Source organism: Physeter macrocephalus, chromosome 11 (genome assembly GCF_002837175.3).
Source record: "Physeter macrocephalus isolate SW-GA chromosome 11, ASM283717v5, whole genome shotgun sequence".
NCBI classification, from domain to species: Eukaryota; Metazoa; Chordata; class Mammalia; order Artiodactyla; family Physeteridae; genus Physeter; species Physeter macrocephalus.
The window spans coordinates 153,875,174-153,935,212 of NC_041224.1; the positions used below are offsets into that span (position 1 = coordinate 153,875,174).

General features: G+C 43.7%; 3 protein-coding genes across 7 annotated transcripts in view; 2 read left to right on the plus strand and 1 right to left on the minus strand.

Moving 5' to 3' along the window:
* Positions 1-6,212: 6,212 nt before the first annotated feature.
* On the minus strand, positions 6,213-41,679 carry HEATR4 (HEAT repeat containing 4). The gene is made up of 16 exons (XM_028496140.2): positions 40,731-41,679; positions 39,589-39,779; positions 38,423-38,563; positions 36,914-37,117; positions 35,416-35,559; positions 30,888-31,067; positions 29,853-30,013; positions 29,119-29,223; positions 26,879-26,997; positions 25,986-26,166; positions 25,353-25,422; positions 24,306-24,495; positions 23,224-23,302; positions 21,960-22,119; positions 20,492-20,550; positions 6,213-6,891 (listed from the first exon to the last, which is right to left on the minus strand). The coding sequence occupies exons 1-16, from the start codon at positions 41,609-41,611 to the stop codon at positions 6,733-6,735; spliced, it is 3,024 nt and encodes a 1,007-aa protein (XP_028351941.1). The 5' UTR covers positions 41,612-41,679; the 3' UTR covers positions 6,213-6,732.
* On the plus strand, positions 17,256-20,460 carry RIOX1 (ribosomal oxygenase 1). The gene has a single exon (XM_024116032.3). It carries the CDS (start codon positions 18,400-18,402, stop codon positions 20,371-20,373), a length of 1,974 nt encoding a protein of 657 aa, XP_023971800.1. The 5' UTR covers positions 17,256-18,399; the 3' UTR covers positions 20,374-20,460.
* Positions 41,680-49,839: 8,160 nt separating the features above from the next.
* LOC102981477 (acyl-coenzyme A thioesterase 1) overlaps positions 49,840-60,039 on the plus strand; it is a 25,333-nt gene continuing 15,133 nt past the window's right edge. For 3 of the 5 annotated variants that reach the window (XM_028496138.2, XM_028496137.2, XM_028496139.2), the window contains exon 1: positions 51,822-52,427. In XM_028496138.2, coding sequence (XP_028351939.1) covers positions 51,842-52,427 — 586 coding nt within the window. In that variant the 5' untranslated portion in view covers positions 51,822-51,841. Of the gene's footprint in view, positions 52,428-60,039 lie in introns of all 5 variants that reach the window. The other 2 variants (XM_024116821.3, XM_055088578.1) reach the window with 2 other exon arrangements.

Genomic DNA, 60,039 nt, shown 5'->3' on the forward strand with positions numbered 1-60,039 from the left:
ACATTTAGGTCTTTAATCCATTTTGAGTTTATTTTTGTATATGGTGTTAGGGAGTGTTCTAATTTCATTCTTTTACTTGTAGCTGTCCAGTTTTCCCAGCACCACTTATTGAAGAGGCTGTCTTTTCTCCACTGTATATTCTTGCCTCCTTTAAGGTATGGTATCACATTGCCTTGGTAGAGGCTTTTGGAAGTCTGATGTGCTCCACTTAGCTTCTGCCTGTGAAAGTCTCAAACTCAGAGGCACTGGAGAATTCCATGACCTTATGGGATGAAGTACTCCAAACAGCATTTTGGTGTTGAGAGGGTAATAAGGCCTAATGAAGGCACTGACTTCCTGAATTCTCTCTATAGAATTCCTCTTCCCAGAGCTTTAAACTCTACTGCTCTGTTGATGGACAAATGAGCAATGTAAATTTGTTTGACTCTGAACTGAATAGCTACAAGATATATTTAAAGCTTTTTTTTTCTTTTCTGAGATCTGGGATATGTTAGAGAACTAAAACAGATTAATTATCCATTACTGAGTTCCAGGAAACAGCCTCCCATACAACTAATGCACACTTATATGTTTGGCCAAAAACAGTTGAGGTGACAGGTATCAGCAGATAAAGAAGAATGAAAGGGCTAAATCCTAACATCTGAGACTGTGTCCTAAATTGGCCTCCCAAAGAGATTCTCAGAGGACAGATGATCTTGAAAGGCATGGGAAGCACAAGTACCTTCCAAACCTACCATGTAGAAAGTGCCAGCTCAGCCCAGGCATCGAAAATGAATGGTGCCTCATTGGGTCATTGAGGAAACCTGCAGCATTTTATAGAGATGGGTGAGATCCAGGCCACTGCCTAGCTCAATTACTTGCTAGGACGATTTCCCTGAATTTTTTGAGGAATTTTTCTTTGGTTGGTGCTGGGCAGCACATGGGAACAGGCTGAGGGTGCTGAGGTTCAGCCAGGTGAGCATAGCCTAGAAACTCACCATCTGAAAAGCCTACATCAGGGGTCACAAACTCTCAGCCCAAGGGCAAAATCTGGCTCACAGATGTGTTTTGCACAGTGTTAGCTTTCAGTGTTTTTAATATTTTTAAAGTAATTGCCAATGTTTTACAGTGGACAAGTTTCATGTAAAAATCTAGATTTTTTTGCATGAGTTATAATGTAGAGAGCCTTGATTATGCTGGTCACTGCTGTTTCCCAGAACCTAGAACAGTTCCTGGAATGTAATAACTCTTTAATAAATATTTTTTGAATCAATTTTTTAAAAAACAAAACAAAACCCAGTCCTATGAAGTAGGAATTATTGTCATTTAATAATTATTGTCATTTTATTCACTATTTTACAGTGAATAAAAGAAATCTCAGGGCTTCCCTGGTGGCAGAGTGGTTAATAATCCGCCTGCCAATTCAGGGGACACGGGTTCGAGCCCTGGTCCAGGAAGATCCCACATGCCGTGGAGTAACTAAGCCCGGGTGCCACAACTACTGAGCCCGCACTCTAGAGCCTGCAAGCCCCAGCTACTGAGCCCATGTGCCACAACTACTGAAGCCCGTGCACCTAGAGCCCATGCTCCACAACAAAAGAAGATACTTCAGTGAGAAGCCCACGCACCACAATGAAGAGTAGCCCTCACTTGCCGCAACTAGAGAAAGCCCGCGCGCAACAACGAAGACCCAATGCAGCCAAAGATAAATAAATAAAATAAATTTGTTTAAAAAAAAAAGAAATCTCAGAGAATTTAAGTCACTCACCTAAGGTCGCATAATTAATAAGCAGCAAAATATTTGGACTCAGGCATGTTGACTTCCAAAGCAAGTGTTCTGTTCACTACTCCACACTGCACAGCATCCTACACTTGTGGGTCTTTCACAGTCACAAAAGCCTTTCGATTTAGATTTTTTAAAAACAGCCAAATTGAGGTACAATTAACATACTATACAATTCACCCATTTAAAGTGTATGATGCAATGTTTTTTCATTATATTTACAAGGTTGAACAATCATCACCACAATCTAATTTTAGAACATATCTGTTCCCCCAAAAGAAACCCCATTAACAGTCAATTCCTATTCCCCTCTCCAACTCTCCCTCCCCCATTCCCACCTCTCCCAGCCCTAAACAATCACTAATCTACTTTCTGTTTATATAAATTTGATATTTTGTAATCTACTGCAAAGGAGGCAAGAATATACAACGGAGAAAAGAGAGTCTCTTTAGCAAGTGGTATTGGAAAAGCTGGACAGCTACATGTAAAAGAATGAAATTAGAACACTCCCTCACACCATATACAAAAATAAACTCCAAATGGTTAAAATACCTAAATATAAGACATAACACCATAAACTCCTAGAAGAGAACATAGGCAAAACATTCTCTGACCTAAATCGTAGCAATATTTTTTTGGACTTGTCTCCTCAGGCAAAGGAAACAAAAGCAAAAATAAACAAATGGGACCTAATCAAACTTATAAGCTTTTGCATAGCAAAGGAAACTATCAACAAAATTAAAAGACAACCTATGGACTGGGAGAAAATATTTGCACATGATGCAATTGACAAGAGGTTAATATCCAAAATGTACAAACAGCTTATACAGCTCAATATCAAAAAAAAACCCAACAAAAAATGGGCAGAAGACCTAAACAGACATTTCTCCAAAGAAGACATTCAGATGGCCAACAGGCACATGAAGAAATGCTCAACACCACTAATTATTAGTGGTGGGCATTACCTCATACCGATCAGAATGGCTATCATCAAAAAGTCTATATAAAGATGTTAAAAAAAGAAAAAGTCTATAAAAAAATGTTGGAGAGGGTGTGTAGAAAAGGGAACCCTCCTACACTATTGATGGGAATGTAAATTGGTGCAGCCACTATGGAGAACAGTATGCAGGTTCCTCAAAAAACTAAAAATAGAGCTACCATATATCCAGCAATTCCACTCCTGGGCATATATCTGGAAAAGTTGAAAACTCCAATTTGAAAAGACACGTGCGCTCCAATGTTCATAGCAGCACTATTTACAATAGCCGAGACATGGAAATAACCCAAGTGCACATCAACAGACGATTGGTTTAAGAAGGAATAGACAAATAAAAAAATTTGTCTATTCTGGAAATTTCATAAAAATGAAATCATACAATATGTGATCTTTGGTAACTGGCTTCCTTCACTTAGCATAGTGTTTTCAAGGTTCAGCCACGCTGTAGCATTTATCAGTACTTCAGTGTATTGATTTATAATGTGTTAGTTTCATGTATACAGCAAAGTGATTCAGTTATACATATACATTCTTTTTCAGATTCTTTTCCATTATAGGTTATTACAAGATATTGAATATAGTTCCCTTTGCTATACAGTAGGTCTTTGTTGTTTATCTATTTTGTATATAGCAGTGTGTATCTGCTAATCCCAAACTCCTAATTTATTCCTCCCCACCCCTTTTCCCCTTTGGTTACCATAAGTTTGTTTTCAACGTCTGTGAGTCTATTTCTATTTTGTAAATAAGTTCATTTGTATCATTTTTTTAGATTCCACATATAAGTGATATCATATAATATTTGTCTTTCTCTGTCTGACTTACTTCACTTAGTATGATAATCTCTAGGTCCACCCATGTTGCTGCAAATGGCATTATTTCATTCTTTTTTATGGCTGAGTAGTATTTCCATTGTATATGTGGGTATACATGTATATGTGTGTATATGTGTATATATATATATATAAAATCACATTTTATTTAACCTTTCATCTGTAGATGGACTAGTACTTCACTACTTTTTATTGACAAATAATATTTTATTGTATGGATACACCAAAGTTTATTTATCCATCCATCAGTTGATGGACATTTGGGTTGTTTCCACTTCTTGGCCATTATGAATAACATTGCTATGAATATTCATGTTAATTTAGGTTTTTGACATTGTTTCAAAAGTTAGTCATTGTAATTTTTTGTGTCAAAAGCAATAATTTAAGTGTATACATTAAAAACCTACTGTATTTTTAAAAATTTCATTTTGGCACTTCGTTTTTAAAAATATAGCTGAAGTCTCAAAAAAGTTAGGGCTTCCCTGGTGGCGCAGTGGTTGAGAGTCCGCCTGCCGATGCAGGGGACATGGGTTCGTGCCCCGGTCCGGAGGGTCCCACATGCCACGGAGCGGCTAGGCCCGTGAGCCATGGTCGCTGAGCCTGCGCGTCCGGAGCCTGTGCTCCGCAACGGGAGAGGCCACAACAGTGAGAGGCCCGTGTACCGCAAAAAAAAAAAAAAAAAGTCAGAGTATCCAGCTCACTCTTGACCTCTAAGAGGCCCTGATGCTGCTGCCTCCAACAAATGAGCCCCTTTTATCCAGTAACAATACAAACTCCTCAGAGTCAGAAAAACTGTCTTACACTTCCTGGCACAGCCATGATGCCTAAATATAATACATGCATTTGGTAACTATTTGCTGACAGTATAGCTCTTCCAGTAAGGATGCGAAGGAGTGGGAGGATAGATAACCAATGGGAGGTTGTGGGATGGGAGAGAATAAATTCTAAGGCAGGTGTTTTCCTTCTGACCCACCGCCCTCTCTTTGCTGTTAGTCTGGTCAGGAAGATTTCTGTTGATGTAGTTCACTAAGGGATGCTAACTTAGATGGAATATGTAATCTAATAAGGACATGAATCTTTGTTGAAAAATGGAAAATTTCTCTAGATCTCGACCAAGAGAAGGTCAGCATAGTGTTTCTCCCACAAGGTGGGCCAAACAGAAGCTTCCTTTTAAAGGAGGATAGGTAGCAATCCCTTGTCTAATCAACCTGTGGAGTTAGCGAATGCCTGTGGCAGAAGAAAGGAGACGAAAAATGGAAAGAGGAGCAATGGAAAGGAGACAGCCAAAACATTCTGTGCGGGAAGACTCTCCTACAACTGCCTCAGTCTGGAAGGACAGGCAAGGATCTCTGGAATATTGTTATTATAACACTTTATTAATATGAAGGGCAAGGAGAATGGATGACGTGCTTCTTTATTGTGAAGCAACAAGTGAACCGATTTGGAAACACAGGAGGAAAATGGAGCTGTCATAGAGCCCTGCCGAGTTCCGTCCTCCAGCTTTTCTCCTGTCCTTTCCCCCACCTGGAAGATCTTCCCTCCTCCCCTCACTCTATCTAAGGCTCATGCTATCCCTGAGACCCATGACTACTCCAGCGCCCTTCTCCCCTGGACTCCTACAACACATCTGCTGTGTACCCCACAATTCCTACTAGATTAAGCATACTGTCTTTCAAAGGTTCTTATGTGTGTATTTTACAGAACCCTTTGTACACTCCTCAAAGACAAGGGCCATTCTGCTGCTTCTGCTACATCTCCCAGAGTGCCGAAGGCCTGATAGACCCTCTGTTTGGCCTTGCTGACTGACTGAAGGGTTCCGTTCAGGCTTCTTGTTCCTGCCGGTGATGCAGAGAGCACAATAAAGTCCTTTCATTATGAAACGACAGAGTCAAAGTTAGAGGGACTGAGAAAGTACTCACACAGAATTATTTATTGTCTCAAATGTCTCATGGCAGCCAGATCTCAGAATCTTCAGACTTGATAGATGTGGAAATAATTTTGATGTATGTGATGGTGCTTTTTGGATTAGTATTTAACTTGGATGAAGTGTGTAAATTAATAAATAAAAACATGGGTTACGTGAGTCAGGAAAAGGGAAGATTTTCTTTTACATACTTAACTGATATCCCCCAAAGTTCTTTTTTCCCCCATGTTCAATAGCTGCTAGGTGTTCATAGTGGAAATTATTGCTTTTTATATTTCTGATCATAACAGTGCAACCAGAAGAGAGGATCTGATTAGGGGGAGAAAAATGGAGAGAGAGATTCATATTGGCTTTATTTTAATCACTGAATGTCCCAAAGCTATTTAGGGTGTAAACAGCAATCAATATTTAGGAAAGAAAGCTGGATGCACACTACTATGAGTTCTGGATCTTTCCTCTTCCATGGCAGTTTTTTGGGTATTGTGTGCTCTTACAGGATCCCAGCTTAGGATACAGATACAGTTTGTAACTCTCCCATGATGCCTTAATCTTTTAAGCATTAAGTACATTAAGGAGGCTCATGAGAATTGCTAATCTGCCTTGTGAAACTGCAGCAATGCTTCCTAGGGATCTAAAAGTGTTCACACCCACCCACGCAGTACAAGGTGGAAAATATTGTACTAGCTCTGTTTTCTTGTAACAGTCTAGTAACATGGCTTCCTTATTGCCTTCTGGGCTGCAGTTAAAGAACTTGCTCTAGAACAAGACTAGACTTGTAGACAGTAAACATCACTTAAGATTTTCTTTCCTAGACTGATGGGATTCTAGTTTGGGTTTCAAAGGGCTCTTTGTATAGCTTACAAAAGATTCTGGGTCTTTGAATATTTCTATTCTAGTAAAATTTGGAGTTCTGACCTATATTTAGTATATGACTTTTCTGGGTTATGAAAAATATGGACTGTCACCTAATGTGATGTCAATTTTCTTTAACCCTCTGTGTAAATGGTGCACATTAAAGAGCCAGGTTTACTGTTAAACAGATTTTTCTTTATAAACATAATGACAAAGAGATTACACAACATCAGTTAAAGAGAAGAATGTGACTAGGTCTACCGCTGCCTGTGTCTTGGAGCAAGAGAAGGGCTCATCCTAGAAATAATTACCTTTCCTTCTAGGGGAAGAGGACATGACCCTGGAAAAAACTTGAGTTTTTACTTAGCTAGAGATCTTGGTTGTCAGATCCAAATGGTCCCATCGCAATCCTTTTTTCCCCGGCAGTGCGTAGATCTTTGACAAGTGATGAATGACCTCTGCTTCTTGTGTTTAGGCCTGGGACTGGACTCTGTGACCAGGGATTTGGTGTGCGGGGCCTCACAGGCTGCAGAGAGATATTAACATGTGAGCACATGTGCAAAATGTGGTCTCATGTGACAAATTCCAAAGAGAAAGCCTCTTCAGCCATGGTTTTATCAGAATAGCTCTGTGAACTGCCATAATAAATAAGAGAATAGAATCTATGAGTCCAAGACCTGCCTCTTTTGATTGCAGTCAGCAGCCTAATGTGGAGAATATGCCTGAATTTCCCACCCAAGGCTTGGACCTCCACATGGTGATCTTTGGGGTTAGCCTGTGTTTTCTATGTCTTTATTAATATGTAGTAGTAGCAGCAGCTATGGGAACTGTAGTAGCAATGACTAAAGAGCTTTATTCTTTATGTGTGCTAAGGTGGATTCACTCAGGGTGAACAGCCCCTGGGGACACAGCACTGCTCTATTTTCACCTTATAAACGAAAGTAGTGATGGCCACGGTTGAGTTTGTACCTAGGTTAAACCGTTCCCAGGAATCTAGGCTGTTCTAATGTTAATCTAGGTTTCTGTATTACTCTATTATGAGTTATCTATCTCATTCCCAAATGTATTCTTAGCTTAGGGCCAAAGTACAAATGGAATCCCATTTACTAAACATCTAAATATTTAAAAGTTATAAATCAAGCTAGCGGGGATTTCCCTGGTGGTCCAGTGGCTAAGACTCCCAATGCAGGGGGCCCGGTTTGATCCCTGGTCAGGGAACTAGATCCCGCATGCCGCAACTAAAAGATCTGGCGTGCCGCAGGATCTTCTAAGACTGGGCGAAGCCAAATAAATATTCTTTAAAAATCAAGCTAATAAACTGTTTTTTAAAATATATATATATTTATTGACTTGGCCGCACCGGGTCTCAGTTGTGGCATGAGGGATCTATTTCCCTGACGAGGGATCGAACCCGGAGTTCCTGCATTGGGAGCACAGAGTCTTAATCACTGGACCACCAGGGAAGTCCCCAAATTGTTAACTAAAATACTTACTATCACCTACATTGACAAAAAGACCAGGTTTAAATTTGGAATTTTTGCAGTCTTTGGAGCTCCTTACCAGAATGTGGCGGTGCAGGAAAACTGCATTATAAATAAATGCACCATGTTTTTCTTTTGTGATAGGAATCAAGCAAAATAGAATACATCAGAATTGTGTATTTGCAGGGAGCAAACCTGTAGTGGTACTACAAATGGTGAATTTTTTTAAAATTTAATTTAATTAATTTATTTTTTGGCCATGCTGTGAAGCATGCAGGATCTTAGTTCCCCAACAAGGGATGAAAGCTGTGCCTCCTGCAGTGGAAGCATGGAGTCTTAACCACTGGACCGCCAGGGAAGTCCCTTGTGTATGTATATATCTTCCTCCTTCATTAAATAAATAGGAAAAATTTAATTATGATGTCTAATGAATTTAATGGTATTATTTCTGATTTTTTAAATTGGGTCGGCCAAAAAGTTCATTTGGGTTTTTCCCACAAGATGTACAAAAACCCGAACGAACTTTTTGGCCAATCCATACTTGACTATTCTTTAATTAATCTCAAAAGCCTAACCCCAAAGTTTGATACATGCCCACTTCAATATATGCAGAAAGAACACCATGCCTTGTATAGTATTTCTTATTTCACAAATAACTGACAATTTCAGCTACATATTATATTGTATTTTTGCTATTTAAGTAATAAGAACCAACACATTATTTATTATCTTGTTTTTCATTACTTAAAAAATTGAATAAATCAATTGTGATGGGCCATATCATTTTAACTTTTAATTTTGACTTTCAAGATGTATTTCTCTGTCAATTACTTGTATTATATTCTTTGAATATTATACTTAAAATGAAAAATGAAGTCATAATAAAGAGTAAGTCTCACCTGCACATGAATGTTTGTAGCAATTTTATTCATAATCATTAAAAACTAGAATCAACCTTCAGTAGGTGAAATGAAAAACAAACTGTGGTACATCCATACAATGAAATATTGTTCACAGACAAGAAATAATCTCTCAAGCCACAAAAGACTTGGGTGAACCTCCTTGAATATGTATTGCTAAGTGAAACAGGTTAGCCTAAAAAGGCTACCTATGTATGATTTTAATTATATGACATTCTGGAAAAGGCAGAACTACAGAGATAATAAGAAGATCATTGATTGTCAGTTGTTTGCAGGGAGGAAGAGAGGATGGAAAAGAGGAAGGACAGAAGATTTTTAGCATGGTTAAACTATTCTGCATGATGCTGAAATGGTGGATACATGGCATTATGCATTTGCGAAAACCCGTAGAACTATACAGCACAAGAATGAAACTTAATGAATACAAATTAAAAAACAATCATTTAGGAGGTCAGGGAATCCCAGGAAAAACCCAGACTATGACAAGAAAATATAACTGTGACCTCAATTTAAATACATATTTTTGTTACAGACAGTGTTATGATGATGAAAAATATTTTCAAGCATAAACATATAGTATATTAGAATAAAATTCTGTCTGGAAGTTATTTCAAAATGGAAATGTAAGCTTAAAAAAGATATTAAATTTTCAACTTCAAAGAAGAGCTTGTTTATTTTATAATTTTTTTAAATGGATGATGGTAGGTATCAAACTGTTATAGATTTAGTTGGATGCATTTTAAAGTGATGTAACCGTTTTAATTTAAAATATCAATATATATAAATGCTGTACTATGTAGATGTTAGAAATTAGACACTTTGTGTCTATTTAAACTTAAAAAAATGTTTGATGTCAATGAAAAAAGGTGAAGAGGTGACATAGCTTTTCACAATTCTTTTAAAGCGTCCATGAGCAAAAGAGTTGGAAGTTCAACATCCTAGACAGCATCGTACATGATGTACTGCAGGACTTGGCAGACTTCTGTGAAGGGCCAAATATTAATAGTATATATTTTAGGCTTTGTGGGCCTGATGGCCTGTGTCAAAACTGCTCAGCTCTGCTATTGTAGTATGAGAGTAGCCACAGACCGTTTGTAATGAATAAGTGTGGTTGTATTCCAATAAAATTTATCTGTGGGCACTGAAATTTGAGTTTTGTACAAATTTTATTTCAGAAAATATTCTTCTTCTTTTGATTTTTTTCAACCATTTAAAACTATGAAAATCATTCTTAGTCCACAGGGTGTGTAAAAACAGGAGTCAGGCCACATTTGGCCTGAGAGTTATAATTTGTTGATCCCTAATTTACAGTAATTTGATAAAATAGTTTTACAAATTAGTGAGTTAGTAGTCTCAAAGTTAGACTGTAATCTGTCTCACATTTGCCAAAACAAAGTCCTATATCCTTGAGGTCCTAAGCAAAATTATTCAGAAATGTATAAAGTTAAACATGAAAGTTCTTCTATTGCCAATAATGCCATTCCCCAGAGGCAACCTCTGACTTCAGATATTCAACTGTTTAGTCACACACACAAATACAACATATGTGGTTTTAAAGAAACTATATATAAATGTATATGGATTTTTTTAAAAAGGGACAACATATATATTGTTCTGCAATTTGATTTTTCAGTTTATAATATATTTTCAACATCTTTCCTAGTCATTATTTTTAACAAGAATTCTTGAAACTTAGTCGACATTTGAGTCATTTCCAATTTTGAAATGATAAGCAATGAGCATCTGTATATATCTCTGTCTCTATCTCTCTCTCTATCTCTATATCTATATATGTTTGTACACATGGGTGAATATTTTTGTAGGATAGATTCCTAGAAGCAGTATTACTGGATCAAAGATATTCACATTTTTATGTTGATGAAGTCATCCAAAAGTTTATCCTAGGGTTTCTCAACCTTGGTACATTTAGAGCCGGATAATTCTTTGTTGTGGGGCTGTACTATACATTGTAGGATGTTTAGCAGCATCTCTGGCCTCTACGCATTAGATGCCAGTAGCATCTCCCCTGTTGTGACAACCAAAACTGCCTCTTGATATTGCCAAATGTCCCCTGGAAGGCAGGGGGGGCAAAAGCATCTTGGGCTGAGAATCACTACCCTGGACACTTGTTTTTCTTTTTTCTTTAATTTCTTTTTCTCCCTATCCCCCTTTCAATAACTTATCATGTTATCCTTCCTTCAAAAAGGAAAAGTGCTTAAAGGAATTTGTGACTTAGTATATATCACCCCTCTGTTACGGGATAAATTGTGTCTCCCAAAATTCATGTGTTGAAGTTCTAACCCCCAGTACCTCAGAATGTGACTGTATTTGAAGATAGGGTCTTTAAAGAGGTTATTAAGTTAAAATGAGATTGTAAGAATGGACCCTAATCTAATATGACTGATGTTCTTATAAAAAGGAGAAGTTTTAACACAGAATTGTACAGAGGGAAGACCATATAAAGATTGGGAGAAGGCAGTCATCCACAAGCCAAGGAGAGAGGCCCCAGAAAACAGCCCTGTCAACACCCTGATCTCGGACTTCTAGCCTCCAGAAATTGTTGTCTGAAAATAAACTTCTGTTGTTCAAGTCAGCCAGTCTGTGGTACTTTGTTATGGCAGCCCTGGCAAATTAATACACCTTCCCAGTGTATTTGAATTTTAAATAAAGAATGAATGAGGGCTTCCCTGGTGGCGCAGTGGTTGAGAGTCCGCCTGCCAATGCAGGGGACACGGGTTCGTGCCCCGGTCCGGGAGGATCCCACATGCCGCGGAGCGGCTGGGCCCGTGAGCCATGGCCGCTGGGCCTGTGCGTCCGGAGCCTGTGCTCCGCAACGGGAGAGGCCACAGCAGTGAGAGACCCCCGTACCGCAAAAAAAAAAAAGAATGAAAGAAAAAGGCAATGACTTATCCAAAGGTATAACTATCTAACAATGGGATTTGGTGGGGGAGATAACTTTTCTGAGAGGATTCAGATCATTCTATGTAGATTTAAACATGGAATTGGCTCTATTCAACCTCTTCTCTACAGCAGCTTCTCTGATGAACAATTAGTAACTTCTATAATCTCAATGTCAAATTTCTTTCACTAAACAAGGATAATATCAATTCAAAAAAATAAGAGCAAGGCAAGCAATGATTAGAGATCAGAAGAAATGAAATGAATTAGGGAGAGTGACGTTTGTTTAAAAAAACACTATATATGTTTTTCTTTTTTTTTTGGCCATGCCCCGCAGCTTGCGGGATTTTAGTTCCCCAACCAGGGATGGAACCCATGCCCCTGCAGTGGAAGCACGGAGTCCTAACCACTGGACTGCTAGGGAATTCCAAAAAAACCACTATATTTTTAATTGCACAAATGATATGTACAATGTAGAAAACCCAGACCATGCAAATATGCAAAGAAGAAGAAAATAAAAATCACCTGGAATCCCACCATCTAAAGACGATCACTGTTAAATATTGTGGCATAAAAACTCCCAAACTTTTTTCAGTAGTACGTATATATGGATGGATGTATAGATAGATAGAAATACACATACATGTCGACACACACATATATATCTCCCAAATGGGATCTTACCGTAATACTTATTTTGTCTGCTTTTTTTCTTATTCAGTGATATATTGAGAACATTATTCCATGCCAGTAAATATATTTCTTTTTCTTTTTCTTTATTTTTCTTGGCTGCGTTGGGTCTTCGTTGCTGTGCGCAGTCTTTCTCTAGTTGCAGCGAGGAGCGGGGGCTACTCTTCGTTGCGGTGCGCAGGTTTCTTGTTGAGGTGGCTTCTCTTGTTGCAGAACATGGGCTCTAGGTGTGCAGGCTCAGTAGTTGTGGCGCTCGGGCTTAGTTGCCCTGTGGCACGTGGGATCTTCCTGGATAAGGGATCGAACCTATGTCCCCTGCATTGGCAGGCGGATTCTTAACCACTGCGCCACCAGGGAAGTCCCAGTAAATATATTTCTGAAAATGCTTATTAATAGCTGCTTTTGTTGAACTAAGTAGAGCCACAGGAAAATGATGAAATTAAAAGTAAGTCAGTCTCCAAAAGGTGTCTCCCAGTCACAAGGGAAACTAGAAGACAGATAGCAACAACATTCTTTACTTAAGGAAATCACAAAATGTTGAAAGAAGAAAAGGATGAGGTCACAGGAAAGACTAAGAGGAGGAGAGATTGTACAGGATGTGGAAAAGACAAATTTACAGCTCTCGTCTAGCTAAGCCCAGTGTTACCCAGCTTTGCCAGCAGAGCAGCATAGCTCATCCTCCCAGTTCACTACAGGATGTGTTCCACTGTCTATTGAAAACCGCTCCCTTTGAAAAAGCAATGAAACCTCCCAGTGACATCCTTGACCTGCCCTTTTCAATATTTCCCTGGGGAATCTGATATCAGGGTCTGGCCAGCACACACAGCCTGTATGTCAATTAGGAAGAGGGCTCGCCCTCTGCTGGCCCTTCCTCCAGACACTGCAGCCCTAGAGTAGGGCACAGGACTTTTGAGGATAACATCGGTTGGTTTTAGACCCTACTCTAGCCCTTGGCCAGGTAACTTTGTGCAGAGCGATACCTCACACGATGGCCTTGTCTGAAACAGTCCCACTGACCCATGTAAACTTCCACAGGGCACAGGCAAAAATAATCTTAATCTTCCCATCCCATGCTGTCATCCTGGCCAATTCAGGAGCTTCTCTGACTCCCCCACTCCTAGTTTCTCTGAACTAGGCCAGAGGCACAAAAGCCATCATACAGGTCCTTGCTCCATAATAATAAATTATAGCTACAATTTTTTAAGTGTTTAGATCTGTACCAGATCCTGTGCTAAGTGCCTTGCATGCATTATTTTATCCTCACAACAAAACATTATTTTCTCCATACATCTATGAAGAAGTATGTTCAATGACTATTCCTACATTACAGATGAGATTACCGAGATCTGAGAGAGTAACTTGACTGAGCTAATGCCACAGATAATGAGTAGCAGGGACTCAATTCTGGTTGGTCTGCTTCCCACAAACATTTCCTGTGCATCTTTTCTGTGAAGAGCAGTGTGCTAAAAGCAAGAGAAAGAGGCATAAGGAAGTCCTTTTCTTGAAGGAGTTTACAGTTTAGGAAGTTTAAGAAGGAATCTGACAAATATATAATACACCAATACATGCACAATGTGCTAAAGCAATGTGAAAGGGCCAAAGTTCTCCTGTGACTAGGGAGATGGGAGAGCCCTTGGGGAGGAGATGGAATGTGAAATGGGCTTTAATAAGGGTATTTTTTTTATTTAAGATTTTTTTGATGTGGACCATTTTTTTTTTAAATCACAAACATTTATTACTTTCCCCAAAGCAGTTTGCAAAACATTTGGGAGGCAATGTAGAAGGCCCACTAGGTAGAATTAAAAGCCTTCTTTCTTTCCTTTTTTTTTTTGAAATATAGTTGATTTATAAGGTTGTGCTAGTTTCTGGTGTACAGCAAAGTGATTCTGATATATACATATTCTTTTTCAGATTCTTTTCCATTATAGGTTATTACAGGTATTGAATATAATTCCCTAATTCCCTGTGCTAAACAGTAGGACTTTGGTGTTTATCTATTTTATATACAGTAATGTGTATATTAATCTTAATCTTAATCTCAAGATCCTAATTTATCCCTCTTCCCCCCGTTCCCCTTTGGTAACCATACGTCTGTTTTCTATGTCTGTGAGTCTATTTCTGTTTTGTAAATAAGTTCCTTTGTATCATTTTTTTTAGATTCCACATATAAGTGATATATGATATTTGTCTTTGTCTGACTTACTTCACTTAGTATGATAATCTCTAGGTCCATCCATGTTGCTCCAAATGGCATAATTTCATTCTTTTTTATGGCATATATATATATATATATATATATATATACACACACCACATATTCTTTATCCATTCATTTGTTTTTGGACACTTAGGTTGCTTCCATGTCTTGGCTCTTGTAAATAGTGCTGCTATGAACATTGGGGTGAATGTATCTTTTCGAAATAGAGTTTTTGTCTTTTCTGGATATATCCACCCAGGGGTGGGATTGCAGGATCATATGGTAGCTCTATTTTTAGTTTTTTAAGGACCCTCCATACTGTTCTCCATAGTGGCTGCACCAACTTATAGTCCCTCCTACAGTGTAGGAGGGTTCCCTTTTCTCCACACCCTCTCCAGCATTTATTATTCGTAGACTTTTTGATGATGGCCATTCTGACTGGTGTGAGGTGATACCTCATTGTAGTTTTGATTTGCATTTCTCTAATAATTAGTGATGTTGAACACCTGTTCATGTGCCTTTTGGCCATCTGTATGTCTTCTTTGGAGAAATATCTATTTAGGTGTTCTGCCCATTTTTTAAGAAAGATTTATTTATTTTTATTTATTTATTTTGGCTGTGCTGGGTCTTAGTGGCAGCACACGGGATCTTCGTTGCAGCATGTGGGATCTTCTAGTTGCGGCATGTGGACTTCTTAGTTGTGGCATGCATGCGGGATCTAGTTCCCCGACCAGGGATCGAACCCAGGCCCCCTGCACTGGGAGTGCCGAGTCTTACCCACTGGACTACCAGGGAAGTCCCTCTGCCCATTTTTTGATTGTGTTTTTTGTTTTTTTAATATTTAGCTGTATGAGCTGTTTGTATATTTTGGAAATTAAGCCCTTGTTGGTCACATCATTTGCAAATATTTTCTCCCATTACGTAGGTTGTCTTTTCATTTTGTTTATGGTCTCCTTTGCTGTGCAAAAGCTTATACGTTTGATTAGGTCAAAAAGCTTCTTTCTTGAACTGAAGTTTCTCTCCTATTCTTGATCAGGTCTCTTGTTTTGAGTTCCAGAGAGTATGGCAGTGGAAACCAGCAACATTGTTTCCCATCAAGGCCCAGTATAAGCCCACATGTTGAGCTGCCCGGAGAGTTTGCAATTTCTTTTTATTTTTCATCTTAATCATTATTGGAGTATAGTTGCTTTACAGTGTTGTGTTAGTTTTTACTGTACAGCAAAGTGAATCACCTATATGTATACATATATCCCCTCTTTTTTGGATTTCCTTCCCCTTTAGGTCACCACAGAGCATTGAGTAGAGTTCCCTGTGCTATACAGTAGGTTCTCGTTAGTAATCTATTTTATACATAGTATCAATAGTGTATACATTGTCAATCCCAATCTCCCAGTTCATCCCAACCCCCTCCCCATTTCCCCCTTGGTATCCATAGGTTTGTTCTCTATGTCTGTGTCTCTATTTCTGCTTTGTAAATAAAATCGTCTATACCAATTTTTTCAGATTCCACATATATGTGTTAATATACGATATTTGAAAGTGTTCCCTGGGGAGGCAAAATTGCCCCCACTTGAGGACCACTGTAATAGACCATGTGAGATATTAAAAGGGTAGATGTGACACCTGGGTAGGGGTAAAATCTAAATGCTTTTTCAAGGGTTTGGATAGGAATGTGAGGAAGAGGATTGAGAGATCAAATAGAACCACAGAAAAGGCCCTAGAGGCCATGTAGTCTAACCTGCTCATAATTGCTTGCAAGGTTGTAAACTCTTTGGGAGGGAGTTCAGTAAAACCTATAATAATCACAAAAATTATCTTGCCCTATAATAATCACAAAAATTAAATTGACCCAGCAATTACATTCCTGGTAATCTATCATAAATGATTCAGATGAAGACAAGTAATCTTTATGTATAAAGCAACAACAGTTACATGGGGACAGTGACCATGTTCTCGACAATTGCACCCTCATGCCTACCACAGTGCCTGTTAATGAGAGGCCCAGATTTAATAAATCGATTTAAGGTTCAGAGGAGGTGAGTTTGAAGATTCTGGAGAGAGAAGTTGTAGCTAATAAAACAAAATCCCAGAGGGGGTGGGAAGGGCAGTTACCAAGAATACAAGAATGGCCCCGATTCCCCTGAGGAGGCGCAGGTCGGCCCCCTCCCCACCCCTGCTGCCAGAGTGAACTGGCTTGATGAGGGACCAAAGTTCCCCTGGACCAAGACGCTGCGCGCAGCTCTTCCTAAACATCATGGGCAGCTCGGAGAGAACACGTGGGACTCAGAGTTGGTTTCCCGCAGCAGCTCGGGGACGCAGGAAATTTCTTGGATGGACGCTCAACTGCCACCAAAAACAGTGAGGATATCGCTCACCTCTGCATCCCCGGTGTCTACAAGAGTGCCTGGCATATGGTCACCTCTCAAGACATTGTGAAGTAGGATAACACTAGACGTGGACTCTAAAAAGAATCTTAGGCAGCCTGTCTGTATAGTGAAGCTCCTTTGAGTCACTTTGACTGGAGAAACTTGGGTCACTTGGTTAAGCACAAGCCAACCATTGTGGTCTTAGGATACGGGATTCCACTGATGCTCCAGGCCTTCCACAGTCTGGAAGCATTCACTGTGTTCTGCAGCACTTCTGGAGACCAAGTGGAGCCCCAGCACAGGATGGTTCTCCAAAGGAAATTCAGTGTCTTTCTTGGGGGGGGGGGGGTGGCGGGGGAGGGGATGGCCGGGGTGGATGCTGGGCAGGTAGAGTCAGCATATGTTCATTGAATATGGAATTATTAAGTCAGAAAATATGCCTTTCCAGTTTAATTAAGAAGTAGCCTTGGAGATGAACTTGAAGTTTGAGCTGGATTGAACTAGCAAAGATGAAGGGAAGAAAAAGGAAAGTGTGCATTTCCTTGCAGGTTGATCGTGTCCTCTGAAACGTTAAGTCCCATGAAGGCAGGTGATAGTCTGTTTCATTGTCTTGTTTATGATTGTTACCCCGATGCCATCGCAATGTCTGTCACTTAGTAGTCAGTAAACATTTGTTAAATTAAAAAAGTAAAATAAAAAAAGAATACAAGTAGAAAAGTCTGTAGCTTCATTTTCAGAGAGAGAGCAATGACTGAAAATTTGTAATGGAGAGAGGAGGAAGGGAAGTTAGGCGGAGGAATTTAGGTCTTCAATCAGTCTATAGAGAGACCCAGGTGGACCGAAGTTTGAACCTAGAACTTTGAGGGCATTCCTTGAAACCAAGAATTGTGCGCTTTCTCATGCAAAGCTGCTGGGGAACGTGTTTTTCAGAAACGGGGACCTCCCGAGGAACACTGCAATTTGCAGACACTAGAAGGAGAAAGTTCAGTAGCTTTCTTTCTCCCGGAGTCCCTGGCAACTTGATTTGTAAACTGCCCCCTAAATATGGAATCCGTGTTAATTTGGCAGGGACTCCGCCGCTCTAGGGGGAAGCCATGCATTGAATTAACATTTTCTTTTTTTTTTTGGCGGTACGCGGGCCTCTTACTGTTGTGGTCTCTCCCGTTGTGGAACACAGGCTCCGGACGCACAAGCTCAGCGGCCATGGCTCACGGGCCGAGCGGCATATGGGATCTTCCTGGACCGGGGCACGAACCTACGTCCCCTACATCGGCAGGCGGACTCTCAACCACTGTGCCACCAGGGAAGCCCTGAATTAACATTCTGTAACGGGGCCAGCCGGAGGCGCCGGCGGAAGAATGGTGGGCGGGGACAACCCAGAGGCGGCTGGAGGCCCACCCCCTTCCCAGAGTACACTGCGGAAGCCGCCTGTCTGAGCCGGCTTCTCGCCATCTCCCGCCGGGCTCGGGAGAGGGTTGGACCATGGACGGGCTCCGGGCTAGCGCTGGGCTGCTGAGGCGCGGGCGGTTGAGGCGCCGGCGCCAGCCACAGCCACATAGCGGGTCGGTCCTGGCCCTGACCCTGAGGCCCAGGAAGATCCGAAGGCAGCTGAGGAGAAGTGTCGCGTCCCGGATAGCCGCGCTGAGGGCCCAGGCGTTGCCGAGCGAGGACTCGGAGGACTCGAGGGTGGAGTCGATGGTCGACGATCCCAGGGACCCGCCGGCTGGAGGGGCGGCGGCCCTGTCGGATGTGACCCGGCGGGAGCCGTACGGCCACCTCGGGCCCGCGGAGCTGTTAGAGGCCTCGCCCGCATCCCGCTCCCTGCAGACTCCCCGCGCCCTGGTGGAGGCGCAGACCCTGCCGGCGCGCTTGGTAGAAGCGCAGACCCCGCCGGCGCGCCTGGTGGAGGCATCCGCCCTGCCGGCACGCCTGGTGCAGGCCTCGGGCCCCCCGCCGCGCTTGGTGGAGACCTCGGCCGTGCTGTGCTCTGCCCAGCACTTGGCGGCCGCCCAGCTGTCCGTGGCTCCAGCGACGCTGTCTGGGCCGCAGGGGGAAAGCGCGGGCGGGGAGCTGCCCTGGGACTCCCCGTTGCAGCGCGTCTTGGCTGAGCTGAACCGCATCCCCAGCAGCCGGCGGCGGGCGGCGCGCCTCTTCGAGTGGCTCATCGCGCCCATGCCGCCCGACCATTTCTACCGGCGCCTATGGGAGCGCGAGGCTGTGCTGGTGCGGCGGCAAGACCACACCTACTACCAGGGTCTTTTCTCTACCGCCGACCTGGACTCAATGCTGCGCAACGAGGAGGTGCAGTTTGGGCAGCACCTGGACGCCGCGCGCTACATCAGTGGGCGGCGCGAGACCCTGAACCCACCCGGCCGCGCCCTGCCGGCCGCCGCGTGGTCCCTGTACCGGGCTGGCTGCTCCCTGCGCCTCCTCTGTCCGCAGGCTTTCTCCACCACCGTGTGGCAGTTTTTGGCTGTGCTCCAGGAGCAGTTTGGAAGCATGGCAGGCTCCAACGTTTACCTCACGCCCCCCAACTCGCAGGGCTTTGCCCCCCACTACGACGATATCGAGGCTTTTGTGCTGCAGCTGGAAGGTAGGAAACTCTGGCGGGTCTACCGACCGCGGGTTCCAACCGAGGAACTAGCCCTGACATCCAGCCCCAACTTCAGTCAGGACGACCTAGGAGAGCCTGTGCTGCAGACGGTGCTGGAACCTGGAGATTTGCTCTATTTTCCCCGAGGCTTCATTCACCAAGCCGAATGCCAGGATGGAGTGCACTCTCTGCACCTGACCTTGTCCACATACCAGCGCAATACCTGGGGCGACTTCCTGGAGGCTGTACTGCCTCTGGCAGTGCAGGCTGCAATGGAGGAAAATGTGGAGTTTCGTAGGGGACTGCCCCGAGACTTTATGGATTACATGGGGGCCCAGCATTCGGAGTCTAAGGATCCGCGAAGAACTGCTTTCATGGAGAAAGTGCGGGTCTTGGTTGCCCGCTTGGGACACTTTGCCCCTGTCGATGCTGTGGCTGACCAGAGAGCCAAAGACTTCATCCACGATTCTCTGCCCCCTGTGTTGACTGAGAGGGAGAGGGCACTAAGCGTTTATGGGCTCCCAATTCGCTGGGAGGCTGGGGAACCTGTAAACGTGGGGGCCCAGTTGACAACAGAAACAGAAGTGCACATGCTTCAGGATGGTATAGCTCGGCTGGTGGGTGAGGGAGGCCATTTGTTTCTCTATTATACAGTGGAAAACTCCCGAGTTTATCATCTGGAAGAGCCCAAGTGCTTGGAGATATACCCCCAGCAAGCTGATGCCATGGAACTCCTGCTCCGCTCCTACCCAGAGTTTGTGAGGGTAGCGGACTTGCCCTGCGACAGTGTGGAGGACCAGCTTTCCTTGGCGACCATGTTATATGACAAGGGGCTGCTGCTCACCAAGATGCCTCTAACATGAACTAGGTACTCCTTGATTGCCAGAAACAAGACAGTAGTGATTCTCTCCTACCACCACCACTTTTTTGGGGGAAGAAATTCGTTCTTACCTTAATAACCATCACTGTGCTTACATTTACCTTTATGACTGATTCAGTGTCACAGAACTCAGACGGTCTTCTAGGAAACACCACCTCATCTAGGCACAAAAGTAAAAGAAAAGTTGGAGGTGGAAGAAGGAGCTTTTTCTGAAGTAAACTTGATTCCTGATCATTTGAGAGTACCAACTTCATCATCATCCTCAGGCTTCGGTGTACTGTGTGGCATTTGCTGTGTTACTCTGCTTGAGACATTAGAAGTTTTTATTTGGAATTTGCATCCTTCATTTGAGTTCTCTTTCATCAGTTTGGGGGGAGGGTTGGGGTCAGTATCCTGTTTGTTACTCTGAGTTTGTGTGAATGTTAGAAAAGTTATTAAAGTGCCAGAGAATGTTTTCCTTTTTCTGGGGCTAGGTTATTATGTGGCATGGTTTGAAGAAATGTGGGAGGAGGGAGGAGGCCGATAGGGAAAATCAACAGCTGAGGTGAAAGGTAACTTGGGGCAGTTGTAGGATTGGGGCCAATTCTGCAACTTTGGGGGTAATTTATTCATTTTAATCATGTTACTCGAACCCCAAACAGCACAATCCTATTAGAAAAGTTATGAGTATATTATGTTTTTAAAAGTGTATTATGGTTTTGCTCAGTGCTTGCTTGCATCAGTGGCTGGCACTGCTCCCAGAGAGACAGAATGTCACCTAGTTGTGCTGTCATAGGCCTCAGTCAGCCAACTTGTAGCAAGCTGGCCATGAGGGAAGGCTGGTGTTCAAGTTACTTTCACTCTCATTTTTTTCTGGCAGTTGGAAGAAAGTTCCACAAATCTGGCAAGTGAATATTCTCATGGTTGGTGGAAAAGAGCCTGGTGTACCAGAGAGAGCACTGGACTTGGAACCAGAAGACCTGGGTTTGGGGTGGTGGCTGGTGGGCAGCTGGCTGAATGACCTGAGGCTGCTGCTACGCCTGGGCACACTGATTTTGTAAGTATGTTTTGTTACAGCTTGTTGTCTACACCTCATCATTTAGGTTGTATCTGGAACTTTTAAGATCCTTTCACTGTAACTGATAGGTTGAGTTATATAAAGCTGAGAACTTCATGAAATCGTTTTTTTTAAAGTTGCAAAAGCGTAGATGTATGTATAATCTCACTTTCCAGAGGTAATATTACTATTCAAGGTTAAGCTTCAAGGATTTTTCTGAGTGCTTAACCAGACATACACAGGCAGTTTTTTGTTTTGTTTTTCTAAGGCGTCCTTTTTTTGACCTAACTTTCAAATTGGTTCAGATAGAATTACATCATTCTTTTTTTAAGGGGCAGATAGCAAATCAGAGCCTGGGGGAGGGGGACAAGGAAAAGATAACAGAAGGACTGAGAGGATGGTGGCCAAGAAGAAAAGAAAGTGTCCTTTCCTGGCTCTCCCTACAGGGCTCACAACTAAGTCCCCAAACATCCAATCCTGGAAAAGCCTTGTTAAAGGAGTCAAGGCATAGGATTCACCCCTAGAAAACTTACCCTGAAAAGTTTTTTGGAGAAAAGTATGGAATTTCAGTGGTTTTTGCCCCTGTTTGGGTTGCATGGAAACACGTTTCGCTTCCTCCTTCACTCTTCCTATGACTGTCTCAATCTTGAATATTTTCTGTATCAACAGTTCCTTTTGGCTTAGTGTTTGAATCTGAATCAGGACAAATGTTGAAAAAAACAACTATACTAGGCTGTAAATCATCAAAAAGCGTTAATAAAGTAGCATTGCATCATGCTTATTAGTATTAGGTGGTACGTAAATGCCTGAACATTGTTTTCTGGTGATATTGGTTGGACATTTTTCACATCTGTTATTGAAAAATTTACTTTAGCTTTGTGGGCATGATGAAATGAATCTGCTAAGAAATCCTTGCTTGATGTGAAATTGGTTTTGTGAATTATATGAAGAATCTTTTGCCTTTTTAAAGTTCTTTTCCCTTGATTTCTTCATCTCCTCTAACAGCTTTGAAAAATTAGAACCACCTGTTCAGCTAGAGTTCCTTTGGTGAAAGAGCCCAGATTAGGAATTAAGAAAAGTTTAGAAGGAAAAAGAAAATCTAGGGACTTCCCTGGTGGGTGGCGCAGTGGTTAAGAATCCGCCTGCCAATGCAGGGGACATGGGTTCGAGCCCTGGTCCGGGAAGATCCCACATGCCACGGAGCAACTAAGCCCGTGCGCCACAACTACTGAGCCTGTGCTCTAGAGCCGGCGAGCCACAACTACTGAAGCCCGTGCGCCTAGAGCCCATGCTCCTCAACAAGAGAAGCCACAGCAGTGAGAAGCCTGTGTGCCGCAACGAAGATTAGCCCCCACTTGCAGCAATTACAGAAAGCCTTGTGCAGCAACAAAGACCTAACGCAGCCCCCAAAAATTAATTAATTAAAAAAAAAATCTAGGGGGCCAATTCCAGTCCCTCGTTCCTTCTTTATGCCTATCTGCAAAAAAGAAAGAACTTGGGTTTAGAGGATGGTGGGGAAAAAAAGGGAAGGAAAGGAAATAATATTTCAGAAACAACTGATTTTGAGGACTACTTGATAGGACTAAGGGGATTTTTGCTTTGTTTTACTTTTTACTAGTAGGATTTTATAATCCTATCTTGTACAGATGTACTTTGTATCTTCAAGTGAGATATTGTATCTGGGGCTGTAGAAAGTATTTCTGTGTTGGGGAAGAGGGGCTTAGGGGGAAAAAGGGGCCTGAGGAACTCTTGAGAGCCCTGAATTTTTTCTTGAAAACAAAGCTTGTACTTATCTACCCTGTTCTTGACCTTCTGAAGCATTTCTTGGTTTCCTTCATTTTCTAAGTTGAGTATCTTCATTGCATGGTGAATTTCTCTGAAAGGTAAGAGGGACTTCTTAGGTTGTTTTTCCTATCCTTAAAGCATTGAGGTGGAAAATACAGGACTTGGAATCAGACAAGAATCCTAAGTTCCAATCCTAACTGTGCAGTTTTGCTGAGCTTTATTTGCAAAAATGGTATGATGCTTAGCTTGTAGGGGTGTTCTGTAGTTTTTGAGATGATATACTTGAAGGTACTAGTAGATATTATTTATTGAACACCTTTATGACAGATACTAACATGTGATCTCATTAATCATCACCACAGACCCATAAAGCAGACTGCCGTCTGCATTTGAGACATGGAAAAATGGGCTCAGAGAATTTAAGTAACTTACCCAGACTCACAGAGCTAGCACATGTCTGAGCTGGGGTTCAAATCCCGGTCTTGTCTTTTTTTTTTTTTTGCGGTACGTGGGCCTCTCTCCGTTGTGGCCTCTCCCGTCGCTTAGCACAGGCTCCGGAGGCGCAGGCTCAGCGGCCATGGCTCACGGGCCCGGCCGCTCCACGGCATGTGGGATCTTCCCGGACCGGGGCACGAACTCTGTGTCCCCTGCATCGGCAGGCGGACTCTCAACCACTGCGCCACCAGGGAAGCCCCAAATCCTGGTCTTTTTGATGCTAAAGCCTATCGTCACTAAGTAGGCACTTGATAAATGTTAGTTGAATAAAAAAACCCACCTGGGGGCTTCCGGAGCCTGTGCTCGGCGACGGGAGAGGCCACAACGGTGAGAGGCCCGCGTACCGCAAAAACAACAACAACAAAATAAAACCCACCTGGGATGATGAACAAGTACGTAAACTACATGAGCTTGACTTTTAATCTAATTCAGGCCAGTTTTTCTGTTACCCACTTGCTAAGTAGATGAATGGCCCAGGTGAGCCTGTGCTTTTTACAGCCATTAAGCAGCCTGGAAAGGCAGGCACATACTCTGTTAACAAGGTTGGGAGAGCTGGCAGTACAAGAGGTCATGGCAGGAACCAGAGGGTTAGTGCTTACTTTAGAACAGCATCATGGTTCTCTAGGAGCAGCACGTCTAGGAAGGTGTCCCTGACGCGGTCTCCTTGAAGTTTGAGGGCTAGGATGCTACGGCAAGCCTCTAGTCGTACACCTGGTGATTCTTCATAGTGGATAGCCCAGAGCAGGAGGTCTGTCAGTTGGGGACTCACGTGGCCAATTTGTCCCAAAGCTGCAGAGATTAGAGGGCAGCGTGTTCCACTGTCACTTAAGATTGAGTTTGCTATATCCTAGCATCCAGAAATGGCCTTATTAATAAATAATAATAATAAGGTATAGGCAACCACTTGCTAAATTAAATATTGCAAATACTAAACTAAGTATTTTGTCTTTACCTTCCCTTTTAGATGACAATTACCGGCAGAATTTTAGGAATGGGTTAGAATAGGACATTATCCCCAGAGAATTCCCAGAAGGGGGGTATTCCATGCCATCCTTGTCCTTTAGGATGTGAGAATATATTAATTTACCTATTTATCTAGGAATGAGATATGGGATAGATAACTCAGAAGACCAACCTAGTCAAGGCAGGGTAATGGGGAAAGAAGGCACAATTACTTCGTAGCTTAACCCAGGGCTGATTCTTATAGGGACCTGCCAGACTGTCAGAGAGAAACAATGCCAAAAATCCCTAAAAAGAAACTCTAGGAAATTTGAGGGCAGGATTTTAGGTTTGTAGCGGTCTTGAATCTGGTCTGACTTTTACAGAGTCCTATGGTTGAAACCTCCAGAGAAAGCAAGTATATCCAACAGTGGATACCTACTTGGAAATCATACCTAATTCTGTTGACAGGGATTGTCTTGTCAGCCCTTGGCCTTAACGCGTTTGACATAGACCTAGACGCCTTAACTAAAAATTAAAAAGAACAAGAAAATAATCTTTAATTTCTCAGGCAAGGAACTTCTGAGAAGCTGTGATTATCCCCTCCCTTACACTCTACTCTCTTCCTAAAGAGATTCTGGGGATCATCTATACTAAAATATGGGAAGGTATTAGAGGTTGAGGAGCTGGGGCCACTCCTGTAATACCTCGAATGGCAAAGGCCTTGATTTTCCAGCAGGGATCTCTCTGTATGACATTCAGAAGGCATTCAAGGACCTGGGATGGATAAAAGGCAGTGCTGAGTGGAGAGAATCAGAGCAAGAATGAACCAGAGACAGGGACCCCTCTTGTCTAAATGTGCTTTAACTGGAAAAGTGGCCTTCTAACAAATCTAGTAAAAAAATGAGCTGGAGCCAGAAGTACTGGCTTAAGCGCATAGTGTTCTTATCTCCTATCTGTAGATTGATTTTCTCAGCTCACAGATCTATGCATATAGGCTTCTTTTGAATACCTCCATCAGGTTTTCCACTAATAACTAGGGATTATAACCTGATTCACTGGAGTTGATCCCTAAGCCTATCAGCACCCATGTAATGAGAAGCTAGTTAACTGAGGTGAGAACAGGATTCATGGGTGTGCTCTAAAGTGAAGTCTAGGCTGGCTTGGAGCTAAGTGTGGTCCTAACTGTTGGTGTGGCCTATATATCTCCTCACCTTCCTGGTTCTGATCTCTCATTCTGTGTCCCCACAGAATGGTGAGTATACTGAGTACAAATGAAGCACAGGGTAATGCCCTCTTGGGTTAATCAGGTAAGATGGGTACATGTTTCCTTGACTCACCATATTATCATGGATCTGCAGGGCACCAGCAGCCAAACAAGCTGCCTGCCGAACTGCCGTGAAGTCATCAGAGAAGCAATTCAGAAAGCTTGGGAGAAGTTTGGCGGTCATGAGCTTGAGCCCACGAATCAGGGAGAGGGCTTCCACACGCTCCTGGAAGTTTCCTTGGCCCAGCTTGACTCTGTAAGGCACAGGTGCTTTTATTTTCCCTCCTTAAACTTTTGGTCCCTCTCCCTACGCCCACCCCCAGTGCCCTCAGGATAAAATCCAACTTCTGTAGGCTCTCCATTATCCATTCCCACCCTTTCCTACTTAGCCTTATGCACATTAATTTAAGTTTCACCAGGTAGAGAGACCTCAACTGTTTCATTTACTTGAATCCCTGTTACCTAGAGTATGCTAGGCGCTAAACTATGTTGAATGACTGACTAAAAGAAACTTTAAACATGGATCTCTTGCTACAGTCAAGTTCTCTTCCCCACTGCCCTCACATGTGCCATGTTCATTTCTGTATTTGGCTCCCAGTGTGGAAGGTCTTACCTTCTCTCTGCCTACATAGTCTTACCCATCCTTCATGAAACTTGACTTTGCTAGGCATTTGTGTATCTTGCCTGTATAATCAGAATCATGTCATACATTTGAACTCTCAAACATCTAAAACAGTGCCTAACACCTAGTGGGCATTCAATTAATGATTCTTCCCTTAGCCACATTGTTAGTGTCTGAAGGGGCTGTTAATGTTTTATTTTATTAAAAAAAAAAAATTCTGCAGTGGGATCTATACAATGCTGAGCAGACAGAGCAGCCCAACAAATGCTGGCTGCCTGGAGCCCAGGCTCCCTGAACACTTTAAGAATAAAAAACCTTCTTTCTCCATGTTGACAAGGTCTTACCTGATTGTGTCATGCACCTCTTTCCCAAGGCTCATTTGCCCCAGAGCTTGGGCAGCTGCTTGTCTCACTTTCTTATTCCAGTCACTCAACATCAGCTGGATCAACTTATGTTTCATATCCTACACATAGGTGTAATAATTAGCTACCATTTATTACCAAGTCAATTTTGTGCTTGGCACTGTGCTAATAAGTATTTTTACCCATCACGTAATCCTCCCAAACAATCCCATAAGGCAGATATTACCATTTATAGGTGATAGAATGGAGGCTTAGATTTCTTGCCCAGAGTTAACCTGGTGAGTGCTGGAGCCAGGACTCAGACCCAGGACTGTTTTTGAAGCTTATGCTTTATTTATTCATAAATTTATTTTTATTTATTTATTTATTTGTTTATTTATGGCTGCGCTGGGTCTTCGTAGCTGCATGCGGGCTTCAGTAGTTGTGGCTCGTGGGCTGTAGAGTGCAGGCTCAGTAGTTGTGGTGCACAGGCTTAGTTGCTCCGCGGCATGTGGGATATTCCCAGACCGGGACTCAAACCCGTATCCCCTGCATTGGCAGGTGGATTCTTACCCACTGCGCCACCAAGGAAGCCTGAAGCTCATGCTTTAAACTACTATATTATATCGGGGCCAGCATAATCTGTATATGAGACTCTTAAAATTTTTAAGTGATACATTAGTAGGGTGACCAACTCATTCCAATTTGCCTGGGACTTTTCCTGGGTTTAGTACTGAAAGTCCTATGTACTGGACAAGCTAGGACAGTTGGCCACCCTATGTGTTAGTACGTCTCTCAAAGGGGAAGGGACGAAGATTACTAGTTGGTGATTATGTAATGTGCCCAAAGCTATTCTCCCTGCCTGAAACATCTCCCGTTTCCACCCCTATATGATACCTGATGTTTTCCTATTCTTTTAGGATTGAACTCAAAAAGCATCTCCTCAGTGAACTCTCCTCTGCCTTCTGTAAGCAATAGGAAATCCCCATAATACTTTACAGCTACTTCTGTTATAGCTATTTACATGTAACATTTACCAAGACGTGTTATCTTTGCATCCCCAATGGTAGCATGCTGCCCAGCATGTAGGATGTGGTCAGAAACTGCTTGCTTACTGAATGAGTGAAAGGACTGATGGACATATTGCTTAACCCCAGCAATCTGATGTGAAGTTCTCATCTTTACCCCACCCCCTGCTTGCTCTGCATGGCTTTTTACTTTCAGTTGGCCATCCTGAGTAACAAGTGCTGAGGAGGTGAATGTGCAAATTAATCAGACGTTGTTAAAATGGTATTGTTAAATGCAGGTTCCGATTGAATTGACCCGAGGTGAGATTTTTCACTTACAGCAAACTCCCAGGTGATACCTATGCTGCTGGTCCAGGACTTTAGCAGCAGGGTACTACTGTGGCAGTCGAGGCAGAATTAACCCAGACTAGAATTATACTGATTACACTGAACGGCCAGGTTTTGTGCTTCCCACATCAAAATGTGAGGGTCAAGATGGAGGGTGCTCTCTTCTCATGGGAATGGCAGTGTTCTGGGCCATTTTGGAGTTACTCAGTGTTATAAGGAAAAGATAGTGGCACATAGGAAGAAGGGAAAAAAATCCCATTTGGACAGCTGAAGTTGATTTTAAAATAATGGCAAGAAGGAGGTAAGGTGAAAGCCTAAATGATGGTCAGGGTTTCCCATGCCTGGAAGTCTTTTTCAGTTCTGTCCCAAGTCTTGCTCAGCTGACCCACACTCCTTCCTTCACAGAACTTTAACTGATAGGTTCAGCCCACACTAATCTCTCTCTGAAAAGTTCTGAGTACATTACATTTATCACTTGTTCTTGAATCATTTGTGTATGTTAGTCTTGTTACTCTAACTCTAATGTCAGGTTTTTGAAAGTAGGGACAGTACTGACTGATACTTATAAAATACCTTGATGTGGAGGCAATGTCAAATTACTATAAAAGTTTCTAAACTTTTCTCTTTTTTTTTTCTTGCGTACTTCATTGTAGGTAGGTTACAAACAGTTTGTGGACTGCCACCAGGCTGTGAAGCAGTGGCTTAAGTAACAGAACGATATGCTGACATTTGAAGAGAATTCTGGGTTAGGAGTAAGAGGTAGCAATACGAGAACAGAGATCTGTTTGGCAAGAATGGGATACTAGATAGCAGCAAAAAGTGGAAGAGCTCCCTAGCTCAGTTTTGCTTAGACTTTCTGTCCTGGAAACACAGGAAGAGAAGGCTTACCACACTGACATTTCCACCAATCTGGGAGAGAGCTCGGCAGGCTACAATCCGGTCTTTCCATTGATGGCTATTCAGCTCCACGGCAAGCATGGTATGTATCAGGGTCTGAGGAAAAGGAAGACGTGTATGGATATCCATGATCACTTTTAGAGATGCTGGAACCTTGAAGAAGTTATATCCTAACCTGGCATCCAGCATAGTTAATGTCACAAACACAAGAGATGCCCGTTGCTAGCAAAGGAAAGAGTGGGTTTACAATGGGGCACTCTTCCATCCAAGCCAACTGATTTCTGGGGAACAAATCAGGGACCAAAATACAGATTTAGTAATCTGAACAGAAAATTCCTTAATTTAACTATCTTTCCCCCTAAAATGATTTGTATATGCCTCAATCTGTGAGTTTCACATTTCTACTGGAAGTAAACAGAATTGTAGGTTTGTGTGGTTTTCAATGGTAAACTTCTAGCAGAAGCAAATTCTGCATATCACAACTTTTCTTGCCTACACAGTTAGAAACCATCTGCAGCCTACTTTTCTCACCTTTCTCAGCTAGCTGTTGTCACTTTTCCTTGTATACACCCCGGTTCACCCACACTTAGTCCGGTTTTACCTGTGCTTGAGATTATCCCTACCCAACCACCTGCATTTTCAGTTCCTTACATGCACCGACCTCAAAGACCCAACTGTTCCCCCCAAACTTGGTTTCTTTCTCTGACCCTGTAATGGACACATACTGTCTTCCCACTTAGATGGCTCAGGAGCATACAAGACTGTTGCTCAGTGTCCTCATTCTTCTTGTTAAACAGCTGATGGAGGATCCTCTTAATCACGGGGTAAGTGGCAGCACCTTCCAGAGCCAGGCACTGAGCTGCAGCCCAGCTGTCCACGCTATTACCTGCCACAGTGGGGTGAAAAAGGAGTCCAGAATGGCGATCTCTTCTCCCCACAGAGAGAGCAGCCTTTGGGTTGGTACACAAGGCTGCTACCTGCCTGCTACCTCACTGCCCTCTGCCCCCTGTCTCGAAATTCAATCCCTTATTTAAATCACATTTAAATGGATTGTATCAGGGTTCTAAGTATAGACTGAAAATCTTAACCTGAAAAGTCAAATCCTAATGTTTTTGTTAGGTAACAGCAGGAAGGCACTTCTGGCCTGGGTGAGAGATACAGTTGTCCCTCTCACTAGAGATTGGGAAGTCTGGAGTGGAGGCTTTCTTAAGACAGATGAATTAAATTGTTGAGTATCTCCATTCCGAAGGCCACCCTGGTCAGCCAGTTGTCCTCCACCCCTGCCGCCACGCAAGGAGCAGGTACATCTTTCAGACAGAGCATTTGGGCACCTTGGGCCTATCATCTGACAGAACCCTTATTGCTTGTATTACTCCAACAATGCTTGTGGACAATGCCTGTAAGTTAATGTGCAAAAATGGAAACAAGATGTGTTCAAGTGATTTAACAAAATTTTAGAACGTATTCTTTAATATTATTACATTATCTTTTCAATTGAAAATCTGGTTGTATGAAAGGGGACATGGTCTGTTCAAATGCACCTATGAAACGTTTAGCCCGGTACCACTAGGTGGCAGTGTACCTATTTTGTAAAGTACCTGGGAAGAACAAATCTCTGAGTTTCTAATGGAAGCCCAGACCCAATACAGTAGACATCATAGAGCATGATGGTGGAGAGGAAAGGATTAGGAAAAGCTGATGGTGAGATGTCCTCTCTTTACCCCATATTTCCAGGTCAGAAGTAACAAGGAGTTACTCACCCTTCAAAAGGGCAGTCTGCATGATTTCCCGGGCAAGAAGATTATGTGACTGTATGGCATATTGGCATACTGCTGCTGCCATCCGCACATTGGCATTCTTATCACAAAGAGCAGCCTTTAGGGGGGGCTGTAGAACCTCTGGCAAGTCCTGGATAGATGGAGCTTTGACGGTTTCCTTGTCTGTGATCAAAAGAAAGCCAGTAAGAGGGTGCTAGCTAGACCCTTTGCTTTTCTCTGAAACACAGCTTTTTCCTGTAGTCACATGGTGGCCAACCTCAGTCTCAGTTGCAGATGCTTACTGCTTCTTAATATAGAGTTTAGCTGAGCCCCTACAATGGGCAGGATTTTTTATAAATTTATTTATTTATTTATTTTTGGCGGTGTTGGGTCTTCGTTTCTGTGCGAGGGCTTTCTCCAGTTGCGGTGAGCGGGGGCCATTCTTCATCGTGGTGCGCAGGCCTCTCACTGTCGCGGCCTCTCGTGTTGAGGAGCACAGGCTCCAGACGCGCAGGCTCAGCGGCCGTGGCTCACGGGCTTAGTTGCTCCGCGGCATGTGGGATCTTCCCACACCAGGGCTCGAATCCGTGTCCCCTGCATTGGCAGGCAGATTCCCAACCACTGCGCCACCAGGGAAGCCCCAATGGGCAGGATTTTAAGGCTGACTTTTGTGCTGGGTATTCCTTTATCATCTGGCCTCTACAGAGCTGTATTCAAGCCAAAGGAGAATGTTTCCAGCTAGGCTATGGTGACCATCACCATTAGTTGTAGTGATGAAAATCAACCTATTTATATATTTTTGTATTTTTAATAATAATAGCAAATATATTTAGGTAGTGCTTTGCTGCTTATATAGTGTTTCTTATTCATTATCTCATTCAGTCTTCTAACCCTCATTGAAGTAGGCAAGGCAGGTATGACTGCAGAGCTCTCCTGAAATATGTGTATTGCAGGAGTCCTTTTAGGTTTAACTAAATAGTCTCACAAGACTGTCATAGGCCACACATGGCACTAATCTTTGGAAGGAAATAGGATGGAAGCATAGTTTGCCAACAGGACAGCATCAGGCGTTCCTTTTGGCAAGAGTTCTTGAGGTTTGTCTAGCATTCCATGGAGCCTTCTGGGGACAGCTCAGGAGCATGGAATCGATCCCCAGGTATGTGTCTTATGTTCCACCAGAGTTATTATCTCTTTTTTTTTTTTTTTTTGCGATACGCGGGCCTCTCACTGTTGTGGTCTCTCCCGTTGCGGAGCACAGGCTCCGGACGCGCAGGCTCAGCGGCCGTGGCTCACGGGCCCAGCCGCCCTGCGGCATGTGGGGTCTTCCTGGACCGGGGCACGAACCTGTGTCCCCTGCATCAGCAGGCAGACTCTCAACCACTGTGCCACCAGGGAAGCCCTATCTGTTTTATATAACAACTCCATAGATATAATTCCAAGGTCCTCAAAAGGCATGCTTTGATAAGTTACAGCATTCATGGGAGCCCAAAGGATGGTGCCTCCTTCAGGCATGTATATTTCACTTATAGTTCTTCCCAGTCCAGATGTAATTTATCAGTTAGGGTTCATTATTATCATAAGCAATGTTGCCTACAAAGATAGTTCCTATCCTTATCAGGTTATCGGGACAACAGGTAGGCATTTAACTAAAGCTCATTTCTCAAGTAGGAGGGGAAACTTTTGTTAACCTTTTGTCCACAACTAGTTTCATTTTACAGATAAGGAATTTGAAGTTCAGAGAGGTTAACTGACTTCCCAAGATGTAGCAGAGCTAGTTCTATAGCTAAGGTTTTAGAATTTCTAATCTGTCCTTTTTGCTACTACTGTGGGCCACTGTGCCATCTGTTAAGAATGGGCTAGGTGGAAATATGTGCATTTCAGGGGAACAGACAGAAGTCAATTATTTCAAGAAATAAGGAGTAAGATAATTTCCTTTGGGAAGTTGTGGGGAGGAAACAAGACAAATCAAAATCTAGACACCCAGGAAAGGGATCACATGAAAGTGAATGACAAAGGTATTCTCTAATGTATGTGGAAGATTTGGGGATAAGATAATATCTCTTGCCACCTATTGAAGGTTTTCTCTATGTGCCAGGGACTAACACACATCATCCCATTTAATACCCAAGGAAATAAGCGTTTAAAATAAAGAATGTGTACATGTGGAAGCATATAGCAGGGACATCAAACCAAGTCTGGGTGGTGGGGCAGGGAAGACTCCTCAGAGGAAGTGATACCTTAGCTGAAAATTGAAAGGCATGTATAGAAGTTAATCAGGTAAAGAGGGAGAGGTAGAGTTTCCCAGCAGAGGGAGCAGCAAATTTGAAAACCTGGAGTTAAAATGCCCATATCTGGAACTCAGAAGACATGAAATACGTGAAATGAAACTTTAAAAACCTGACAACTTTGTAGAGATAAAATTAGTTCCCACCTCTAAGAAGTTCCTTGTTTGGTAGAGATGGCAGAAAAGTAAACAGACAATTATGACAGAATGATAAATGCTAGGGCAGAATAATATCAGGATGCTACCAGACTTCCCTGGTGGCACAGTGGTTAAGAATCCACCTGCCAGTGCAGGGCACACAGGTTCAATTCCTCATCCGGGAAGATCCCACATGCCGTGGAGCAACTAAGCCCCTGTGCCACAACTACTGAGCCCACGTGCTGCAACTACTGAAGCCTGCATGCTGCAACTACTGAAGCCCATGCGCCTAGAGCCCATGCTCCACAAGAGAAGCCACCGCAATGAGAAGCCTGCACACCGCAGCAGAGTAGCCCCCGCTTGCTGCATCTAGAGAAAGACCTCACGCAGCAACGAAGACCCAGCGCAGCCAAAAATAAAAAATAAATAAATAAAAATTCTTTTTAAAAGGATGCTACCATCAGCAGAGAAGGAAGAAGTATCAGCCCAGGCTTCTCACAAAAGGTGGTATCTGAGAGGGCACTTGGGGGTTAGTAAGAGTCAGTTGGTTTTATGTCCTTTCAGCAGCATTTTATAGTTTCTGTCATCTGGGTCCTGTGTCTTGTTAAGCCAGCTCCTTGGTAGATTACAGTTCTGTTTCTTATAGATGGGAAATTTTCCTTTTAAACTGCTTATTGCTAGCCAAGAAAAAACTATTGACATTTCTTTTTCAAAAGATTACAGACCATTGGGAAAAATGGCCAAGTCTTTAATTCATTTTACAAGGCTAGTAAAAACTAAAACTTGATAAAGATAGTATAAATAAACACAAAACTACCGATTTCACTTACAAAAGTAGTAAAACCTTCTAAAATATTAACAAATCAAACGCAGTGGAGTAGTAAAAGAAAGATCCATTAGGATTTATTCTAAGGGTTTAACAACAGAATTCATTATATCCACAAATTAAAGGAGAAGAAACTAGAAAATGGCTGGTAAAATTCAACACTCATTTTTGTAATAAATAGAAAAGCTCACATGTATGTTGGCATATGTTTGTAAAAGCATAGGGAAAGTGGTGGAATGCCAAACTAAACATTGGTTACCCTGGGGAATGGCATGGGGGTGGGACTGGAACTGGGAAGTGAGTTGGGGGAAGGTAATCACCTCTTTTTTTTTTTTTTTTTTTTTTAATTTTTTTGTCTGCGTTGGGTCTTCGTTGCTGCGTGCGGGCTTTCTCTAGTTGTGGTGAGCGGGAGCTACTCTTCGTTGCAGTGCACGGACTTCTCATTGTGGTGGCTTCTCGTTGTGGAGCAGGGGCTCTAGGCACGCGGGCTTCAGTAGTTGCGTGGGCTCAGTAATTGTGGCTTGTAGACGCTAGAGCACAGGCTCAGTATTTGTGGTATAGGGGCTTAGTTCCTCTGTGGCATGTGGGATCTTCCTGGACCAGGGATCTAACCCGTGTCCCCTGCATTGGCAGGCAGATTCTTAACCACTGAGCCACCAGGGAAGTCCCACCTCTTTTTATACTCCTCTGTATTGACTGATAATGACACTTTATATTTCTTTCGTAATAAAAAAATGTTTAGGAAGCAGAATCTGTAGAATTTATTGGTCGATTGGTTGTGGGAAGAGGAAAGATTTTATCCAGGATGACTCCCAGGGTCCTAGCTCAGAAACTGCGTGGATTGTGGGGATGCTGATTGCGATGTGGAATGTGGGGAGGGGTCTATGGAGAGGGTGATGAGTTCAGTATGGGACATGTTGAGTTTGAGATGTGCTGTCAAAAGAAGAGCTAAAATGGAGTCAGGAGAAAAGTGTGTGCATTCACATACACATACACATATACTTTTTGGCTATTATGAATGGGATCTCTCAAGGTTGAACTTACTTGTAAGCTACTGAGCATCAAAGGGTGATGAAATTCGTGCAAAAAGCACTAGACTAGAAGTCAGGAATTTTACGTTCATCTCTATTGCTTATAAGTTGTGTATATTCAGGCCAGTCTCTGGGTCTTGGTTTCCATTTTGTGAAATGATCTCAGATAAGCTTCAGGGTCCCCGCCAGTTCAAAGTTTCTATGGCTCTGTGAATTGCTTATATTCTCAAGCAGTCCAGTTCTGGCTCTCACCTGAGTCCCCCTGGCTGATGGCAATACGGGGCCGTTCTAAAGCAGCTGTGGCACAAGTGATGATGGCTTGGATCCGGATGTCATCATGGATGTCCACCAAGCTCTGCAGCAGGCCCTCTGTTGTCTTATGGTGCCACTCGATGACTATACCATGAGGAGGAAAATTAGAAGAGAACCACCTGGTTAGGGCTAGATATTGTGCTTCAGGCAGGTGACAAGGAGTCCCCTTCCCCTAGGACAATTCAAGCAAAACAGCTCAGAAGAATAAAGGGCTCCAGAGATGGAGTCCTGTCCTGAGGGAAGTTATTTCTCTGATGATCCATGTACCCTCTTAGGTAGTTCCCAAACAAAACTCCTAATCCCATCCTATATATATATATATTTTTTTTTTTTTGGCTTAAATAACTCTTTATTGTTATCACCTGGTAAACAGTTAGGTACAATAAAACATAGTCGTTAAGGGTACTTTGTCGTCAGACATACCTGGTTTGGAATCACAGTTACTAGCTATGTGACCTTGACAAGTTACTTAACCTCACTGGGCTTGAGATTTCTCATTTGTAAAATGAGAGTAATGCTGGAACCCATTGTATTGAGTTACACTGAGTGTTAAATGAGTTAACTGGACAAAGTGTTTAGCAAAATGCCTGCAAGGTAATAAGGGCTCACATGTTAATGACTGTGGTTATCATTAGTTTTCCTTGACTTCTAGGGCTCTTCCATCTGGCTTTCAAGGGCTTCTTCCTTTTATTGCTAACTGCTCTCTTTATAGCTTTGGAGCTTTTATTTCAGTGCTCCCACCACCTGTAGGTGCTCCCTACTGGTAGCTTTTACTCAGAATCTCTTTTTCAACCCTTTTTTTGATTTACCTGAACCAGTTTATGTGATGGATCACCTCTCTTTTTCCTGCACTAACTAAACTACTTTTTCATGTTCTGAAAGCCAGCAGCCCTTGAGTCCTCAAATCTTGCAGCTTTCAACACTCCTTGCTGGGCCCTTCCTCTGTCCCAGGCACTCAGCCTTCTATTCCCATATCACTGAAGGCAAAGTAAATATATGATAATCCCAAATTTACAAATGAATTTTGGAAAAGGGTTGTATATACCACAGCCAACTGAAGTTTCTTTTGAGCACTGCATTTCCATTGCTTGGGCAGCACATTTCACCCTTTCTTTCATGCATCATTTATTGAGTGTAAAGTTTCAGAGGTCAGTAAGATAGGGTCTCTGCCTGTGAAGAGTTCTCAGCATAGTGAGTTTCCACGAATTACTGATGTAAAACCTGCCCATGCAAAAAGTATCTAGATAAATGAAACTGTCATTGTGTGAAAAGCTCTTATCTAGTCTAACCTTGATGAGGCAACCAGATTTTTATATTTCACAAGAGAGGGATGGATTTTCAAAGATTGAGAAACACTAGTCCAAGGTGAGAACCTCCTCCTTCACAAATAACATGCTGATATGTCAGGATCCCCGCCCGCCCCACCTGCTTCACTCACTTAGATCCCAGGCCATCTTCCATTCCTGCAGCATCCTCCGCAGGACCACTAGTTCCCAAGTCACATTCTCCTTCAGTGACTCTGCCTGCTTCTTCAGTCTCCTGGTCTTCATGGGCATGTCCTCCTCACCCACCTGCAGCAGCAGATCCTTGGCCGGTATGGGCAAAGCTGTCCAGCGCATGGCTCCTTTCAAAGGCCTGCAAGCTGTGCGGGGCAGCAGTATGAGGTATTCTGCCCACTGCCCTAAGCGTGTGTTCCCAGCCAGCATCACATTCCTATTCCTAGCTAGCACTAAGGCAAAACAAAACTGTCAAGAGCCAACTTTCCTGTGATTATGTAGGAAACTGAGTACAAGTCCCATAGGGAGTTATGACAAGTCCTGACTACAAACATGATAAAGCCATGATGATGGGGCAGAGAAATTTGGGAAAGAAAAGTTGAGATATATATAAGCCTTTTTATAAGTTTAATAAATCTTTAGGAATATAAATATGTTTATATGTAACAACATTTGCTCATAAAATTCAATGTTTGATATATTGCCATTTAAAGTAAAATGTAATTGGCCATTAATTCCTAATTTATTAAGTTTTCTTTTCAATGTTTTTAATTTGGGAGGAGGGATGGTGCTATAAGCTGCTAAGTGTTTACAAGTGCCTTGCTGTAGGAATGATTAGTGTCTCAGTTTCAATGAGGCAGCTGAAGCCCTGGAAGGTGACTTGCCAAGACCCAACCCAAGGCTTTGCTACATGCTTTCTTCACTGCTTTATAATGGTAGCCCTCAACAAAGGAGGAGGCTGTGTGAGTTTGGTGGAAGCTGCCCACACCTGCCGTTATTAGCACCTCCTCTGCTCTAGTGGCTATTGCCTCTAGAGCCAGGCAGCACTAGAGACAGAGGTTTGGGACTGGTGGGAAAAAGAATGGTTCACTACTGCTGCTAGTTTCTGCACACCAGGGGGCCCATCTGAACGGTGACATTGCAAAAAAAAAAGAGTCATGGGGAATGGAGACATAGTCTCTGGAGGATGGGCACTTTTTGTTTCATAAGTTTATTTCTTGGTTAACTCCTTTCCCTCTACCTTACCTAACTTACAGAATGAAGGATGATGTACTCATGAAACAGAAATTTGAAACACAGGTTGATTCTAGAGCCTGAAGCAGGTATGGGCCTGAGAATGGAGTGGGAGGGTAGAGCCAGCGCAAGGAAAAAGGGCAGAGTGCTAGATCAGGGGTTTGATGTACTTCCTTTGGAAGCATTAAGGTGGGATCTGTCTTATTAGTAATTACTGGCCCTAAACCACTTGGTTACAACTAAGTTCCATCTCATTTAAGCTGTATGGGCCACAAAGGCTTTTCCTGTTACAATTAGTATTTTATAATTTTAAGAGATGATTTTGTTAGTAGGAAGGGACTCCCCTAGATGCTGGTGGTGTCCCAGCCTATGAAACAGGGGCCTTAAAGAACTAACCCCACTTCTACCTTTATCCCCATTATCAGCTTCCTACTTACATGGTTCAGGAACTGGCTGGGAAGTCCACCTTTCTGGGGTTTCAGGGAAGACCTTAGATAGCTGCTTGTTGTATCGATTGAGGTTTTCCAGGAAAATTTGGTCTCTCTTTGCACCAATCTGGTGGATGATCTGGACTTTATCTGTGAACAGATAAATAATGAGTCCCTAGAACCCGCCTCCTTCCTCTCTTCCTGGGTTTTTGGTCACCAGGATCAGACCCAATTTCCTTTTGCCCTACTCTAAGCCTCTAGGACTCATTACTACCATGCTCTGGGGGCATCCCTTGAAGGTGACTGTTGCTTGGAAGTATGACCTGGTGGCCTCATAAAAGCCTGGAAGCCAAGTCAGAACCTAACTTACAGGCATTGTCCCCTATGAAAAGCTAGATACTAATGATGGGTTACCTAATTCATCTCTTATCAGTCGTAAATACCTTTGTCTGAATAATTTTGTTAAATATTTTAAGAAGACTTTCAGTTGAAAGCAGTTTCGGAACAAGATGGGGTTAGGGAAGAATAAACAGCTTGGAACGTGCAGTCCTAGATTGTGTATCCTGGAAGCCCAGGCATCTAAAGGATAGCAGGATGGAAGGGGAAGGTAGTGGACACTCATGGGTATTGGGCCAGAAGCACTATATTTCTTGTCTACTTAAAGTGTATTTTTGTTAATATTGTTTTACAAATAAGGTATGTAAGGCTCAGACGGCTTATATAATTTGCTGAAGGTTAGTAGGAAGGGGCTAAGCCAGGATTTAAGCTCAGATCTCCAGAGCCTGTGATTGTTTTTTCCAACATAGCACCTCATTGGGGGAATTATCTCAGTGAGAGAAGGGAGAACAGAGAAGAGGTAGGTTGTTCCCAAAGCTGAATCTTGCTTACTTTGCAATCCTACCTCCACTACCTCTTTAGTAAACATAAAGGGATAGAGAGAGGGGAAAGAGGAAGAAGAGTTTCCTTCCTATCAGATACCTACCCCCCGTCCCCGGCCTCCACCCCACAAACCCCCAAAAAACCTCCTGTGCTAGTAACTAGGAGGTGTTAACATGAACACTTGGTTTATCCAGGGCCTCTCATCCACACCCATGACTGTTTTATCCCCCAGCTACCTTCTACCTCCCTACTCCATGTCCCCCTCGGCCCCCACTATAGGGCCCCAGCTCCATTACCAAAGTAAATCTCCTGTTCAAAGGTGTTGTCTGTGGAGTAAGCAAACTTTCCAGCTCGGGGATTCACCTGTCGAAAGTGGCTCTGCCTTGGGGGCCGGTAGACACTGCCCTTTCCATCGATGTCCTCAGCAGTCTTATTGATGCCAGGCATGCTTTCAACTGTCTGCACTTGCGGCAAGTAATTGGGCAGTCTTGGAATGAGTGACACGGGGAGAAAAGGGGGGACAGGAAGCTTTAAAACTGGTGCCCTTAGAGGGTGCATGGACTTGGGGAAGGGAACCCACCTCCTACATTACCTCACTTTACCTATTATTTGGGTGGTCATTTAGTGGACAGACTGGAAGCTCTTTAAAGGATAGGTCCATGTCGGTTTCATTTACATTGTATTCCCAGCACTTTGCAGAGTGCCTGGAAAGTGGTGGCAATGCAATTTATATTTGTCCAATAAATGAATAAATAAATGTTTCCACTTATCTTTAGTTCACTTTTAGGAATCAGGGATGTTATAGCTCCAGTCTTCCTTCCAGTTATAAATGAAAAGGAAGCAACGTGAGAAACGTGCAGTAATCCTCTTCTCTAAGCTTGTTTAGTTCTCCATCCTGCTGCCAGTCAGTTTTCGAGTCAGTTGACACACTGGCTCCTTATTCAGACTGAGGCAGGACCGAACCTCATGAGGTCTCTGCCTTCCTCACTCCCACCGTGGATTCGTTTCTAGGAGCACCTAGATAGTACCTGTAACAGCAGAATGGCTCAGTCTGCTGGGAAAGGCTGAGAACCCATTCCTTTAAAGGCAGTCGTTCTCAGCTGGGAGCAGCTTTGTCCCTCAAAGGGACATGTGTCAATGTCTGGAGACATCTTTGGTTGTCACACCTGGAAAGTGCTACTGGCATGCAGTAGGCTGCTGCTAAACATCCTACAGTGCACAGGACCAGCCCCACAACAAAGAATTATCCAGCCCAGCACATCAGTAGTGCTGAAGTTGCAAAACCTTACTTTGTGGAAATCTTAGCAGGTTGGTGGTGGAAAACACAAGAGGTTAATGTGACAGTGTGTTTTGAAATAAGGAGTGTGAGGCCACGCAGGAGTCCTTGAAGGGGAGCCAGGGATTCTCAAAGGCGCGCCCGAGGCCCCAGCCAGTCTACCTGTAATAGACAGGAAGCAGCAGCTCTGGCTTCTTTTCTTCCTGGGTGGGCAGAACGACACTTCGATCCTCAAATTCTGCTGTCTCTTCTTCCTCCAGCTGTTTCAAGAGCTCCAGGTCGCTGGAGGAAGTGAGCTCATCCCGGATGTGGCTCCAGTCGTATTGCTGGTGCAAGAAGCTCTGCCACTTACTGGGGGACACCCCAGGCCTCAGAGGATGCTTGTTCTGGATCCATCGGGCAGTGCGCTTGTTAAGCTTTTCCAGCACGACAGCCTGCCATGCTCTGGCCTCCTTCTCAGGAGGGGGAAGCCAGGTTTCCCTCTCCTCCAGGTTCACATCTTGAGAAAGTGACAGATCCAGCATGTCTAGCTCCCTGCTTGGATGCAGAATGAGAAGACCAGATGCTTCCTGGACTGCGCTTGCTGGCTTTGATTTCTTCAGCTTCTTAAGATTGGCAGAGCTTTCTGCCTTCATAGCCTGGGAGGTGACCCTTGTTGAGGGACCTGAAAAATCCAAGAACTTGAAGCTGACGGGCTTCTCAGGTCGGGGCTTCCTGACTTGGGGAGGCTGGATGATGCCGTCTGCATCATAGAGATGGTCAAAGCTGTTTTGGCAGTAAGGAATGCTGGCCAGCCCTCGCTGCTGCACCACCTCCTGAGAAAAGGTGAGGTTTGCAGCTGCCTGTTTCAAATATTGGTTCTTGAGGTTTGCACAGTGCTGCGGGCTGGAGTGGAAGACTGGAGGCACACTGGAAACGGAGGTGCACTCCTCCTTGTTTCTTGGTTTTAAGTAGGAGAAAATCATGCCCCATCCCAGCCGTGGGGGGAGTGACTGACGGAAATGCTGGGAGAGAAAGGTCTTTCCCTTCTCGGTCTTAATCATTGTTTCCCAGCAAATGCTTCCTTCCACACTGCCTGGTCCAGAGGAGGACCTGGAGGCATGACCAGGCACCTGTTAAGGGGATGGGAAGAACTGGTGAGAGCTCTAGGTCAGTAGAAATTGGCAGCCCATAGCAGTCAGTAAGAAAAGAACTTGGAGAACAGGTAGGGGAGGGGGGAAGCCATGGGAGTTAGAAAGACAAAAGAAAGAAATGCTGCAACATTTGAAATGGTCCTTGTTCAGACCTTTGCTTCCAGTTCTCACATTTGTCCCAAAGCTCAGACCCTCATCTCCTTATGAGGAATTACTGCTTTTCAGCAGTATCCCAGGTTTCCAGTTTTTCCCCAAAAGTTTCTTTCTCCCTGTTCAAAGAACTTACAGTGTAAAGTTCAGACAACTCAGCCTGGCTTTCAGGGTTCTCCCTGAATATGACCCCAGTTTACGACCTTGTCCTGACTGTAACCTCTCCTCTCAACTCTCCTAGCTCTTCTCCGAGTGTTCTTCCCTCCACAAGTAGATCTTCCTTCTGTGCCTTTGAAGCCTTTCTTCCATACTTGACACAAATTCTGTCCATTCTTCCAGGCCCAGCTCAATTCCTGCCTATTCCGTAACTCTTTCTTGACCTATCCAGGACTCCATGTCATACACAGATTTACAAATCACTCCTAGTCCATTCCAGTTATTTTAACTTTTAACCCTGTGACACCTCATATCGTTAAATATTTGGCTCCTTAACTGTCTGTTGTCCTTCAGAGTCACCCAGTACTTTTCCACATTGTTACATAGTCTTCATTGTTAAAATGTTTTACAGCTACAGAATATTTTATCAGATAGGTATATCACCTTAGCTCTTAATTATCAGGCAAGTTGTTTCTAGGTTTTAGCTAGCATGGAAAACACTGTAGAGAACAAATGCCTAGAGTTAGTGCTTTTTAAAAATTTTTCCTTCTGAAGCACTTCCTTGGCCTAATAATGATAATTGACAATTATGAGTACTTTGCTAAGGGCTTTACACTGGGATGATATTATGGTCTTTATTGCCTGTGGGAAGAAGCTGAGGCTCAGAGAGGTAGGTAAATTACTTCAGATCACATAGGCCGTAAGTAGCAGAGTCAGGCTTCAAAGTCAGCTGTCAGATTCCACCCCAGAGCACTTAACTCTGTGTCACACTGGCTTTGGCTCCCTACCACTCATTTTGTTGGCCTTGACATTCCCAGGGGCAGGTGACACTGCCCCCCCCACCTCTGTTGTGCTTAGTACCAACTCCTGCCTTTCCTGCCCTGTGCACAGGGTACCCCTTAGCCTGGATCTGACTCTTCTCTCTCTCTTTCACGACACCCAGCACAGTACCTTCTCTTTTTAGGGCTTGATTTATTCCATTGTCTTCTGTGTATTAAATCTGTCCTCTTGGTGTGTCTTTTTGTTAAGGGTCAGCTTTTACCTAGATGTCACTAGGCCAGAATTAATGACCTAACTCACATTAAGTCACACATGATTAATGTGATGTCCCTCCAGGAATTTTTGCACATAAGGTTAAACTTAGTTGTTCCATCTCTTCACAATCACGAAGGCAACATGGCCCCCTGGGCACTGAGTATTTTAAAAGTCAGACTAAAAAAATTAGGGCAAGGCTAGAGGGTGGTCACAAGGTGCTGTTTTTCTTTAAACAGTGTCTACTCTCACTGGTTGAAAATGAACTGTGAGATGAACACAATATTAGTGTTCTCCTGCCTTGTGTATTGCCTAATAGAACATCTTATTCTTAACATATCAGTGTGTCAGTATCTTGCTCCTAAGTCAGGGGGCATTTTGAGCCTAAACACTTGAAAAACAGAATGAGGACTGGTTTCACCCTAAGATGACTACGTATATGGAATGATTTGGGATGTCCCCAGATATATGCCCTTTAGCCTGTGACATACAGAATCTTTGGTCACAATGCTATCATCACAGAAAGAATACCATGTTATCATTATCAGTTATTATACATTCTCAAGGAATAGTTATCATCATCTAAGATAATGGCTTGTTGAAAAAGGATGAAACACATGATAGATATGTTTTTGTAAAGGAATTGGGATAGGACAAAATATTCTAAGGTTTGGTCAAAAGAGGTCTGTCCTGGATGGACTTAGAGTCAGAAGACAAGTGTCAGGCCAGGTTTTGCACTTCCCAGCCATGTTTAAATGATTTAATATCCCTGGTTTGCCTTAGTTTGCCAATCTGAAAATAGAGTCTGATACCTGTTCTAATTTAGTGTTGATATGAAGCTCAAAATTAGGGAACATGTATGAAAGTTCTCCGCAAGCTGCAAAGTATTACATAACTGTGAGGAATTGTTATTGATTTAGAGCCTGGAGTATTGTCCTTAGAAGGCAAGTCTCTGGGGCCCCACAGGTAGATGCACTGGACACTTAGGGAAAAGTTTAGGAATACTGGGGCCCTAGGCAATTAAGAGAGGGAAGAAAAGACCTACAAAGAGTTTGGAAGCTCCATATTATCCAAACTTAAATGTTACTTGGACTAACATTGAGGCAGGGTCCCCTCCCAACAAATAGCCCTTAAGAACCAAAAGCAGAGTGGCAGGTTCCAGGTGCTTTTGTGCACTGACAGCATGAGAAACTGAATAAATTGCATCCTACAGTTATTCAAACCTGGCATAACTGCAGATCAGGCCCTGTAATCTGGTAAACAGCAACCACCAGATTATCTCTTGCACTTCCAGGAACTTGGCTAGACAGGCAGGAGTGGGGCTGGAAGGTTTATGCCACGTGTCCAGTTAAAACCTGATATAAAAATCCAGACTCAAAATGGATGCTATCTCAGAGGTTCCAAATTTAGTTCCACTCTTCTGTTCACCTTCCCAGTCCCCTACCCCCACCCCCTGGTCTGTTGCCTTTATTCTGCAGAAATAGTTGAAGTGGGCTAAATAATGCATGCTGAAAGGAGAAATATCTTTTTTTCCTTCTGTTACTAAAGCAGTGGAAACTGCCACAGAAGAAAAGGCTATAAACCTTGGCACAATATCTTCTGAGAGGTTTTTTTAAAAAATATTTATTTATTTATTTATTTATTTATTTAATTTACTTTGGCTGTGCTGGGTCTTAGTTGTGTCACGGGGGGTCTTCATCACAGCATGTGGGATCTTCTTAGTTGCAGCACTCGGGATTTTAGTTGCAGCACGTGGACTTCTTAGTTGCAGCAGGTGGGATCTAGTTCCCTGACGAGGGATGGAACCCGGGCCCCCTGCATTGGGAGTGTGGAGTCTTATCCACTGGACCACCAGGGAAGTCCCATCTTCTGAGAGTTTTAGACAAGTAATACACTCTGATCTACACCCACAGATTCTGAAGTTCTGAGGAAGGGCCCAAGAGGGGATAGTCAGTTTCTGTGACAGTGCTTGTTAGATACAGTTAAAGGACCTTCTGCATCAAGATCACCTGGGAGTTTGTTAAAATGCAGATTCCTGTGTCCCACACTCTAGAATATTGATTCAGTAGGCTGCAAGTGAAGCCTGGAGATCTGCATTTTAACAAGCTCTCAGAGGTTTTTATACACATTAAATTTAGAGAAACCATAGCTCCAAAACGTATCTGTCAGATTTGTGAAGGAAGTTTGGTTAGTGGGGAGAGTGGGATCAGGGAACACAGCCTCTTAACCTGGCTTATTTCAAATATCCTCTCTCTGCTGCCTCTTTCATTTTTTTTTTTTAAGTTAAGTATTTTTAAAATTAATTTATTTATTTTTTGACTGTGTTTTATTTTTATTTTATATTGGAGTATAGTTGATTAACAATGTTGTGTTAGTTTCAGGTGTACAGCAAAGTGATTCAGTTATACGTATACATATATCTATTCTTTTTCAAATTGTTTTCCCATTTAGGTTGTTAAAGAATATTGAGCAGAGTTCCCTGTGCTATACAGTAGGTCCTTGTTGGTTATCTATCTGTCTATCTATTTATTTATTTTTAGCTGCATTGGGTCTTCGTTGCTGCCCACAGGCTTTCTCTAGTTGCGGCGAGCGGGGGCTACTCTTCGTTACAGTGCACGGGCTTCTCATTGCGGAGCACGAGCTCTAGGTGCACAGTCTTCGGTAGTTGTGGCACGTGGGCTTCAGCAGTTGTGGCGCGCAGGCTCTAGAGCTCAGGCTCAGTAGTTGTGGCACATGGGCTTAGTTGCTCTGCGGCATGTGGGATCTTCCCAGACCAGGGCTCGAACCCGTGTGCCCTGCATTGGCAGGTGGATTCTTAACCACTGCGCCATATCTGTCTATCTATTTATTTATTTTTAGCTGCATTGGGTCTTCGTTGCTGCCCACAGGCTTTCTCTAGTTGCGGCGAGCGGGGGCTACTCTTCGTTACAGTGCACGGGCTTCTCATTGCGGAGCACGAGCTCTAGGTGCACAGTCTTCGGTAGTTGTGGCACGTGGGCTTCAGCAGTTGTGGCGCGCAGGCTCTAGAGCTCAGGCTCAGTAGTTGTGGCACATGGGCTTAGTTGCTCTGCGGCATGTGGGATCTTCCCAGGGCTCGAACCCGTGTGCCCTGCATTGGCAGGTGGATTCTTAACCACTGCGCCACCAGGGAGGTTCCTGCTGCCTCTTTCTTAAGAGAAAGTTCCCTTCATTTTTTTTCCCCTCTACTTTTTCTTTCTTTCTTTTTTTTTTGGCATGCCAAGTGGCTTGGGGGATTTTAGTTCCCATACCAGGGACTGAACCTGGGCCACAGCAGTGAAAGTCCTAACCACTGGACTGCCAGGGAATTCCCTCCCCTCTACTTTCTAATTCCCATTCTTTGCCATGCACTCATACAGATATACTGCTGTCTCATGAGATTACTCTGGAAGTGCTGCCATAAAGATAATCTGTTACAACTCTTTTATATTAGGTTCCAAAACTAAGGTCCGGAGAGCAGACATGTGACTAAGATCACAGTACTGCTTTGTACCTGAAGCAACACACTAACACTTTGACACTTAATCCAAAATATTTTCAACTACTTCTGTCTGCCTCTCATCATTCATCTGATGCTAATAAGCTCCTTTCACATACTGATGAAGCAGCAGTGTTTTGAAATTACCTTCAAAGTGGCTTCCCACATACAGTCTTCAAAGGGAAGCAGGCTTCTTCCATCTTAAACCTTCCTTAGTGTTTTAGGTTCCAAAGCTGCTTATATTGGTTACTAGGCAACCACCTCTCTAGAATTCCATGAGTCTACTCAGAGAACCTGTGGGTTCAATCAGGGGTATCTTCAGCTATTTATTAAATTTCCTTCTTTGTAAATTGAGCTTTGGGAAGTTGCATTGTATTTACTGATTGGTGGCAAAATGGATTTCTTGGTCATCCTTTGAAAAATAAACCTCTAGGTCTATGCAGCTCAATGTCCCCCCCCCCGCCCCATTCGTTCATAAGTCCTACTGAGAAAGAGACAGAGCAAGGGAACACATGAACACCCAGCTCTGGCATGCTTCAGACCACCAGGTTGATAAAACAAATGGTAAAGCAGAATGAGTGTCTTTGGGACCTTTCCCATTCCCCTTTCATCTCTGCCCCTGCTTAATCTCCTTCCTTCACACAGTTCAGTTCCATCTCCCCTGCTTCCCAAACTTTGGCTAGGTTGTCAGCCAATAACACTATTTTTTTTTACAAGGGGACTCTTCAAGTCCTATTTTTTTTTTTTTTTTTTTTGCGGTACGCGGGCCTCTCACTGTTGTGGCCTCTCCCGTTGCGGAGCACAGGCTCCAGACGCGCAGGCCCAGCGGCCATGGCTCACGGGCCCAGCCGCTCCGCGGCACGCGGGATCCTCCCAGACTGGGGCACGAACCCGCGTCCCCTGCATCGGCAGGCGGACTCTCAACCACTGCGCCACCAGGGAAGCCCAAGTCCTATATTTTTAATAATAAAATTCCAGGCCTACAGAATACTGGTCTTCAGGCTTCCCCTTGTGAAAAGAACTAATTTGTCCTGACAGTAAAGATTTCTGGCCATAAAGTTCTGTCTGTCTTGTTGATCTGGGGCTGTGCTATTCAGGTGGTCACCATCTCTTGCTGACCAACCTGAGCACTAACTTTAGTGCCAGGGCTCAATTTGTGCTCAGACCCTGGGTCCCTCACAAAAGAGTGAAAGGACATGTTCTCTGAGATGAAATGAATGAATTTAAAAATTAAATATTAAAACACTGGTTAAGGCTCCTCAAGAAATTAAAATTACCATGTGATCCAGCACTTCCATTTCTGGGTATATACCCAAAGAATTGAAAGCAGAGGCTCATACAGATGTTTGTACGCCCATGCTCATAGCATATTCACAACAGCTAAAAGGTGGAAGCAACCTAAATGTCCATTGATGGATGAATGGATAAACAAAATGTGGTATATACATACAATAGAATATTTTTCAGCTTTAAAAAGGAATAAAATGCCGATACATGCGACATATATGGGTGAACCTGGAAGACATTATGCAAAGTGAAATAAGCCAGACGCAAAAGGACAAATACTGTATGATTTCACTTATCTAAGGTACTTAGGATAGTCAAATAATAGCTACAGAAAGTGGAATAATGATGTCCAAGGGGCTGTGGTGGAGAGGGAGGAATGAGGAGTTGTTTAGTAGGTACAGAATTTCAGTTTGGGTGATGAAAAAGGAGATAGGGTTAAAGGTTGCACAACAATGTGAATGTACTTAGGTAACTATGCATTTTAAAATGGTAAATTTTATCTTTGTATGTTACCACAGTTTAAAAAAACCAACGCTGTTTAATTATAAAAGCCATGTGTTTTTTGGTGATAGAAATTCTGCACAAAGAAGAAAATTAAAACTACTCATGGGGGCTTCCCTGGTGGCGCAGTGGTTGAGAATCTGCCTGCCAATGCAGGGGACATGGGTTCGAGCCCTGGTCCGGGAAGATCCCATATGCCGCGGAGCAACTAGGCCCGTGAGCCACAACTACTGAGCCTGCATGTCTGGAGCCTGTGCTCGGCAACAAGAGGGGCCGTGATAGTGAGACCCGTGAACCAGGATGAAGAGCAGCCCCCGCTTGCCGCAACTAGAGAAAGCTCTCTCAGAGAAACAAAGACCCAACACAGACAAAAATAAATAAATGTTTTTAAAAAACAACAACAAAAAAAAAACTACTCATGATACCCCAAAGCCTAAGAGACAACAGTTTAGGGTAGCTTTCTACTAGTCTTTTTTTTTTTTTTTTAATGTTTATTTATATATATATATATTTAAGTTCTACAAACTGTTCTCTACCTGCTTTCAATGTCATGAAAATTTCCTCATCATATTCTTCTGCTATATCATTTTTAATGGCTACATCTCTTCTGTTGTATTACTGCATCACAATTAAATTGACTAAACCAAGTTTATGTTGCTAGTTTCTTTTTCCTCTATTGAAACAACGATATGGTAAACATTGTTATAGCCAAATATTTACACACATTTATGAATGTTTTAGCCAAATATTTACACACATTTATGAATGTTTATTTAGGCAAAGTTTCTAGAAGTGGAATTGTGAGTCAAAGAGAATGCATCTTTTAAATATTTTTAACCAGGTTGCTCTGAAAAGGTCATGCCAGTGTATATAACCACCAACAGTATATGAATGTCTGTTTCCCAAATCTTCTCAACTAGGACATCATCATGTGAGAGACAAAGCATAATGGTTCAGAGCACAGGCTCTGGAATTGGATTGCAAAGGTATAAATCCCAGCATTTCCACTTTCTAGCTGTGTGATCTTTGGCAAATCAATTCACCTCTCTGGGCCTTAATTTTCTCACAAGGTTCTTGTAAGGATTAAGAGTTAGCTATTATTATTTACCGTCTTTAGTTTGAGTCTCTTGTGCACAAAATACACTGTGAAGTATCCCACAGAACCAGTACAAAAGTAATTAGAGCTAAAGGGAGTTGCGTGATTAATGACCAGCAGGACAGGAGAACATTTGAAACTAGGTAAAAAGTCTTGTCTGGGAAGCTTGTGGGGGTGGCCTTATTAGGAGCAGAGGCAAACAAAGGTTTTGTGGGCTTGAAGTTATACAATTTGCAGGTTTCTCTAATAAAAAGGATATGAATTCATGAATGTAAAATCAAGTACAAGGCCTTGGAAGGGTCCTGCAGTTAAGTTTGATGAAAAATTCACCACTGGATGGAACCCATAGCTTATGAAATAGTGGGAAAAGGTGAGCAGTCCGGGGCGAGAGGGAGATAACGTTTGCCTAAATGGAGCAATATAAGAGTCCAGATAACAAAATAACAACTATTACCTCATTTGGCTGTTTTTACACCCATAAGGAATGAAAGTGAGGTCACACAGCTAGTAAGATGCCAGGCCCCTTAGTTGTGGAATGGTGTGGAAAAATAATCATAATAGACAAATAACATACAAGCAAAACACCATGGTGCACATTTTCTTTTTTTTTTTTGGCTGTGCCGCACAGCATAGAGAACTTCCCCTAACAGGGATCGAACTCATGCCTCCTGCGTTGGAAGGGCAGTGTCTTAACCACTGGACCGCCAGGGAGGTCCTTTTTTTTTTTTTTTTATGGTGCACATTTTAAAAGACAAGACCTATGATTATTAGCCGATGTGAATTACTCAACAAAGTGACAAAACTCAATTCCAGTACACTCCTCTGGCTATTAATGTTACCGAACATAAGTCCATGTGCCTGACGCACAGTGAGGCCAAACAATACCAAAACATTGGAGTTTGGAACAGAGAAAGGTTTATTGCAGGGCCATGCAAGGAGATTGGTGGCTCATGCCTTAAAAACCTCAAACTCCCCTAAAGCTTTCAGCAAAGCACTTTTATAGGAAAGGTGGAGGGGGCGTGGTTGTTGCAAACTTCTTGATGTTAGATCCTTTAAAAAAAAAAAAATTATGTATTTATTTAGTCTGCGCCGGGTCTTAGTTGCGGCATGCTTGCGGGATCTAGTTCCCCGACCAGGGACCGAACCCCGGCCCCCTGCATTGGGAGCGGGGAGTCTTACCCACTGGACCACCAGGGATGTCCCAGATCCTTTGTTCTTGAGGTCAGGTCAGGTCAAGGTCAGGTAACGATGTTCTCATAAATCTCCACCAAACAAATGTTATTCTCTGTTCCGGCCTGAAAGGGCAAGGTCCCAAGGCACAACTTTCACCCTCAGGGCCGGGTCCCCAGACCCTGCCCAGCCGTCATCACTGAGGGAGCAAGGTGTCCAGGACTCAACTGGCCCTCAGGCTCCTCAGGCCGCCCAAAAGGCGGGGGTCAGGTCCCACAGACTGCGACCCAGGCCGACTACCGCTGCCATTAGGTCGCAGAGACGGGCATGGGGGAGAGGTTCACCACTGCCTCAAGGCCTGGGCCCCTCCAGTGGGCAGCCTTGGCAAGGGCTCTGAAGCCCTACAGGACACAGCCCCCAGCCTGTCCTGGGGCTCCCCAGCGCACCTGCTGGCAGGAGGCTGCGGAGGGCCTGGAGGGCCCCAGGGAGAAGGCCGTGATCTGATCCACCTCTTACCTCACTCTCCGCTGGAGGACCACCGCCGGTCGGAAAGTTGGCGGAGCAGGACCGCTAATCGCCTCTCTAACCTTCCCGCTTTGGGGTTCTCACGGTAACCGGTCGCCCAGGGTAACTGCGTGCAGCAACGGCTGCGCGCCAAGGGCTGCTCGCTGGCCTGCTCCACCACAGGATCCCGGGCAGGCTCAGGGGCTCGGTCCCGCCGAGGGGCCGGCGCTGCCTCAGCTGCCGTCTGCCTTAGCAGCCGGGCTGGGGGCGGGGGCAGAGACCGGGGTCGTCCCGGTCGGCCCGGGGCCCGCGTCGGAGCCAATCGGGCGGCTGGCTGCAGGAGGCGGCGGCGGCCGCACGCTCCTACATCATGGAGGCCCCGGGGTCCGGCCGGCGCGCCCTGCCCTATTACATTAATTTTGGAGACTGGACACTTTGTTAAGTGCCAGGTTCCTTCAGGGGCAGCCCGGTCCAGCCCACGCTGCACGAGCCAAAGAGCTTCTGAGAGGCAAAACTAGAAAAAATTTTCCCAACATAAAGTTCCTGTGTGTCTGCTTTCGCTCTTGCTTTTAAAGGTCGGCCACTGTTTGGCAGGACTTGGCGGCCCTCCGAAGAGTTATAGCAGGCTGCTCGGCCCCATTAGGCCTTAGGCTGCAGATAGGCAGCCTGTCGCTAGAGGGACTCTAACTAGTTTCTAACTTTCTTCACAGCCCTCTGCAGTTGACCCGAGATCTGAAAAAGGCTCAAAATGGTGGTCTCATTTCCGGCTCTCCTGCGACCCTTCCGACTCTGTCGATGGGACCCGACACCCTGGGCGCGGTTGGCAGGGCCTACAAAGCTGAGGACCGGTTTCACAAACTCTTGGGCCCCTGCCAGGATGGCGGTAACAGTGACGCTGGAGCCTGCGGGCCGCTGCCGCTGGGACGAGCCGGTGCGCATCGCCGTGCGCGGCCTGGCCCCGGGGCAGCCGGTCACGCTGCGCGCGTCCTTGCGCGACGAGAAGGGCGCGCTCTTCCGAGCCCACGCGCGCTACTGCGCTGACGCCCACGGCCAGCTGGACCTGGGGCGCGCGCCCGCCCTGGGCGGCAGCTTCACGGGCCTCGAGCCCATGGGGCTCCTCTGGGCTCTGGAGCCCGAGAAGCCCTTGCTGCGGCTAGTGAAGCGGGACGTGCAGACGCCCTTCCCCGTGGAGCTGGAGGTGCTCGATGGCCACGACCCGGAGCCCGGAGGGCTCCTGGGCCGGGCGGTGCACGAGCGCGACTTCCTGGCGCCGGGGGTGCGGCGCGAACCCGTGCGCTCGGGCCGGGTGCGCGCCACGCTCTTCTTGCCGCCGGGTAAGCCCCCTGCTTCCCTGTTTGTCTTGTCTGTGAGAGAGAGGCAGTAAGTAGGTAGCTCCCAACATTCCGAAGGTCTGTGGGGCCTGAAAATTTCGAGGAGACAAGAATGGAACGTAAGGCTGGCTGGGGAGGTGGCTCTGCTGCTCCAAGACAGAGGTCAGAACGAAGACATCGCAAGGAAAGGGGAAAGATAGTTGTAATTAAAAAAAAAAAAAAAAAGTATAAGGAGTTTCCAGTTTTTAAAGTTTTCTTTCTAAAGTTTCTCAGTTTTACAACTTTGCTTCTAACTCCCAGAGTATATTACGATTTAAGAAAATTACCATGAAGGAAGAAGGCCTCTTGCTATCCACTGGAAATCTTCTGAATTATTGGTTAATTTTACCGTTACATAAAAAGCAACAGGCCAATGAAAAAGTTAAAAGATGCTTACCCTGATTAGGATCAGGGAAATGCGAAGTAAAACTAAACACTACACTCAACACCCTCAAAATTTAAAAGTCTAACATTACCAGTTTTTGACCAGTATGTGGAGGAAAAGGAACTTCCATACACTGCTAAAAGGAACACAATTGGGGCTTCCCTGGTGGCGCAGTGGTTAAGAATCCACCTGCCAATTCAGGGGACACGGGTTCAAGCCCTGGTCCGGGAAGATCCCACATGCTGCCAAGCAACTAAGCCTGTGCACCACAACTACTGAGCCAGCGCTCCAGAGCCCGTGAGCCACAACCACTGAAGCCTGCGCTCCAAAACAAGAGAAGCCACCACGTTGAGAAGCCCATGCACTGCAAAGAGTAGCCCCTGCGCACCACAACTAGAGAAAGCCTGCCAGCAGCAACAAAGACCCAACGCAGCCAAAAATAAATAAATAAATAAAAATTTTTAAAAAGGAACACAATTATTCATCTACTCTGAAAAAAATTGCTTTTACTTAGAAAGTTGACTGTCATTCTACTCCTGGTGCACCAATAGGTATTTATGTTTGTAAGAGCAAAAACAACTGGAAACAGCCTAAATGTCCATCAGCAATAAAACTGATGAATAAATTGAGGTATATTTATAGCACAAAAGTGATCGAACTATAGTCACAAGAATCAAGGGACTTCCCTGGTGGTCCAGTGGTTAAGAATACGCCTTCCAATGCAGGGGACGCGGGTTCGATCCCTGGTGAGGGAACTAACATCCCACATGCTGCAGGGCAACTAAGCCCGCGTGCCACAGCAACTAAGACCCCACGCAGCCATAAATAAATAAATAATTTTAAAAAAACAAGAATCAAAATGGATGAACCTCAAAGACAGTGTTGACGGAAACATCAAGTCCCCAAAGAACACATTCAGTATCATTACATTCAGATAAAATGCAAAAAATAGGCAAAATAAACAAAATGCCATTTAAGGAATACTTACAAGTAGTAAGACTAAAGAAAATCAAGAGATTGATAAAATTCAGAATAGTGGAAAGTGAGGGAAGGGGAACAGGTACTGACAGGGCTTTGATGGTTAGTACTGAATTATTAAAGTTCGTATAAAGGTATTTGCCTTATAAATAGTCCTTAAAATTTGCACATTAAATACAAACTTTTAATGTAAATAGTGAAAATGTGACATAACTAGACTTATACACAGTAGGTAGCTTTCTGAGTCTAGCGTAATGTATTTGAGATTCATTCCTGTTGCTCCATATATCGGTAGTTCCTTCTTGTGTCTTAGAAGTTTCCCATTAGATGGATGTGGCACAGTTTGTTTATTCTTTCACCATTTGGAGGGCATTTGGGTTTCAAGTCTTTGGAGATTAAGAATAAAGTCACTGGAAACGCTTGCATCCAAGTTTAAGTTTTCATTTTTCTTGGGTAAATGCCAGGGAGTGAGATTGCTGGGTCATAACCTAAGTGTATGTTTAACTTTATAAGAAACTGTAAGCTGTTTTCCAAAGTGATTGTATCATTTTGCATCCCCACTGTTGCCCTTAAAAATAAAAGTTAGTTATTTGGCTAACAAAAGTGGGTAATTTGGGAATAGCAGAGAATTGCAAATTGGAACAAGCAAGCTAAGGCAAAAACCATAGGCAAGTGCAACAAAGCAAGGAAAAGAACGCTATTTTATATTATAGAGAAAAAGGAGGAATCTGGGAGGGGTTGTTTTGAACAAAAGTCCATAAGAGAAAAGAGAGTTTGGGATAATGGTGATTTTTCATTGCTGAGTTGCTGGGGTAGTCAGTTTCTTGGAGGGGAGGCTATTTACACCTTTTGCTGTTGGGGACTGTAGTTGATGATTCTTTCCTGTTGATGATCCTTCTGTTGTGATCTGTAATTGACAATTCTTCCTATAATTGACATGGAGTGGTACTGCAGGAGAGCTCCCCAGTTCTGTCCTCCTTACTCCATTGTAGTGAGGTTTTCCTTTATTAGTTTTCACATTTCTCCCTTTTAATCACGATCTCTTTCTCCAAAACCATCGATGATCGAGAGTCAGTGGAGTGGCTTTTTGTCCTTCTGTGTCAGGAAGGACCTTTCCTGGGTGTCATGTCCCTTGTTAGAGGGCAACTGCACAGAGTGGAAACCTATTGAGGTCACATTTGAGTAACAAGGAGGGGTAGGAGGGAGAACTTCCAGGAACTTTCCATCTATAGTCCATATTTCTCAAGACCCTAAGAACTAGAGATCATCTCTTTTGGTATATATCATTTTTACAGAGGTTTGACAGGAAACAAGTATAGAATCAAAAGTAACATGACAATTCCAAATTGTATGATGATTCTAAACCAGGATCCTAGGCCTGAAGATAGCCAACTGAACAAATATTTATTGGCACTTATTCTGATTTTGGGGAGAAAAGTTCTCCCTACTGAGGTGAACCCAGAGCCATGGATGCCTCCTGGAAGTCCCCATTAAAAGCAGCCGGGAAAGCAAAATAGACTAGTGAATACAACAAGGGCACAGTCAATCTAAAACAATTAACCAAGTGCTTTCAGGAAGGTACAGTGCAGGCATAAACATGAGGCAACAGCTAATGAACTCTTCATGAAGATAGCAAAACTTCAAAGACATTTAAAAACAGTATTCTTACCTTAAAATAACCATTTGTAACCAAATGCGTTATTAGTGGCATAGCATGTGAGGTTGCCAGTTCAGTTACCCTGAATTTGGATAAGAATCCAGAGTCAGTTAATAGTCCAGATGAAAAGACTAATGTGAATCCTGAACTTTCTAACAGTACTGGCCCTGACATCTTAGCAAAGCTGTCGGGTCAGATGTCATGTGCTTCAATTCTGGGAAATCTTTACTTTCAGGTCATCCTATGATGTGAGGTCCAGTGAGGGTTTGGTGCTTTTATTAGATGTGTCATGTGAAATGAAGAGTCTACTCCCTGAAGTTTGGCAGCACGAGGGTTGATTAGCAGTACTTGAAAGGGGCCTTCCCAGAGGGGTTAAAAAAGTCTTTCTGGAGGTGTCTTTTTCAAGAGGAAATCTCCAGAATACAAGGTATGATGCTTAAGGTCTTCATCTCCTGGGATTGCTCTGTGACAAGATTGCTCTACCAAAGCATGATTATTTTCAATGGAAGCAACGAGGTCTTTACAGTATGAAATATACCTCCTTTTATCAGCTGTGAATCAAAAGAGGCTGGGGCCAGGTGCATTGGATGTCTTGTGACTATCTCAAAGGGTGAGAGTTTATGAGTTCCAAAGGGGGTGGATCTGAGATTTAGAAGGACCAACAGCAATGCTTTGGGCCAAGGTATTTGGAGGGTTTGTACGAATTTTGCCAATTGAGTCTTTTTTAAAAAAAATATTTATTTATTTGTTGGCTGCGTCGGGTCTTAGTTGCGGCACTTGGGATCTTTGTTGTGGCAATGCAGACTTCTTAGTCGCAGCATGTGGACTGTTAGTTGTGGCATGCATTCGGATCTAGTTCCCCGACCAGGGATTGAATCCCTGCCCCCTGTATTGGGAACGCGGAGTCTTACCCACTGGGCCACCAGGGAAGTCCCGCCAATTGAGTCTTTGTTGTTGTCGTTTGTTTGTTTTTTTGGCTGTGTTGGGTGTTCGTTGCAGGCTCTAGAGCACAGGCTCAGTAGTTGTGGTGCACGGGCTTAGTTGCTCTGTGGCACGTGGGATCTTCCCGGACCAGGGCTTGAACCTGTGTCCCCTGCATTGGCAGGTAGATTCTTAACCACTGCGCCACCAGGGAAGTCCCCAGTTGAGTCTTAATAGCGCCCTTAGTTTGTTTGACTTACCCTGAAGATCGAGTATGGTAAGTAAGCATGGTAAGTGAAAGTGTTGTAAAGCCAGCCAAACAGCCAAACAGCACAGACTTATTGAAGTACCTGACTGGTAAAATGGGTTCCCCAATCGCTATGCAGTTCAGGAGGGGTTCCCCAGGTAGGGATAATTTTTTCTAACAGAATTTTAGCTATTGCAGAAGGAGTGACCTGTCTACAGGGGAAAGCTTCAGTCCAGTGAGAAAACATGCAAACCGTGACGAAAACATATTTAGATCCATGAGAAAGAGGAAACTGTAAGAAATCTATTTGCCAAAACTTGAATGGCCCGTTAGACTGTAAGTGTCCAGGAGCAGTGTGAACAGGTTTTCCTGGATTCTAGCTTGAGCAGTTGGGGCAAGTGAGGTGTAGGCACTTTTTGTGACCTTTTTAATATTTTCCCACCAATATTTGTTCGTGAATGCTATCATTTTGTCAGCAGACTAATGGCTTAATGCATGTACAGTGGTAAGTAGTGGGAATTTTAGAATTTCTGGTAAGACCAGATTGTTGTTTTATATAGGGGCTGGATCATATGAAAAAATTTGGAATCCAATTTTGACGGTTGACAGCTAGCCTGAGAAAACCTTATAATTGGCACTTAATTTTAGGTTTCGGGTAGTACAGGATGCCCCAGATCTACTTGGAACCAAATGTAGTCCTTCTTCCATAATCAGGTGTCCTAAATATCCAACTTGCATTAGAGCAAACTGCAATTTTTCTTTGGAGACTTTGTGTCCTTTGAAGGCCAAAGTTTTAACAGGTGGATGCTGTCTTCCCATGAAGAGGTTTTGCTCACGGGCCCAGCCGCTCCGCGGCATGTGGGATCTTCCCGGACCGGGGCACGAACCCGTGTCCCCTGCATCGGCAGGCGGACTCTCAACCACTGCGCCACCAGCGAAGCCCCCCATGAAGAGTTTTGAGGTGAGCAGAGAAGCAAATCATCTGTGTATTGTGACAAAGTAGAGCCTGCAGAAACGTTCATATCACCCCAATCAGCTTTCAAGACTTGTGAAAAGTAGGAGGGACTCTCTGTGAAAACCTGGGGCATTACTGTCCAGGTGTATTGCCTTTCTTCCCAAGTGAAAGCAAACATGTATTGGCTAGGCTCGTCAATTAAAATACTAAAGAATGCACTGTATAAATCAGTTACAGTGAAAAAGTTCCTGGGACTAGATGTCAGTAGTGTGTGTGGGTTAGGAACAGCAAGGTGTCAAGGGATGACAGTGTTTATTGCTTCTAAGTCCTGGACAAACCTCCTGGCCCAGCCATTGGGCTTTCTCACAGCTAAAATAGGGGTGTTCTCACAGCTAAAATAGGGGTGTTCCAGGGACTAGTACAGGGGATAATGAAGCCCTGAGGATTGTAATCCTCTATTATGGGTTTGATACCTTGCAGGTACTCTTTATTTCTAGGGTACTGATTAATTTTGGGAGAGGTTTTGAGAGATCTGTTTGAATGTTGATAGGAGTTGCACTGTGGATTCCTCCAATATCACTTGAAATTTTGCCTGTAAAGAGGATGATGGTAGCTGATCCAATCAGGGCAATTGATCAGTGTCTCCCAGATTCAGCTACCATGCCATCAGTAATGGAGCCAATAAAGGATGTCAAAGAGTCATTTAATTCACTTGGTTGGCTATTTTGATTGCTACTGTCAAATTCCAGAACTATTTCCCTGTTGTGGGAGAGAGAAATTCCAGTATAATCCTTTTCTGAGTCTCAGCCTAATAAATGAATAGGGACAGAGAAACTCAGGAGAAAAGGGTGTATATCTGTCAAGGGCCTAAACAAAAGGGAATAGGTTCAGAGACGGGAACTTCTTGAGATTCATTAGAGAGCCCCACAATTTGAACTATTTTAAAACTCCAAAGCAGGGGCTGCTTTATAGCAGTGGGGTTGAGCATGGAGAGTGTAGCTCTGGTGTGTCATTAAGGACAGAGAGAGCTTCATCCCCAATCTGGAGAAATGTTTCTCCAAGTGGATTAAGAAGGAGGATTGGGAAGGGCCCCTGTAGTTCCTCAGAGCCCCGTCATTGGAAATTAGGAGGACATTGGAAAGGCTGGCTAGAGGCCTGAAGGCACCTAGAGCACTAATATTTGTAAAAATCTTTTACAATATCTGGGCTCTTTGCAATAATAGGAAAAACTAGGAGGGATTTTGCCTCTGTTTAGGGGCCTTCATTTGCCAGAGATGAAAATTAAGAAGTCTAGTGGTCTTTCTTTTAGGCGACTCATCTAGGGTGCGAGTGAGATGATTTGCCAGATTAACTAAATCTGGAGTGGACATAGTTTCCCATTCCACCCTGCTGTTTTAACTAAAAGAGGAAGATCCTGGCTCAGCACATAAATACACATAGAGTCAAAGGCTACCTGAGTGGATTCACCATATGAAGGAAGACCAGAATTTGCTTTGAAGACAATCTGAAATCAATTCTACTAGTCATGAACAGGTTCATCAGATTTTTGTGTGTGCAAGCCTGAATTTTGTTCCAATCAGCAGTTTTAGGAAAAGCTACTGTAATTGCTCGGTAGAGGTTTTCAGCAAGTATTCTAGCATTTTGCCAAAAGTTAGGGGTTTGTTTTTCTAAATCCTGTTCAGGATGTCTCATCAGGGAAGCTTCATCCAATGTTTGGGTTGACCCTCACCAACAAGCAGGTGGACTAACTGATATAAATCTAAGCAACCAGCTTGGTAAATTTGAATAACTGTGTGAAACTCTTCAGCCAACCTATGAGGGTCCTCAGTTACTTTAAAAACTCTTCAGCTATGGCTCCCAATTTGGCTTTAGTCCAGGGAACATAAGAAATTTGGGGTTGGGGCTTCCCTGGTGGCGCAGTGGTTAAGAATCTGCCTGCCAATGCCAGGGACACGGGTTCAGGCCCTGGCCTGGGACGATCCTACATGCCGCAGAGCAGCTGGGCCTGTGCGCCACAGCTATTGAGCCCGTGCTCTAGAGCCCGTAAGCCACAACTGCTGAGCCCACGTGCCGCAACTGCTGAGGCCTGCACACCTGGAGCCCGTGCTCTGCAGCAAGAGAGGCCACCGCAGTGGGAGGCCTGCGCACCGCAACGAGGAGTGGCCCCCGCTCGCCGCAGCTGGAGAAAGCCTGCGCACAGCACCAAAGACCCAACACAGCCCAAAATAAATTTATTAAAAAAAAAAAAGAAATTTGGGGTTTACTTGGGTCCTCAGAAGACATAATTTTACAGGGGCAGATTCTGATAGGTTCAGAGGAGGAGGGAGTAGAGAGAAGTTCAGGGAAAAAGGGAAACTCCGGGCTTCCCTGGTGGCGCAGTGGTTGCGCGTCCGCCTGCCGATGCAGGGGAACCGGGTTCGCGCCCCGGTCTGG

Bases quoted from the DNA above. Each gene is read 5' to 3' on its own strand.
- HEATR4 (XM_028496140.2), bottom strand. From the start codon at position 41,611: ATGATTAAGACCGAGAAGGGAAAGACCTTTCTCTCCCAGCATTTCCGT. The intron at 39,780-40,730 runs GTAGACTGGCTG...ACTCATTCCAAG, and splicing joins CTGCTTCCTGTCTATTACAG to ACTGCCCAATTACTTGCCGC. The intron at 23,303-24,305 runs GTAAGCACTAAC...CTTACCTTTCAG, and splicing joins AACCATGATGCTGTTCTAAA to AGAAATTCACCATGCAATGA.
- RIOX1 (XM_024116032.3), top strand. From the start codon at position 18,400: ATGGACGGGCTCCGGGCTAGCGCTGGGCTGCTGAGGCGCGGGCGGTTG.